The following is a 72,089-nucleotide window of genomic DNA, read 5'->3' as shown; positions in this document are numbered from 1 at the left end:
GTAAAATACTCAAGTGACAAAAAATTGACAAATTGGACCTTCCTCAAATTAAAAACTTTTGTGCATCAAAGGACACCATCAAGAAAGTCAAAAGATAACTCACGGAATAGGAGAAAATATATGTAACTCTCATATCTGACAAGAGACCTGTGTCCAGAACATATAAAGAACACTTACAACTCAACAATAGGACAATCTAATTTTAAAAGGGCTAATGATTTGAATAGACATTTCTCCAAAGAAAATACTCAAATAGTCGATAAACACATGAAAAAATGTTCAACATTATTAGTTATTAGGGAAGTGCAAATCAAAAACAACGAAGTACCCCTTCATACTCGCTAGGATGGCTATAATGAAAAAGACAGACGGTAAAAAGTGTTGGTGAGGATATGAAGAAATTGGAACCCTCATACATTGCTGATGGGAATTCAAAATGGTGCAGGCACTTCTGCAAACAGTTCCCCCAAAAGTTAAACATAGATTTACCATAGGACCAAGCAATTCCCCTTCCTAGGTATCCACCAAAGGGAAAAGAAAACACACGTCCACACAAAAAAAAGACTTGTGCAGAAATGTTCAGAGCAATATTATTCAGAATGCCAAACATGGAAACAACTGAAATGTCCATCAGCTGATAAATGGATAGAATAAACAAAATGCAACATATCCATATAATGGAATATTATTTGGCAGTAAAAAGGAACACTACATCAATAACATGGATGAACCTCAAAAACATTATGCTGAGAGAAGTCAGTCATAAAGACCAATATATTATATGATCTCATTTATATAAAATGTCTAGACTATGGGACGCGTGGGTGGTTCAGAGGTTGAGCATCTGCCTTCGGCCCAGGGCATGGTCTTGGAGTCCTGGGATCAAGTTCCGCGTCAGGCTCCCTGCATGGAGCCTTCTTTTCCCTACGCCTGTGTCTCTGCCTCTCTCTCTCTGTGTCTCTCATGAATAAATAAATAAAATCTTTTAAAAAATAAAAATAAAACGTCTAGACTAGACAAATCAATAGATAGGGACAGAAAGAAGATTAGTGGTTATCTATGCGGGGATCAGAGGAATGTGGTGGTGTCTGCTAATGAGTAGGAAGCTTCTCTTTGGGGGGCATAAAATGTTCTAAAATTAATTGTAGTGATGGGTGCAGCAATTCTGCGAATATACAAAAACACTGAACAGTATCCTTTAAAAGGGCAAATTTTGTGATATTAAATATATCTCAATAAGGCTGTATAACAAAAAGATGGGAACAAGAGCAGAATGTCTGCGTGCTAATGGGAACAATCTCATAGAGAGGGGGAAATTGATGAAGCAATGTCTTCAAGTAGGTATAAGAGGGTGGAATCTAGTGCCAAAGTAGAGGGACTGGATTTTTGTGACAGCAGGGCCAATTTATCCGTAATAACAGAGAAGAAGGCAGAATCTGTGAATACAGATGCTGTTTGGTGGTGAGATGTGATGATGGGAATCTATGCAGGTTTTCTTCTGATGGTTTTAATCCCTCAGTCAAGTAGGCAGCTTGAGCAAAGGATGGAAGAAGTGGTAGCAGGAGATTTGAAGACAAAGAAGATAACAAAATAGTCAACCAGGAAGATAGGAGAGTGAATAGCCCAGGGAAGAGCAGTGGAGCCAACAGAGTTGGATTTAACCAGGACTGGGGTTCTGCCCTATAGATGGGCTGAGGTACAGAGGGCCAAGGAAGTGAGGATGTATGCAAGGGAATGATTGCCATGATGGACCTTGGAATCGAGGCTAGCTAAAGGAAGGACACATGAACAGGGAGGAAGTAAAGGGTAGTGAAAATTTTCCATCTTGGTGGTGTTGAGGGATCATTGGAGTTGAGGGGTCAGAGTACAGAGTACACTAGAGGATAAGAAGCACTGGCTGGATGGCAGGATGCCTGAAGCAGAGTATGGAGGCGATGCAGTCATAGGTACTGATAAGAGGGGTTAAAACTGTTGTAGAGGGTGGCTGTGGGAGGGTTGAAAGGCAAAAGCGTTAAAGGAAAGCAGATCACAGAACTGAGAAACAGGAACATTGGAAGGATCATCTATGAGGATATTAAACTACCCAAGAAGTGGGACTGGGGTAGTGTTCAAGAGTGTCAGTGAGCTGACAGCTAAATTCTAGGAATGAAGTATGACTGGGGCAGGTATGTGTGTATGTCTGTACCTGACTATAACACAGACGGGTGGGTAATGGTATAATGTGATGATCTGAGATTTAAAACAAGGTGGTTGTGGGATGCCTGGGTGGCTCAGTCGGTTGAGTGTCTGCCTCGCAATTTTGGCTCAGGTCATGACCTCAGGGTCAGATACAGTCCCATGTTGGGCTCCACCCTGGGTGTGGAGTTTTTAGAGTTCTCACTCTCTCTCTTTCTCTCTGCCCCTCCCCCACTCCCTCTCTCTCTCTCAAAAAACAAAACAAAACAAAACAAGGTGGTTGATATTTACATAATCTTAAAGTATCCCCCACAAATTACTTATTACAAAGGAAAAAAGAGGGGGGGGGGAGGAGCAAGATGGCGGAAGAGTAGGGTCTCCAAATCACCTGTCTCCACCAAACTACCTAGAAAACCTTCAAATTATCCTGAAAATCTATGAATTCGGCCTGAGATTTAAAGAGAGACCAGCTGGAATGCTACAGTGAGAAGAGTTCGCGCTTCTATCAAGGTAGGAAGACGGGGAAAAAGAAATAAAGAAACAAAGGCCTCCAAGGGGGAGGGGCCCCGCGAGGAGCCGGGCTGAGGCCGGGGCGAGTGTCCCCAGGACAGGAGAGCCCCGTCCCGGAGGAGCAGGAGCTGCACCGACCTTCCCGGGGGAAAGGGGCTCGCGGGGAGGTGGAGCAGGACCCAGGAGGGCGAGGATCTCCTCGGGTTCCCGGGGACAGTAACAGAGCAACTGCGCGCCCAGGAGAGTGCGCCGAGCTCCCTAAGGGCTGCAGCGCGCACGGCGGGGCCCGGCGGGACCCGGAGCAGCTCGGAGGGGCTCGGGCGGCAGCTCCGCGGAGGGGGCTGCGCGACGGGAGCAGCTCGGAGGGGCTCGGGCGGCGGCTCCACGGAGGGGGTTGCGCGGCCCGGGAGCGCGAATCCAACAGCACAGACCGGAGGCACAGGGCGCCGGGACACAGCCCAGGATCCCGCCTCCCCCGGGACAGGCAGAGGCCGGGAGGGCCCAGGACAGCGAGGACGCTCCTGCCCCAGCTGAGCAGATCAGCGGCCCCGCCCCGGAGCCTCCAGGCCCTGCAGACGGAGTTCCTGCTGGAGCTGAATCCAGGTTTCCAGAGCTGCCCCGCCACTGGGACTGTTCCTCCTGCGGCCTCACGGGGTAAACAACCCCCACTGAGCCCTGCACCAGGCAGGGGCAGAGCAGCTCCCCCAACTGCTAACACCTGAAAATCAGCACAACAGGCCCCTCCCCCAGAACACCAGCTAGACGGACAAATTCCAGGAGAAGCCAAGGGTCTTAAAGAACACAGAATCAGAAGATACTCCCCGGTGGTTCTTTTTTTGTTGTTTTGTTTTGTTTTCTTTGTTCTGTTTTGTTTTTTTTTTTTTTTGTTTTGTTTTGCTTTTTGATTTGTTTCCTTCCCCCACCCCCTTTTTTTCTCCTTTCTTTTTCTTTCTCTTTTTCTTTTTTTTTCCGTTTTTTTTTTCTCTTTTTCTTCCCTTTTTTTTTTTTTTCTTCTCTTTCTCTTTTCTTTGCTTCTTTCTCTCCTCTCTTTTTCTCTTTTCCCCAATACAATTTGCTTTTGGCCACTCTGCACTGAGCAAAATGACTAGAAGGAAAACCTCACCTCAAAAGAAAGAATCAGAAACAGTCCTCTCTCCCACAGAGTTACAAAATCTGGATTACAATTCAATGTCAGAAAGCCAATTCAGAAGCACTATTATACAGCTACTGGTGGCTCTAGAAAAAAGTATAAAGGACTCAAGAGACTTCATGACTGCAGAATTTAGAGCTAATCAGGCAGAAATTAAAAATCAATTGAATGAGATGCAATCCAAACTAGAAGTCCTAACGACGAGGGTTAACGAGGTGGAAGAACGAGTGAGTGACCTAGAAGACAAGTTGATAGCAAAGAGGGAAACTGAGGAAAAAAGAGACAAACAATTAAAAGACCATGAAGATAGATTAAGGGAAATAAACGACAGCCTGAGGAAGAAAAACCTACGTTTAATTGGGGTTCCCGAGGGCGCCGAAAGGGACAGAGGGCCAGAATATGTATTTGAACAAATTCTAGCTGAAAACTTTCCTAATCTGGGAAGGGAAACAGGCATTCAGATCCAGGAAATAGAGAGATCCCCCCCTAAAATCAATAAAAACCGTTCAACACCTCGACATTTAATTGTGAAGCTTGCAAATTCCAAAGATAAGGAGAAGATCCTTAAAGCAGCAAGAGACAAGAAATCCCTGACTTTTATGGGGAGGAGTATTAGGGTAACAGCAGACCTCTCCACAGAGACCTGGCAGGCCAGAAAGGGCTGGCAGGATGTATTCAGGGTCCTAAAGGAGAAGAACATGCAACCAAGAATACTTTATCCAGCAAGGCTCTCATTCAAAATGGAAGGAGAGATAAAGAGCTTCCAAGACAGGCAGCAACTAAAAGAATATGTGACCTCCAAACCAGCTCTGCAAGAAATTTTAAGGGGGACTCTTAAAATTCCCCTTTAAGAAGAAGTTCAGTGGAATAGTCCACAAAAACAAAGACTGAATAGATATCATGATGACACTAAACTCATATCTCTCAATAGTAACTCTGAATGTGAACGGGCTTAATGACCCCATCAAAAGGCGCAGGGTTTCAGACTGGATAAAAAAGCAGGACCCATCTATTTGCTGTCTACAAGAGACTCATTTTAGACAGAAGGACACCTACAGCCTGAAAATAAAAGGTTGGAGAACCATTTACCATTCGAATGGTCCTCAAAAGAAAGCAGGGGTAGCCATCCTTATATCAGATAAACTAAAATTTACCCCAAAGACTGTAGTGAGAGATGAAGAGGGACACTATATCATACTTAAAGGATCTATTCAACAAGAGGACTTAACAATCCTCAATATATATGCTCCGAATGTGGGAGCTGCCAAATATATAAATCAATTATTAACCAAAGTGAAGAAATACTTAGATAATAATACACTTATACTTGGTGACTTCAATCTAGCTCTTTCTATACTCGATAGGTCTTCTAAGCAAAACATCTCCAAAGAAACGAGAGCTTTAAATGATACACTGGACCAGATGGATTTCACAGATATCTACAGAACTTTACATCCAAACTCAACTGAATACACATTCTTCTCAAGCGCACATGGAACTTTCTCCAGAATAGACCACATATTGGGTCACAAATCGGGTCTGAACCGATACCAAAAGATTGGGATTGTCCCCTGCATATTCTCAGACCATAATGCCTTGAAATTAGAACTAAATCACAACAAGAAGTTTGGAAGGACCTCAAACACGTGGAGGTTAAGGACCATCCTGCTAAAAGATAAAAGGGTCAACCAGGAAATTAAGGAAGAATTAAAAAGATTCATGGAAACTAATGAGAATGAAGATACAACCGTTCAAAATCTTTGGGATGCAGCAAAAGCAGTCCTAAGGGGGAAATACATCGCAATACAAGCATCCATTCAAAAACAGGAAAGAACTCAAATACAAAAGCTCACCTTACACATAAAGGAGCTAGAGAAAAAACAGCAAATAGATCCTACACCCAAGAGAAGAAGGGAGTTAATAAAGATTCGAGCAGAACTCAACGAAATCGAGACCAGAAGAACTGTGGAACAGATCAACAAAACCAGGAGTTGGTTCTTTGAAAGAATTAACAAGATAGATAAACCATTAGCCAGCCTTATTAAAAAGAAGAGAGAGAAGACTCAAATTAATAAAATCATGAATGAGAAAGGAGAGATCACTACCAACACCAAGGAAATACAAACGATTTTAAAAACATATTATGAACAGCTATACGCCAATAAATTAGGCAATCTGGAAGAAATGGACGCATTCCTGGAAAGCCACAAACTACCAAAACTGGAACAGGAAGAAATAGAAAACCTGAACAGACCAATAACCAGGGAGGAAATTGAAGCAGTCATCAAAAACCTCCCAAGACACAAGAGTCCAGGGCCAGATGGCTTCCCAGGGGAATTTTATCAAACGTTTAAAGAAGAAACCATACCTATTCTCCTAAAGCTGTTTGGAAAGATAGAAAGAGATGGAGTACTTCCAAATTCGTTCTATGAAGCCAGCATCACCTTAATTCCAAAGCCAGACAAAGACCCCGCCAAAAAGGAGAATTACAGACCAATATCTCTGATGAACATGGATGCAAAAATTCTCAACAAGATACTGGCCAATAGGATCCAACAGTACATTAAGAAAATTATTCACCATGACCAAGTAGGATTTATCCCTGGGACACAAGGCTGGTTCAACACCCGTAAAACAATCAATGTGATTCATCATATCAGCAAGAGAAAAACCAAGAACCATATGATCCTCTCATTGGATGCAGAGAAAGCATTTGACAAAATACAGCATCCATTCCTGATCAAAACTCTTCAGAGTGTAGGGATAGAGGGAACATTCCTCAACATCTTAAAAGTCATCTATGAAAAGCCCACAGCAAATATCATTCTCAATGGGGAAGCACTAGGAGCCTTTCCCCTAAGATCAGGAACAAGACAGGGATGTCCACTCTCACCACTGCTGTTCAACATAGTACTGGAAGTCCTAGCCTCAGCAATCAGACAACAAAAAGACATTAAAGGCATTCAAATTGGCAAAGAAGAAGTCAAACTCTCCCTCTTCGCCGATGACATGATACTCTACATAGAAAACCCAAAAGTCTCCACCCCAAGATTGCTAGAACTCATACAGCAATTCGGTAGCGTGGCAGGATACAAAATCAATGCCCAGAAATCAGTGGCATTTCTATACACTAACAATGAGACTGAAGAAAGAGAAATTAAGGAGTCAATCCCATTTACAATTGCACCCAAAAGCATAAGATACCTAGGAATAAACCTCACCAAAGATGTAAAGGATCTATACCCTCAAAACTATAGAACACTTCTGAAAGAAATTGAGGAAGACACAAAGAGATGGAAAAATATTCCATGCTCATGGATTGGCAGAATTAATATTGTGAAAATGTCAATGTTACCCAGGGCAATATATACGTTTAATGCAATCCCTATCAAAATACCATGGACTTTCTTCAGAGAGTTAGAACAAATTATTTTAAGATTTGTGTGGAATCAGAAAAGACCCCGAATAGCCAGGGGAATTTTAAAAAAGAAAACCAACGAAAGATGAATGGATAAAGAAGATGTGGTTTATGTATACAATGGAATATTACTCAGCTATTAGAAATGACAAATACCCACCATTTGCTTCAACGTGGATGGAACTGGAGGGTATTATGCTGAGTGAAGTAAGTCAGTCGGAGAAGGACAAACATTATATGTTCTCATTCATTTGGGGAATATAAATAATAGTGAAAGGGAAAATAAGGGAAGGGAGAAGAAATGTGTGGGAAATATCAGAAAGGGAGACAGAACATAAAGACTGCTAACTCTGGGAAACGAACTAGGGGTGGTAGAAGGGGAGGAGGGCGGGGGGTGGGAGTGAATGGGTGACGGGCACTGGGTGTTATTCTGTATGTTAGTAAATTGAACACCAATAAAAAAAAAAAAAATAAAAATAAAAAAATAAAAAAAAAAAAAAAAAAAAAAAGAAAAAAAAAAAAAATAAAAATAAAAAAGAAAACCATATCTGGGGGCATCACAATGCCAGATTTCAGGTTGTACTACAAAGCTGTGGTCATCAAGACAGTGTGGTACTGGCACAAAAACAGACACATAGATCAGTGGAACAGAATAGAGAATCCAGAAGTGGACCCTGAACTTTATGGGCAACTAATATTCGATAAAGGAGGAAAGACTATCCATTGGAAGAAAGACAGTCTCTTCAATAAATGGTGCTGGGAAAATTGGACATCCACATGCAGAAGAATGAAACTAGACCACTCTCTTTCACCATACACAAAGATAAACTCAAAATGGATGAAAGATCTAAATGTGAGACAAGATTCCATCAAAATCCTAGAGAAGAACACAGGCAACACCCTTTTTGAACTCAGCCATAGTAACTTCTTGCAAGATACATCCACGAAGGCAAAAGAAACAAAAGCAAAAATGAACTATTGGGACTTCATCAAGATAAGAAGCTTTTGCACAGCAAAGGATACAGTCAACAAAACTAAAAGACAACCTACAGAATGGGAGAAGATATTTGCAAATGACATATCAGATAAAGGGCTAGTTTCCAAGATCTATAAAGAACTTATTAAACTCAACACCAAAGAAACAAACAATCCAATCATGAAATGGGCAAAAGACATGAAGAGAAATCTCACAGAGGAAGACATAGACATGGCCAACATGCATATGAGAAAATGCTCTGCATCACTTGCCATCAGGGAAATACAAATGAAAACTACAATGAGATACCACCTCACACCAGTGAGAATGGGGAACATTAACAAGGCAGGAAACAACAAATGTTGGAGAGGATGCGGAGAAAAGGGAACCCTCTTACACTGTTGGTGGGACTGTGAACTGGTGCAGCCACTCTGGAAAACTGTGTGGAGGTTCCTCAAACAGTTAAAAATAGACCTGCCCTACGACCCAGCAATTGCACTGTTGGGGATTTACCCCAAAGATACAAATGCAATGAAACGCCGGGACACCTGCACCCCGATGTTTCTAGCAGCAATGGCCACGATAGCCAAACTGTGGAAGGAGCCTCGGTGTCCAACGAAAGATGAATGGATAAAGAAGATGTGGTTTATGTATACAATGGAATATTACTCAGCTATTAGAAATGACAAATACCCACCATTTGCTTCAACGTGGATGGAACTGGAGGGTATTATGCTGAGTGAAGTAAGTCAGTCGGAGAAGGACAAACATTATATGTTCTCATTCATTTGGGGAATATAAATAATAGTGAAAGGGAAGGGAGAAGAAATGTGTGGGAAATATCAGAAAGGGAGACAGAACGTAAAGACTGCTAACTCTGGGAAACGAACTAGGGGTGGTAGAAGGGGAGGAGGGCGGGGGGTGGGAGTGAATGGGTGACGGGCACTGGGTGTTATTCTGTATGTTAGTAAATTGAACACCAATAAAAAAAAAATAAACATAAAAAAAAAAAAAAAAAAAAAAAAGAGGGGGATCCCTGGGTGGCTCAGCGGTTTGGCATCTGCCTTCGGCCCAGGGCGTGGTCTTGGAGTCCCGGGATCGAGTTCCACGTCAGGCTGCCTGCATGGAGCCTGCTTCTCCCCCTGCCTGTGTCTCTGCCTTTCTCTCTGTCTCTGATGAATAAAAAAATAAAAAATATTTTAAAAAAGCAAAGGAATAAATAAAAAATAAAAAATAAAAAAGCAAAGGATAAAAGAGTAACCATACTGGAGAAACCTGGCAGACATCACCTTAATAAATAAATAGTCAAAGTGAATAAAACTAGTATCAAGACAAACTGAAATCGTGTGCTTTTTGATATAAAGCACCGAAGACACATCTCTTCTGTGGTATTCTTGCCAAAATCACATAACTTAACTATAATCACAAAGAAACATCAGACAAACCCAAATTCTGTAAAATAGTTGGGCAGAATGCTTCAAAAGTATCAAAGTAAAAAAAAAAAGTATCAAAGTCATGAGAGACAAAGACTAAAGAACTGTCCCAGATTGAAAGAGCCTAAGGAGACATGACAACTAAATGCACTGTGGAATCCTGAATTAGATCCTAGAAGAGAAAAATTATATTTGTGGGATAACTGATGAAATCTGAATAAGTTCTATACTTTCATTAATAGTATTTTATCAAGATAAACTCTCTAATTTTGAGAATTGAACAAGAGTTGAATAATTTATTAACACTTAAAGAATCTGAGTGAAGGGAGATATGAGAATTCTTTGCCTTATTTCTACAACTTTTTAAATCTGAAATTACTTTAAAACAATTTTTTAAATTCTTTTTTATTTATTTTATTTATTTATTTATTTATTTATTTATTTATTTATTTATTTATTATAGACAGAGAGAGAGAGAGAGAGAGAGAGGCAGAGACACAGGAGGAGGGAGAAGCAGGCTCCATGCTGGGAGCTTGACGTGGGACTCGATCCCGGGACTCCAGGATCGCGCCCTGTGCCAAAGGCAGGCGTCAAACCGCTGAGCCACCCAGGGATCCCCCCCCCTTTTTTTTAATTCTAAAAGGAAAGTTGTTTGAGGTGGGAAGAGAGAAAGTGGGAAGATGAATTCAACTGAGGACACCTACCTTCACCTCTTGGCCTCCTGGCAAGAAGGATATGAGGGGCTCCTGGTGAGCAGCGTGCTCAGGGGAAAGCCAATTTCTATTCGAGCAATGGTTCTCAGCAGGGCCATAGACAGTCAAGGAATGTTTGGGGGCATTTTTTATTATCACAGTAATTGGAGATCACTAGTGACATTTAGTGGCCATGGACCAGGAGTGCTCAGTATCCCACAGTGCACAAGACAGCACCACACAGCAAAAAAATTGTACTGCATCCCATACAACTTTAGAATGTCCCACCAGACAATAATCTCAGTGAAAAACCTGTTCATTTCACTCATTTATTCATTCAACAAACATCTATCGAGAGTGCCTATTAGAGGCTAAGCACTGTTTTTAGGTAATAGGGGTACATCAAGCACAGAAAAGACAAAAATCTCTGCCCTTCTGGAGCTTACAGTCCAGTAGGAGAGTCAAACAATAAACAGCAAACACAATGAAGGTGTTGATGATACATTATTGAAGAGGGTGAGGAGTAGTATGGAAAAAATAGGTTGGGGTATATCTTAGGAGAGAGTGGTAATTTTAAACAGTATGGTCAGGGTAGGCCTCATTGAGAAAGTGACATCTTAATAGAGACCTGAAGGAAGTGAGGTCATGAGCCTTGTACATATTTGGGGGAAACGCATTCTAGGTCCAGGGGATGGCCCAGTACAAACACCTGAGGTGGAAGTGTGCCTACAATGTTCAAGTATCATAAAGGAGGCTAGGATGGGTAGAATAGAGGGAACAAATGGGGAGAATGGTAGGAGAGAAGGTCAGAGAAGTTATGGAGGCCGGACCATGGATTTTAATATGTACTGACTTTTCCAGAAATTCAACAAATTGAAGGAGGATTGCACTTTGTTTAAAACTTTATGAAGAATTATTCATGACATGGAAAATCACATCATCATGGTTTCTAAGTCAGCAATCAACACATATGTGTCACATTCCCAGATACAAGTATCATTACATGCAAGACCATTCGTTATGTCTTCTAGTAAAATTATATTTTAGTCTTTACATATTGAAACACATATTGTTTTATTAGAAATTACTCTTCCCTTGCTTCCTTCTTATATTACAATTAGGACATTACATTGGTTGGGGAGGGATTATGTGTGTAGGCAGATTATGTTCTCTATGCACTTCATTTCAGAATAGTGAAAGAATCTCAAAATATAAATTATAAAAATGGAATGTTGGGTCCAATAGGTATGAGAACCACTAAAGCATGACAAGACAACAAAGAAATTGTTCAGAAGCCAGAGTGAGGATGAAGATTTCGCTGACGCCTGATGGTGAGTTCCAGAAGGCCTGGTTAAAGAATTTCAGGATGGAGACAGAAAAGAGGGAATTCAGGGCTGTGTGGAGATGTAACTAGGAGAATCCTGGTCTTCTGGTGGTGAAAAAAATTATAAAGGATAAAGGGCCTGGTTCACTTTTTCATCTAAGTTGCTTCCCACTCTGGAGGTCTCTGCCTGTTTAACACAGTAAGGTGAGGAACAAAGAAGGTTCTCTCTACAGTGAGGCCAGAAGCAGACCAAGGCCAGGCTCCATTCCACACCCCCCCACACACACACCACAGAACAGTCTAGAGCCCCAGGCTAAGCTCTAAGGCCTAACTCATTGCTATAAACAATGCACCTCTAATCTGCTTAGAAATGGGAAAGAGACAGAAAGATGAAAAACAGGAACAGAAAAAAGAAGCATTCAGAAAGAAGAATCAATGAGAGTGGGTCAGAGACAGGGAGAAAAAAAAAGCCAAAGACCGAGAGAGATTTTTTTTCAGTCACGACAGTCATGATTTATTGAAAATGTTCTAGGGGCCCGGCACAGGGCAAAGTGATGCACATATATTCTCTCAGGTGGAGATTATTAGACTCCCATTTGACAGATGAGGAAACTGAGGCCCATACAGGTGATGCAGATGGCTCAAGGTCTCATGGTTTGTTTTAATTGGCAGGGTCAGGGTTCAGCCTTCTAGGTCTGAGCTGTCTAGTATGTCTCAGAGAAGGAAACGGGGAGAAATACAGAGACACACAGAAAGATGGAGAGGGAGAGGAGCGGCAGAGAGATGGAGACTTACAGGCATGCAGATGATCACGTGAGCTGCAGACCAGCACAGAACCCTTTCCCAAGAGACAGGGGTGGGCATGGGTAATGAGCTCCGCGGGGGTACTCACCTGGTTGTTGTCTGGGGCTGCAGGGGCACTCGCCATCCCTTTGCTACCCGCACGATCCTCCGATACCCGCTGACCTAGGGTTAAGAGGCCGCCCAGGTAAAAGCTCGCCCAGGCCCCACCCCTCATGCGATCCAGCCCGGCCTCTTTCCCTCACATCCCCAGCCCCCGTAGCGTCATAGCGTCTCACCGTCTCACCAGACACCTCCTGCCCTCCGCGCCACCGCTGCCGAGGGGGAGCAGATTCAAGGGGCCGGCGGCTGGATCTAGCGTCCCTCCGGCGGGCTGGAGAGCTAGCGGGGGTAGCAGGCCTCCACGGCCACTGACCGCTCTCGGGCTCCCATTGGAGGAGTGCGCTCCTGCCTTCTCTGGGATTGGCTGGAGGTGGAAACGTTTTAGTTTTACCCCTCAGGCAGAGATCCAGGCCAAAGAAAACTCCGCCCCCTTGGGGGTCTCTGATTGGTTTATGAGCCAAGCCCATCCTTTTATAGGATTGGCCAGGAGAGGAGGACTTGTCATTGCCTTTTGCCAGTCTGTTTGACAGGGCTTCGGGAATTAATTGGGAACACGCAGACGCGAAGCCCAAAGTAGGCTGGGCGCGAGTCACTCACTGAACAATCGTTGATCCTCGGCTTCTTGACGTCTTACTCTCTGTAAGCCACCTCGTGTAAGACAAAGCTCTGCTAAGAGACACTTTATCCGCCACCTGTAGGGATTTCTGAGCCAGATTTCTTTTGCTCAAAATAAGCGTAGTTCCTAATTTCATCCCTGGAGAATGAGGTGGTTATGGGGGGCTGGCCAGTCACCCACCAGCCCCTGCTGCTAAGACATTGGTCAAGTGACAACCTTGCTAGGAGCCTCTGTTTAACCATCTGTGACATGGGAAGATACTTTTAAAATCTTTCCTAACAAGGCCGTTGTGAGGCTTGAGAATACACAAAATAATTGCCTGGAGCATATATAGTTAAGGTCTCTCCTCTTAATTCTTGCCTTTCCCATTGTTTCAGAATGAGGGAACTATGGCTCAAAAAAGCAAACTGATTGGCTTGAGGTCACTCAGCAATAAGACCCTGAATAAAACCCAAGTCCTGTCCTCCAAAGGAAAGCTATTTAAGAAGGAAGGAGAGAGAGGAAGAATATTTCTCTTTTTTAAAAGATTTTTATTTATTTATTTGAGAGAGAGAGCATGGGCACAAACATGAGCAGGGGAAGGGGCAGAGGGAGAAGCAGGGTCCCCCTGAGCAGGGAGCCTGATGCAGGGCTTGATACTCAGGACCCTGTGATCATGACCTGAGCCAAAGGCAGCCACTTAACAGACTGAGCCACTCAGGCGACCCAGGAAGGACATTTCTATTATCAGGGGTTCTTACTTTGGGTTGATGGATTTCCAATCCAGTCCAGAGACAGGGTTTGGAGGGGTGCATGAATTTGGATGGGAAAAATATACACATCTTTATTTACTCTGATTGAAATTTAGCATTTTTTTCAGTAAAGAATGTAACATAGTAATAGTACTTGTGATTCTGTCACCAATAGAAATCACAGATTTTTTCTTTTTTTAAAAGATTTTATTAATTTATTCATGAGAGACAGAGAGAGAGGCAGAGACACAGGTTTCCTGCAAGGAGCCCGATGCAGGACTCAATCCCGGATCCTGGGATCACATCCTGAGCCAAAGGTAGACGCTCAACCGCTGAACCACCCAGGCATCTTGGAAATCACAGATTTTCATATCGCATTATAGATGTTGTAGATCTGCTGAAATATCATGTATCTCACCTCTATTTTAATATTATGATAGTCATTAGACCCTCCACTAAATCTTATGATTTAAGGGATTAGTGAGGAGCATATATATTATCATAGCACATATTTGCTTTTTCCATATTTTAATAACTGTATTTCAATATAATCAGTTTCTTTTGTAACTCTAGGTATTTTATGTATTTAAAAGACATTGTTTTCTAAAGAAAGGTCCATAGGCTTCACCAGATCATCAAACAGGTCCATGGCACAAATTGTCTTAAACTCTGGGAAGGAAGATAGACCTGGTTTATCATGTTTCTTTATTGAACCCCTATCACCCAGTTTAGTATTAGATACACAGTAGGTGTTCAATAAATGTTTACTGAATGAGTGGAATTCCTCCCCAACCACCCTCCAATCAACCAAGAGAGCCAGTGCTGGCACTCTTGGTCACCTGGGAAGGAGGGATTTTGCCGAATCTGGTTTTGTCCCTGCCAATATGCCTTTGTTCACAGAAGTGGGTGGAACTTTAAAAGTCTGGTCCCAGGAGAACCTGGTCCCTGGGAACCTCACCTCCGGGAGCAGGGCCCTCTGCTGCAGAGGAGTGGTATAAGTTGTGAAGGATACAAAGACAAGTAGCTTCACCATGGGAACAGGCCCTGGGGCTCATTGCACCCTTGACTCCTTATCTTCCACCTGGTCCTCCTGGTTTCTGTTTAGGATCCCAGCAAAGGGGGCCTGTCTTCTCTGGTCTTCTGCAAAGACTATATTTTGGAGTTGGATGTGACCTTAAAGACCTTTGAGAACAGCTCTTCCTTTTGGAGGCCAAGACTCGGCAGGACCTGAAACCACACCACACAGTGAGGAGTGAGGACACAGGGAAAAGATGTCACTCTAGGTAAAGAACGTCTCCTCCCGTGCCTTAACACAAAACATGAGCACCCTAGCAAACTACATTAGAATCCTAAAATGGGCTCCTAACAGTGTTCCTGAAGCCAGAGGGTGGGTCTCTGATAGGGTGAGGGAAAAGGAGCCTCAAATGCCAGGATGAGGGGCTGGGGATTTGATTAGGGAGCAGAGAGGAATCAGGGAAGAGCATGATAAGGGCCAGGCTTCAGAGGTCTGCTTCAAGACTAGTCTCCATCTTGGAATCCTAGGCAGGTTGCTTCTCCCAGGCTGGTCCTCCAGTAAGATTAACCTAAGTCTGAAGATGGGAAAACTCAGGCCCTCTAGTGAGGGTGATGGAATCATTGTGAGGCAGAGCACACTGAAGGAAGGATACCCAGGCCATCTGTCTCTCAGATTGGCTGGGATCCTCTTGCTAGGGTGACCTCTTCTCCTGGCCAACTCAAGGCCCTTCGCCCCTGCTGTTGTCCCCACGATGTCACCACCTGCTCATTGGGACTGGCTCCTGATACTGCATGTAGGTATCTCCTCCCTCTGCACAAGATGCCTTTGACTCAGGATCCTGCACTCTGAGCTCTGGCCCTGAAGCAACATGTTTTCCTTTCCAGGCCAGAGTCTCCTCTATCCATCTCTGACAGTGCAGTCCCAGGTCAGAACCAGATGCATCAGGATCTCCCCCAAAACATTTATCAGAATCATGAGAGTATATCCAAGATCTGGTATTCCAACTATTTCATAGAGGTGGCCCAGAGAGGGAAAGGGCCTTGCCAAAGGTCCCACAACAACCTGGCAGTCATCCCTGATGCTTCTCAGTCCCCTCTTTTCTCATATCTAAAGCCCATTGGTTCCAGCATCTAAAAAGCTTTCATAGACAGGTTTCTCATGCAGAATTCCAATTAATTTATGTAGATTCTTCCCCCCTCAAGGAGATGGAGCTTAACACCCCACTCCCTAAGCATGGGCTACATTTAGTGGCTTCCTTGCAAAGAGTAGGGTATGGAAAGGGGGTTGGGGGTGGGGAGGAGTAACTTTACAGTGGAAAAGCCTGACATAGACTATTACCTCGGTCAGGTGATCAGAGTTAAAATCAACAGTGATAAGGCATATTGATAGCATGTACCCTTGATATGAGAATGGCAATTTCCTTCTGTGGTCTTCCTTCCCCAAACCCATAACCTCAATCTAATCATGAGAAAATAAACATCAGACAAATCCCAATTCAGGGGCATTCTACAAAATATCTGACGAGCATTGCTCAAATGTTGATGATTCCAGGGAAGTCTGAGAAACAGTCAGTTAGAGCCAAGAGGAGACTATGGAGACGTGACAACTAAATGTAACATGATATTCTGGATGGCATCCAGTAACAGAAAAATTACATTAAAAATTAAGGAAATCTGAATAAAGTACGGAGTTTAGTTAATAATAATGTATTGAGGGACACCTGGGGGGCTCAGTGGTTGAGCATCTGTCTTCCACTCAGGGCATGGTCCCGGGGTCCTGGGATGGAGTCCTATATCGAGCTCCCTACATGGAGCCTGCTTCTCCCTCTGCCTATGTCTCTGCCTCTGTGTGTTTATCATGAATAAATAAATAAAATCTTTAATAATAATAATAATGTATTGATATCGGTTCATTAATTATGACAACTGTACTATACTAATGCAAGATGTTAACAATGGGGGAAACTGGCTGTGGGGTATATGGGTACTCTCTGTATTACCTTCACAATAACTCTATAAATCTAAAACTTTTAAAATGAAAAATGTATTTTAAAAAACTCCCAAATCCACCCATTATACCTCTCTCACCTGAGGAATAGCGTCAACTTCCTCATTGCTCTCCCTCCCTCCAATCCATTCTTCTGGCATCCAGCAGGGGGCATTCTCTAAAACTGAAATCTGACCGTGTCTGAAGTCTTCCATTAAAACATGGGCGTTGGATGGAAAATTCGGAAGGCATATTGCAGAAGGCTAATCTGGGTATTTGTATAAATTATTTTTATGAGCTACAAAGAATCTGTAGGTATTTCTGGTGTCTGCCGAAATAAAGGTACTGTATCCAAAATCTAAAACTTGGCCTTTCCAAGGTCTGCTTTCAGACGCCCACCTCCTGACCCCAACCACCCCCTCCCCAATCACACAGCTACATAGTAATTTCCCTTTGCTTTTCCCTCTCTATGCACTCTTTGGCTCGAGCCATCTTTTTTTTGCCTTCTCTTCTAAGCCCAGTTCCTGGGATCCTGCACCCTCTCTCTAAAACAAGAGTATTCCTGCATTATTAGGATGTAAACGTCTCAACAGATTATCATTTTTTAAATACTACATGCAAACAAGAAAAATGGATTCCAACGCCTTCTCACGCCCAGCTCACACCAGGCCTGAGGAAAGGTTTGACGCACGATAAATAAAAAGATGAATCACTGAACAAATGGGTATTCTAGGGCGCAGGGTATTTGTGCGCCTGCGCGAGAAGGGGAGGCGTGGGAAGCTGTTTGCTACCTGCCGGGGTCCACTGCAGCCACTGGTAGGGGGTGGAGCTTTCTCAGCCTCGCCCTGCCATTGGCCAGGATGGTCCGCATTGGTCTGACGCAACACCTCTGCGGCCTGCAGAGTTCTCCCCTCAAAAGCTAAACAGCCCCCACCCCCCCACCCCCCCACCCCCGCCCCAAGCACACCACCATCTTGCAGCCCAGCACGTAGAAGAGACAGCGATTTGAGGGTCTGTGGAAGGGAAACTGGTCCTCGGGATGGCTCGCCAAGCGGGACAAAAGACTGGAAGCAGCACTTTCAATTTGCTCAGAATTTTATTAGGATTAGGTTCACAAGGAACAAGGAGGGGCTTCTGGGGGAGGGGGACAGGAATACCGCAATGACAAGCGGCCTTGTATAGACACCACCAAGGCTGGCTGGCGGGCTTGCGGGCACAGCGTGGGGGAGGGGGCGAGGGACGGAGGGAGAGGTTTGGGAGAACAGGGTGGCAGCAGAGCCCCCCAAGGCCACAGCGGCCCTCCCCGCTTCGGGATCAAGGGTGTCCACTCCACACAGCACGAGGAGGGGGATAGAGGGGCCCTGACCAAGGCATCACAATAAATACGTGTAGCAGCACACAGAAGCCTGCAGGGGAGGAGGGCCAAAAGGAAGGGGGAAATCCCCCTTTCCCTCCCCCCGAAATAAGAATTCTGCAATTACTAAACCATAAAAATAAACTTTAAACCCGTGTACGAAGTCGGTCACCCCCCAGAAGTGCAATGTGGGGCCGCGCGGCCCTAGCTGAGGGGGAGGGCAAATGGGGAGGGGGGAGAGGGATACAGAGAGGCAGCCCCTGCAAAGGTAAAATGTTTATCCAGTTTTGCCCCTCTTCCCCGGGTTGGCCCAAACGTTCTGGACCTGAAGCACCTCCTCCATGTCGGGATCTTCAGAGTCTTCCCCTCCTTCTGAGTCTTCTTCAATCCCCTCCTCCTCATCACTTCCTTCCTCATTATCACTCTCCTCACCTTCTTGTTCGCTGTCTGCACAGGGGGAGAGAGGCAAGCAAGGAGGGTGATTAGATGAGCAGGTAGATGTCATTCTTTTTTTGTTATTTGTCTAAACAACAGAAATTTATTTTCTCACAGTTCTGGAAGCTGGAAGATACCACTCTTCCCGGGGAACAGAGCCCACAGCCAGGGCTTTGGGGACCTGGAACACTAGCCAAGCACCTGTTTGGAACAAACACCACTGTGTGCATCTGCGTGTGTGTGTGTGTGTGTGTGTGTGTGTGTGTGTGTGTGTATACTCAAGCAAGTAGGGGGTGAGGGAGGAGTAGGAGGGAAGCAGAAAAGCAGGGTGGGCTCAATGCCTCTGGCCTATCAAAATTGATACATCTCTGAAAGTAGCTTTTTCTCTCCATGTAATGTGTCAATGTGTGTGTTTTCCTGAGCTCTGACCTCAGCTGAATAAACCTACTGTTCATTTCAAGGCAGCTCCCCCGCTTCTTCTCCATAGTCTGATCCAAACAGACCCCAGTCTGTCTTCTTTAGTCCAATTCCCCACCCCCACTCCCACTCCCACTCTGGAGCTGGGCAGATAGCTCTTCCTCCCCTTCTCTCAAAGATGCCATCCGGGGGCAATTCCCTCAGTTTCCCTACTCTAACTGAATACATGTCTAGATTGAATCTACTCTTATTCAGTGCCTCCTTCCTTGCCTTTGCCCTCAATGGAAATTTGCCAGAGAACCCATGGCCAAAACCCCCAGGAATGGTTGGCCTTCCAGCTCCTTCCATCTCCCCCAGGAGCCTGCCTCTCCAAAGTCAGCCTGCCCACAGTCTGGCTCAAACATCTTCTTGCCCACACTCCATCGTCCCCTTCCTAGCTAAGGTTTGACTCCATTGCCTTGCCCCTTGCTCATTACCTCCCCCTACCCCACTGTGGTCTGACTCTGACCCCACTAATCCATTGAAACTAATCTTGCCAAGGTCACAGATAATCTGTTTAGTTCCAAATCCAACGGACACATCCCAGTCCTCATTTACCTAGTCTTTCAGCAGCACTGAACACTGCTGACAATCCCCTCCTTCTGAGAACGCTCCATGACCCAGGTATTTTCCTAATTCTACCCTCTCAGAGCCTCAGTTTCCTCATCTATAATAGTACCTACCTCATAAGAGCTGCTGTGAGGATTAAATGAATTCATAAAGTAAGTAAATCACTTAGAATAGTGCCTGGCACATAGTAAACACTAGGATTCTGCTCTGGCTTTACCCCTTTATTTACCTCTTCTGACTTCCCAGACATATAATCAATCACCTGCCTGGGCTACCTATATCTTATGTCCAACAAGCCTTTCCAACTCCATGTTCCTGCCACCATGTCATTTCCCATCCTAAGAAATGGCACCTCTGCTTGCCAGTCCAGTCATCCAGGCCAGACCAAACCTGGTAGTCACCTTAAATACTGCCTTTTCCCTCAAACCCCATATACAAACCTTTCTTAACATTTCCTAAAATGCATGCTTCAGTGAATAGTGAACAATGGCTTCTGTGGTCAAGAAGTTAGGGAAATGCTGAGATCCACAATATTTAAATAGGTTTCTCATAGCAGGACTTTTCAGAGCCTTTAAGGTACTAATATACACGTCACCCTACCTGACTATATTAATGTATGCAGTATGTTCCCAACATATCTGACTACTGGACCTGTTTGTGAGAAGCAGTTTTTAGGACTGGTGAAGGATCCTCAGAAGACAAAACAAGCCTGGGAGTTCCCTGAAGCCCTGGGCTGGGTGTAGAGTGTGCTAAATTATAATGTGTTTGCCATTTTTCCCCTTTCTGTGTGTGAACTTGTCCTCCTTTTCTACCCACCTTCTCCTTATCTCTTCAGTTTTCATGTATCTTTTGCTCTGTTACAAGTATCTACCCACCACCTACAAATGGTATTTGTTTCTTTGGTTCTGTTATATTTGTCAGTTAAAGGTTCCCTAGCCTTGCTTTATTTAACAAGCAAGTTGCACAAAATGCTTTTTCTTTTCTCCACAAGAGCAGACTGTACTCATGCCTTGATACCCTGACCCTGGCCAGCTTTTCTCTGTCTGAGAAGACTAAGGAGGGAAAATAAGAGGGGCTCTAGGCTCACCTTCCTCACTGCCCTCTTCTTCTTCCTCCACTGATGATTCTTCAGAGATGTTCTCTACCTCATCCTCATAGTCATCCTGTTTGTTGCTGTTATCTTGATCCTTGTCAGGGTCATCAGTGTTATTCTTGTAATCTTCAATGTCTCTGTCGTCATCGTCACTGCCTTCATTGTCACCTTCATTGCCATCATCATCACTGCCTTCGTTATCGCCTTCATTGCCGTCATTATCTTCATCATCACTGCCCTCATTGTCTCCCTCATTGTCACTGTCGCTGCTGTCCTGGTTGTTGCCGTTGCTGCCATAGTTGTCACCTTTGGGGTTCTCATCATCACCATCAGGGTTCTCATCATTGTCATCAGTATTCTCTTCATTGTCATCAGTGTTGTCTTCAGGGTTCTCATTGTTGTCATCAGGATTCTCTGATGACTGACTGTTGTCAGTGTTCTCACTGTCATCAGAGCTCTCATTATTATCAGTGGTCTCACTGTCATCAGGACTCTCGTTGTCAGTGGTCTCATTGTGGTCAGGGCTCTCACTGTCACAGAGGCTCTCGCTAATGTCAGTTATCTCATTGTCAGTAGTCTCAAAGCAGTCGGTGGTCTCCATGAAGTCAGAGATCTTGATGTCATGAATGGTCTCATTGTCGGTGATACCATCACTGTCTGAGGTCTCGCTGATAATGTCTTCCATTACATGATAGTCATCAGAGTCTTCCAGGATCACTACCTCACACTTGTCCCTGTTTTTACTGTGGAGAAGCCTGGGATTGAGTATAGGGTTGGTGGGAGGCAGGGAAGACACAAAGGTAGTAAGTAACTGGGGAGGCAGTAGGCTATGAGGAATCCCAGGGATGAGGTTAGGGTGGGGAAAGTCCCATTTCTGCTCCTGACTGACTCAAGCCAATTACACCCCATTTAGGGGCATCATTCCCCACTTGCAAAATGTATTGGACCGAATTCTCTCAAAAGTCCCTTTGGCTCTATAACCTGTGTGACACTAGCCTAATCTTCCTCCCATCTCTAACAAAGCACCTCTCAGCCACCAACCCCACTCACCTTTCTTCCTTTTCTTGCTTCTTTCTGTTTGCCCTGTAGCCCCCTTCTCCCATCATGTAGTAGCGCAGAGGGTTAACCCACAGGTCATTTTTGATAATCTGTGGAAAGAAAAGTGGGGGAGGGGAACAGAGTTACGAGTACAAGCCACAAGGCCTACTCCCAATTCCCCAGTATCCAGAGGCAAGCCTAGCAAGGCTTTCTCTGGCAATGCCAGGAGGGGCCCTACCTCAGCAATCCTGTCAGCCTCTGGGAGGCTATGATTTGAGAACCAGCTGAAGAAGCTGTGGTTGGTGTCCTGGTTCCTGTGCCTGCGGGCCTGGGGCTCCTGGCCCCGGTGCCAGCGGATTGGGGTTGAGTGAGACACCAGCCGGCCTGGGGGAAAAGGAAGCTATGGAGAAGGCTGTGGACAAGGACAGATGGGGGTGGGATGTGGATTTTCCCTATGATTGCCTCTTACCTGAGCGGTTGCGCTGGAACTCCTTGACAATCACCATGTTTGTGAAGTAGGGGTTTGTCTGGAAGTACAGCTTCATCTTGTAGCCCATGGAGATATGTCTGAGATCCTGTACCTGCTCAGGGTACAGGTAACATTGGAATCCCCACCGCACCAAGGCCCCTCCCACCCAAGCCCCCTCACCTCCAAAGGCCAGAGTCCTTGCCCGATCCTAGTAAGAAATATATCTTTGGCCTGACCTGCAGATTGGTCAAGTAGCGGAAAATGTCTTCATCTCGTTGGTTGATCAAGATTGAAATTTTGGGGTGGTTGAGGAACTGATGGAGGGAGCAGTTTAGGTCAAGGAGTGACTGTTCAATGAGAGAAGGAGGGAGGGAAGGCCAGGCAGGGAAGAGCAAAAGAGAGGCTGGAGCAGAATTTCTTCTGTGTTCATGAGATGTGTGTAGAGCAAATGGTCATGGGACATAACCCACATTTTTCTTCCCATGTGGTGAACCTGTGTTTATGCAACGTCAAACCTCTGTATTAGGTTGCCTTGCCTTGGCTCATATTTGCTGTATGTCTAGGCGCTAAGGGTCTCTGTCTCTGTGACATTGTGTCCCTGGGAGCTGACAATTTGTATTCAGGAAACATTGTGTGCCCGTGAGCTAAAGGCCCATACCCAAGTGATGTTACACCTAGTTGCTTAGGGCCTGTAGTCACATGATGTTGGTCATTTTGGTGTTACATGTCTGTGTCCACATGATACTGTGTATCTGGGTCTGAGGGTTTGTGTCTAAGTGATGCTGTGTCTGGGTGCTGAAGACCAATAGTCACACGATGCTGTGTCTGCATGCTGAGGATCTGTGGCCACATAATACTGTGTGTGCGTGAGTTCCGACAGCTTGTGATCATGTGATACTTCGTAGGAGAATGCCAAGGTCTATATCTATGTAATTCCACCAGGAAGTTAAGCTCACATGTTCCTAACGTGTTGCATGTACGTATGTATGTGCCCCAGAGATAAGCTTTTCACCAACAGTGAATGAGATTCTTCTTACTCTCTTCTTCCCTTAATTTAACTTCTTGATCTTCAATTCTAGGTACCCCTTCGCCTGAGCCTTTAGGGGCTCCGGCCCCTTTCTCTCCAGCTAAGACTGGGATCTCCCTAATATCTAAGCAGAGATCTAGCCTTGCAGAGCCATGTGTGACTTAGGCACCCTTTCTGGGCAATTTCTCTGTTATGTGCCCTTCCCCTCCCTCTTCACCATCTCTGAGTCAGTTTATCTTCTCTGTGCCCCTCCCCTCCTCCTTTCACCATCTCTGGTCTAATTTTTCTGCTGTGTGACCCTCTAATACCCTCCCCATTTCACTGCCTGCGATTCATTTTTTTTATATTATGCTTCTCTTCTCCCCTCCTTCCCATCTGTAGTCCAGTTTTTATGCTATGTGACCCTCTTCCCCCTTCATTACCTCTAGCCCAGCTTCTCTGATGTTTTGCCCCTCTCCTTCCATTCCTCCTCCAACCAAATCTAGTCATTTTTCCAAAAGGGGTCCACCCCCACACTTTTTCTTTCCCCTCCCCTTCCCACCTCCCCCCTTTTTTGTCATGGGCTCTTGGTCCATGAATACAGATGACAAGGATACTGCTTTGACCCAGAAGCCTGGGATATGTTGGATGATGAGGTCTCTGCGCTCCAGGAAGGGTCTTCGCATCTGGATGAACTTGCGCTTCAGACGGAGGAAGGCCTTGCCTGCTTTGATGTTCACCGCCTCCAGGTCCAGTTGAATGTTTTCCAGTGCCTGCAGGATGCACTCTATCTTCTCGGCATTCCTCTCCTTCTTCACCTTCCTCTGCTTCCTCTTCCTCCTCCTCCTCCTCCTCTTCCTCACACTTTCCTTTTCATCCTCGTCGTCATCTTCCACTAAGATGATAGCCTCTTCCTTCCCCCTCGGGCCAGCTAACCCCTGGTACTCCCACTCTTCTGCGCTACAGGTTTCTAGGGCCTTCTCTCCAGCAAAACTGCTGGGCTCCATAACCTGAAAGTCAATCTCCAGACTTCCCCCAGAAGCCTCCGAAGGAGAGAATGTTTCTAGGCTCTCCGTGGGAGGGGGCGCCTCCCCGTACCCTGACTCCATCGCTGGCTCCCAGCCGGGACCCCCAGCACCCAGGGTGAAGTATGCGCGGATCCCTCCCTCCTCCAGAATGACATAGGGCGGCGGCGGGGGCAGAGTGGGGCCCAGTCCCACCCCCCTCATGTCAGCCAGCACCTGTGCCGCCTCGGTTTCCTCCCGGAGCCTCGGGCGCTGCTCCGGTGGAGGCAGGGGCAGTCGCAGGAGCGGAGGCGGCGGCGGCGGCGGCGGCGGCGGCAGCTGGTCGAGCTGAGTGGGCTCTGAGCTACTCAGGCGGCGGGCCTTGGCTGGAGGCCCCTCATCCTGGCGGTCCATGGTGACCGCGCTCACAGCTCAGGGGATCGCACTGGCTTCTTCGTTCTCAGCCAGGCCGCCGCTGCCTGTCACACCTGAAGCCGAGCCGCAGGACCTCACGCCACCAGCTCAGCTCACAGCCTCGCTCTGGCGTTCCCTCCCACAGCGCCTGCCCTACTCCCTCCGCGCCAAGCGCCCAGGACCCGCCCCCTCCCTGATGTAAGGGACCGTTCTGTCTCTCCATTGGCTGCCAGCCGCCGCCGGTCGCTCGCGCTCCCTCGACCTCTGCCCGCTCTCACGCAATCCGCTTGCCAACACCACACCTCATCGCTTTCCGATTGGCTTCACTTGGGCCTGCCAATCATCGGGCTGAATGCCCCAGCGACTAAAGGGAAGCTGCTGGGCGATTGGCTGCGAGGAAAGCTGAGGGAAAGGAGCCCCTCTCCCTCACCCAATGGGAAAAGTACCAGTGGCTCTTAAGACCAAAAAACAAAACAAAAAAACAAACGCAGGCTCTGAGCATAATGTGCTCAAACAAAATTGGGAGAGCCTCGCTGTCGTCTTCCCCCTTCTCTGCCCTCCCCTCAGCAACTACGCACTTCTTAAATCTGCCCTTTCCCCTAGCCCTGGCGTTAGCCCCTGTGGCGAACCGTGATGTGGCCCCCGGAGATAGGGTTGCCCTAAAGGAGCCTGGAATTTAGAAGGCTAGGACCTATGGTTTGGGGCCAGGTTTTGACGTGGCGTTTTCATCTCCGCAAAATGGCTCTAGAAATAATCGCACACAAAAAGTAACTTTCTCTGCGTCATTAAAATGATTGCGATTCCGTTCATCTGCTACATTTTTCTAGGACTTTATATCTCTTCATCCACTGAATACTTGGTCTCCTTCCAATCTTTTCCTCACCTTTTCCCCAGTGTATGATGTTTTTAATTGTATTTTAAATTTCGGGGGGCCAGATGGATGGTCTTTCCTGAGCCATGGTGGTAGGGTTCTGGCTTTAGGTCTGGGATTCACACCACGGGTCTGCTCCTTACTTTGTAACCCTAACCACATCATTGCCTCTCTCTGAGCTTCAGTTTCCTTTCCTCTAAATTAGGCATCCTTAAGACATGTAGGAAACTGCCCATTGTAGCCTTTCTGTGGTAGCATAAAATTGGAGGCAGCTTAGAGACCCATCACCAGGGGAATGGATAAGAAAAATGTGATATATGTAGAAGATGGACCACTAGAATGAATCAGATCTACGTGCAGCAACAAGGCTGGATCTCTCAAAAACTGAATGTTGAGTGAAAAAAGAAACAACAAGATTTATAGTACAATACTGTTTATGTAAATTAAAACACATAACAATACCATATATTTTTCACAGATACACAGATATGCAAATAAACACATGAACGGTGAATTGGAAGGACATACATTAAATACACGAGAGTGAGTGCCTATGTGGGAGAGGGGATTGGATCAGTGATGGGTGATGGAGGGTATGAAACAAAACAAAGAATAAAGGGGACTCGCATGGACCAACGATGATGTAGTGTGCCAAGAACTGAGGAGTAGGGTCAACTCAATTCTGTGCACCTGAGAGAATAAGTAAATAAATAGTAAAGTGAGTGCCCAGGGAGCAAGCTAGCTGGGTAGACTCCCGGGCTTGGCTTTCCCCCACCCTGTAACATGCCTCCTCCGAATTTAGTCAAAGCTTATACCGAAGTTCCAGCTGTATACAGTGGGAGCCCTCTTCAGAAGGGCTCTCATCCCAGACTGAATAGCCCCTCCAGAAGCCATTACTTTGTAGGGGGCATTTTCTAACCTCATTAGTTCCCCCTCAACTGTGATCCCCAAATCCCAGTCTCTATTCTCCAAAGTGGTCCACTTTTAGGAACACCTTGTGTGCGTTTTGGAGAGGAGACTGATACAGAAGTTGGAATGGTACCTGGGGGCTCCAGGCTTTGGGAAGAGGTGGGGTTCTCAAGTATCCTGTCCCCCGCGTTCGTGTTCAGAGCCTGGGCCACAGGAGGAAGATTTTACGAGATGGAAGCCCACCCTCTTGCTGCATACATACGTACATTTTAAAAATTCTATGCTCTGACCACTCTACTTCCTACTGCAGGCACATACTTTCCTTTGTCTTCTTTTAATTAGGTACATACGTGTGTGTGTGTATGTGCTATACGTCTCCACATACAGGCATTTGCTCACATGTGTGCACCAGGCAGTGGTGCCTTCCCACACAAAGTCACACAGAAACAGTCCCATTCAATCATACCTCCCCACATGTGGTCATGCAAACAGGACACACACACACACACACACACACACACACACAGAGTCAAAAAGAGAAAACATCCAATATAGCATTGTTCTTTTCAGTTTTCCATTTACAAAATCCAATGGTGAATCCAGGCAGTTAGAAAAAAGAAATGGAGGAAAACCCTCCAGAATGTACCCTATCTACTCCCACCCCTGTGGTCCCCCCACCCCACTCCCTGGGAAAGGCACTCCCATCACTATCACTGAGAGAACAGGTACCCTCACCCCAGCCTCTCAGCCACTCTGGCCTGCCTTTCCAGGGCCACCCCACAGCCAGGCTCATTAACGTCTCTCCTGCCTAGAGTGCCCTCCCCATTCCTCTTGGGCCAAGGCTTCCCCAGTTCTGGGGCTGTCTTGGGGATAGGGAGGGAGCTTAGGACAACAGCTTCTATCAGGAAGGGAAAGGGCGTAGATAAATACAGATCTCCCACTCCCCCAGGAAATGATAGGGGGACAAAGAATCTGGGCAAGGCCAGGCAAAGGAATGCCAGCTTAGCTCACCAGTCCATAAGAACTGGCAGTGATGTAAGCCCAGAGTGGACTCTGCCCTGGAAGGGAGGCTTGGGCTCTCCCACCTGGAGAATCTGGCTGCAGTCTGCTCCACTTTGGGTGGAGGGAGGAAGGGGGAGAAGGCTACTCAGGGGAAGGAAGTTGTGGGCTGAGGGCCCAGGAGGCCAAGGGCTACCGAGAGGGGCTTGAGGCCCCTGAGGCTTGAAGGGGACAAAAAGAGGTCAGATAGGAATGGACTCAAGTCCACAGTGCCTTGGAGCTTATACCACTATGTGTTACACCAAGGCCACCCCCTAACTTTTCATCTTCCATAGAATAGTGTGAACCCAGGAGACAATTCTGGGGTTGAGTTCTGCTCTGACCCCAGGCACTGGGATCCAGTTACTCTGGGGAGTTTGGCTCTCTCCCTACACTTCCCTGGGAGAAATGCTCCTGCCTGTATGGCACCCACATCAGCCTTAGTGGGGCTGGAGTGGATTTCCATCCTCAGGAAGAGGAGTTGGGGGCTGGGGATCCAGGAGGCAGCTCGAAAGAATGCAGCCAAGCTTGGGTCTCTTCAGCTTGAGGCGTGCAGCTCACATCCCAGGTCCTAGCCTGGGCCCATCCTAGGGGTCCTTCTCCCTCCACTTCTGGCTTCTTGAACAGCTGCTCAAGAAACATTTAGGAGGTCTGGACATGGTAGGAAGTGGGAAGAAACCAGGCTTGGGACCAGGGTTAGCTTAAAACAACATTGCACACAACATAGCAATTAAACATCTCTGCTCCCTGGGGACCCAGCACCCCCTTTGGTCCCTGTTGTAAGCAGATGAATTTCTCCCCAACATCCAGGCCTTGCTAAAGGACCCAGGAGGGGAGGGTGCATGGGAGCAGAGGGGGCAATAAGAGCTCTGGAAGTCTATTTTACAGGACAAATTTCTGCCTTCTGGACAATGTCAGAAGGAGAGACATTAAAGCAAGAAAGCCTGTCTTCTCAACTGTTAGTAGAAAACCCTGCATTTTCAGTCTTGTTTTCTTTTTCTGAATTGTCACTTCTGAGAGAAAGAGGAAGAAAGAGAGAGAGAGAGAGAGAGAAGAAAGGAGAGAGATCGTAGAAGTGGAGAAGGAGGCAGGGGAAGACAGGCCCCACAGAATTAGAAACACCTCTTTCCCAGTCTCCCACTCCAGGCTCCAACCCTGGGGAGGTGTTGGCAAAGGTGCCTAGATTCCAGGTGGTTCGAGGGGCTAGGGCTGGAGCTCAGAAAGAAAGGCTCCTGTGTGGGGCTCACCCTTCCCTTACTGCTGGCCCCATCACGGTAGCCATGACCTTCTCCCTGCCTGTCTGCCTACCAGCTTGCTTCACATGACACAGTAGGGTTCTCTGGGGGCCGGGGCACCTCCTGTGCCCCAGCAGGGGGCGTGAGTCCTCAGGCACTTCTTGAGGTCCTTGTTGAGCAGGAAGCAGACGATCGGGTTGACAGCAGCCTGGGCGAAACTCATCCAAACAGCGATTGCCAGGTAACGGTGGGGCACGGCACAGGCTTTCACAAACACTCGCCAGTAGCAGGCCACAATGTATGGTGACCAGAGGAGCAAGAAGAGCAGTGTGATTGCGTAGAACATACGGCCCAGCTGCTTTTCACCCTTGACCTCGTCCATGCCCAGGAGCCGTCGGCTGGCTGCGTGCCCATTCTGCCTGATACCCAGCAGGGTTGGTGGCATGGGCCCACGGCCAAAGCCAGCGATCCAGTTGGCAGCAGCCTGGCCGGTGGCCCCAGGGCCATGGAATGTCCAGTTCTGGCTGATGGCTGGCACCATCTGCACTGGCTTCATCTTGCGGTGACGATACTCGAAGAGGAGGAGCTTGCCATAGACAGCATGTGTAGCTGCCATGAGCACAGCCAACATAAGCATGAAGCCCAGCGTGTCATTGGCCTTGAAGTAGCGATGCTCAAAGATGCACTGGTCCTCCTCACGGATAAACTTGTAGGTGCCCACATCAAAGACGGGTGGGAAGGCCATGGCCACAGACAGGGTCCAGGCCATGCAGATGACAGCTGCGCATGTCCAGAGTGTCATGCGCTTAGCGTAGAAGCGGTGGTGGGCGATGGCCATGTAGCGGGTGACACTGATGCAGAATAGCATGAAGGCCGCATGGAAGCAAAAGAGCACGGCCATAAAGGCGACAATCTTGCAGCTGAGCGCACTGAAGGTCCATGAGGAGCCGTGGCGCACAGAAGCCAGCACAAAGGGGAAGCAGACAGCAGAGCGTATGCCGTCAGCCAGGCACAGGTCCAGTAGAAAGTAATAAGGAGCTTTGTGCAGGGCACGCTCCTTGAGCACCAGCAGGGACAGGATGGCATTGCCTGCCAGGCTTACGCACATGATCAGTCCCAGCAGCACCAGCTTCACGTAAGCTGATGCCGATGGTGGGGACAGTGCGCCGCTCACCTCTTCGGGCTCTCCAGTAGTGTTGGCCATACTGAGGGGCAGGTGCTGCTCCCAACCCTACGGGATCAGCCAGTCCAGTATTATTCGATGGGCCCTGGGGGACTCCATCAGTTGTCCTGCTCGGCTGCACCTGTAAATGGGGATAATGAGGGAGACACAGACACAGAGAGATAGAGAGATGAAGGCAGGAGAGAGCCAGAGACAAAAACACAGACAGAGGCACAGCATGAGAAAGGAGAGAACAAAGAGAAAACGGTGACAAAGATATAAATGGATACAAATTGAGATGGAAATGGGAGGATGAGTGTGAGAAGAGATAAGAAGAAATGGAACCAGAGAGACAGGGAAAGAGGGAGAGGGAATACGGAGATAGAGATGGAGAGAGAGAGAGAAACACAAGAAAAAGAAACAGTGAGAAACAGATGGAAAGGAAAGGTGAGGAAGAAACAGAAAGGGCAGTGTTAGTGGCCTCTGCACTTACTCCCCGGCTGGTGTCATGCCCTGCCCCTGGCCCATTGCTCTCCTACCCTCTCCTTGCTGGGTGAAGGAGGGTGCTTCACCTCTCTGGATGTCCTCTGTTACCTGTTTCCTCCATTGGTAGGTCTGTGAGGTGGGGATGTTGGTGCAGCTCTTCTCCCCCTTTGCAAAGCCCCAAGGTTATGTTCTTCAGACCATTTTGATTTCTGCCCATAGTAAGCCATACATTTTACATCATAACCCCATACATATACACATGCATGCACACATAACTGAATCAAAAGTTTCGCAAAACAGCACTGATCTTATGTGTGATGTACCCCATTAGTTCTATTCTATTTCATGATTTGTTTTCATTAATGCTGGCCACTAAATAGGTTAAATAGGTTTTTATATTATTATTATTTATGATCTGCAGTGTGCTTAGGATGCTCAGGAAAGAGTAGGAAGACTAGTGTGGTGGAAAAGGCTAGGCACAAAAACAGCGGTAGAAAGTGAAATCACAGAGATGTCTGGAGCCAGACTGTATAGGGCTGTGGGCCATGACAAGGACTTGGGTTTGTATTTTGAATGGGGCAGGGAGTACCATGAATATCAAGATATGTGTATGCTTGTGTGCACTCATTCATTGAAAAATGATTTATTGAGCAGCTACTGTGTGCCAGGTGCTGGGGACACAGCTGTGAACCAGATAGAAAAGGATCCTGGCCCTTATGGAGCTGATATTCTAGATAATAAAGAATATATACAGGTGAGGTACAGTAGGTCAGATGATGATAAGCTTCTAAAAAGAAAAGTAGGGCAGCCCAGGTGGCTCAGCGGTTTAGCGCCACCTTCGGCCCAGGGCATGATCCTGGAGACCCGGGATCGAGTCCCACGTCGGGCTCTCTGCATGGAGCCTGCTTCTCCCTCTGCCTGTGTCTCTGCCTCTCTCTCTGTGTTTCTCATGAATAAATAAATAAAATCTTTAAAATAATAAAAATAAAAAGAAAAGTAAATGAGGGAAAGAGGCTATGAAGTGCTAGGGGTGGGGGAAGTATACTTTTAGATGAAATGGACAGGGAAGGCTTCATGGAGGAGGTGTCATCTAAGCAAAGTCTTAAAGGTGGTGAGAGTGAGCCATGTGGATACTGGAGGGAAGAGAAGTCCAGGCAGAGGGTACAACCAGTGCAAAGGCCCTGAGGTGGGAGCACATGTGGTGTATTTGGGGAAGGCAAGGAGGCCACTATGCATGCAACGGAATGAGTGATCATAAAGTGGTGGGAAGTGAGGTCAGAAAGGTGGTGAGGCCAGATCACGCAGGCCACGGTAAGGATTGTGACTTTTACTCTGAGTGAGATGAGAGCCACGGGGGCAGAGGTGAGATGTGATAATGACCCGGGATTGAAAAGGATCCCCCTTGCTGTGAGGAGGCCAGGTGGGGCAAAGGTGGAAGTAGGGAAAACTACACAGGAGGCTCCTGCAATAATTCAGGTGAAAAATAAGGGACACTCTGTGTCTCTTACCCTGCTTTATTTTTCTTCATAAAATTAATTTTTCTAATGCACTATATAATTTACTTAAAATTCAGTTTATTGTCTGCCTCTCCGTATTTGAATGAAAGCTCCACAAGGGCAGGGATTATAGATTCAGACATCCTCCTCTAGAGGAGCAATGCACAACGCATAGTAGGCCCTTGGACAAAGGCTGTTAAAACAATTGGTTGAGGGACTAAATGGGCTGGTGGCTCAGGGAGGGAGGCCTGGAGGCATCCAAGGAGGATTTGCTGAAAAAGCAGCCTAGGAAGTAAAGGAGTGGGAGGACACGGGCAAAGCCTTCCTGTTGTGTGTGAGCTGGGGGCAGGGGAGGGGAGTGTGATAATGTAACATTGTAGGTCCCAGAGGGAAGCTGGAGAAGCTCAGAACTACTGTTAGGGCTGAGACGGCCTTGAGGTTGAAGGACAAAGGGCTGAGTGGAGCCTTTCTACCCTCTCCCTCCCAGGAAAAAAAAAGTCACCCCTCAATACTGTTTCCCAGCTCAATCCAGCCTGGCCTGCCACAGCCATCTGGGGCCAAGCTTTTTTGATGACACTCCGAAGTCTCAAATGCAATGCCAATAGACCATGAGAAGGTGCCAGGGCAGGGGCTTGGGAGAATTGGGGTTGGTAGACGCCCTTTTAGGTCCTCAAGGCCTGATAGCTCCCACAGAACTGCACCAGCTGACAGCTGGGTATGTGTAAATGTGTACACACACAAACACACACACACACACACACACACACACACCTTAGCCTTGAGGAGAAGAAGGGGGAAAGCATTACAGACAGAGAGAGATTGGATATAAAAGAGAATCAGAGATACACAGTGTTCGAGAAAAGAGGTTTGTGAGAGAGAGAGAGACAGAGAGACATGGGAGGGAGAAGGGGGGAAATAAACAGAGAAAGGAGAGCAGGCCTTACCCACAAACAGGAAGAGATAGAAATAGAGACAGAAAAGGGAAGAAGAGTGAGAAAAAGAGACAGAGACACACAGAGAAACAGAGCACAAGAGAGAAGGAAGGAGGGAGGGAGAGAGAGACAAGGAGAGGGATAATGCCAGGAAAGAAAGGAGAATAATATAGAGATATAGAGACGGGTTGGAACAGAGGGAGAGATAGAGACAGGGAGAAGCAGAAATAAGATGGTGAGAGTGGGAGACACAGAGAAACACACTAAGATCAAGAAGGTGGATAATTCATAGCCCAGAGCTTTGGTGAAAACAAAACCAGACACTAAAATGAAACAAAACAACACAAAACAATAGCCGCAAACGAACAAAATCTGGGGTAGCCTGGAAAGCTGGGGTAGCTCTAGAAGGGAGAAGGTTCTTTTGAGCACACGGGTGGCCATGGCCTGGGCCCATCCTGGGCTAAAACTGTGAGCGCATGCACACAACATATACACACCTGCTCGTGCCCAGACCCCCTCAGAAAGATAGGTAGACACTCACAGACACATAGGCTACTGCTGTGGAGACCTATGGACAGTAACCAGTTCACTCACAGGGACATCGCCTTGCAAGCATGTACGTGGTCTAGGGGGCCTTCCGCAGGCACAGCATTCAGTCTGAACAGTGTGTCGTCTTCAACAAAGGCGTTACTGCCCCCTAGGGGACATTTCGGAAAGTTGTAGGAGCAGTTTGGGTTGCCACAATGCACGGGCATAGGATATCCTTCTAACCGAAGGGGTCCGGGGAAGGATGCTGGCCATCCAATGATGTGTGGGGCAGTCCCACACAGCCAACACATGTCTTGAATCCGTAGGACTTTGGCCTAGTAATGAACTGAACCTTGAATCTAATAAGTCTATTTCGCATATAAATACAAATTTCCCCCTAGTTCAATATACCCTGCATTACCCAGGAATACAGCTGACAAGTAAGTCCAGAGGAGACTGTACTTTGTTTGGGGGAGCACTTTCTTTGAGTTAACTATTTTGGAAAATCTTACCCTTAGGCCTTTGCCTGTCATTTTCCTGCACTTTGAGCAAGGGGTAGCTTCTGATTTTTCCTCTTCCAAACCCACATTTACTCATAAGATATTACAAGCCTCTAACTATCTTATTGAATTTCCTGGGGATTGCCATGTCTAACACATTCACATATCAAAATACAAATTACTTCCTTATAAATCACTTTCCATTTATTTATTTATTTGTTTATTTATTTATTTATATTAGAATTAATACAACATGCAGATTGCATGAAGTACTATAAGGATTTTCTTTTGAAATTATATGTGCAGAGAGACTATATTACCTAAGAACTTCATTTCCGTATAGTAAAGGGGTGTTACAAAATGTTACATAAAAGAGGGTGTTAGGTATGAGAGGGATGAGAATTGCTCATATACACAGACACACTCAGACACACCTATGTGCAATGGCTCATAAACCCACAATTCTAACCCCCCTAACACACACACGCACACACACACACGGATGAACACTCAAATCCTGACAGATACACATACTCAAACCTACTCACACATAGACTCATATATACAATTACTCGATTTTTCAAATCTCACATAGTCAGACACAGGCACGGACACAGTGGCATACCTATGTCATCACATACACTGTTACACAAATTAATACTCAAAGTCACTTACATATACCACCATATTCACATGCACTTGAACTCTGCCACATGCATACACACAAACACACACATGTATGTACACACAGACAGAATCCTCCTCAGATATCCACAAATATATCTGCATGGAGAAAAAAACAGACAAGCTAGCTCACATATACACACATGATGTACTCTAACACACAGAGGCCAAGTGATCCAAACTCTTTCACATACATTAGCCATACTTGCCAAAACAGACATATAAATTCTGGCACATGTACACACAGATACCCATTCATGCACACACTCACTTATACAGGAAAGTATACCAGCTCCAACAGACACAAAGAGAAAACATGCAATATATAACACAACCAACCACAAGGAGAAAAACTGCCCATGTATACAAACATACTATTGCACAAACAGACACGTGTACATACACAAACTTGCTCACATTACTTGATATACACACCCTGAAACAGGTATACACCCAGAGACAAACCCACATATGTGCACATACCAGCCAATTCCTTCAGGCACAGGTGGAAACAGCAGAGTTGCTCGGCTGGTGGGCACATACCATAGCAGGGAGTCAGACCAAGAAAGATTCTAGGGGGTCAAAGGGAGATTGTAAATGCTTGGATCCCTTTCTATTGAAACATCCCAGATAGTCTGTTATTATTTATTTTTATTTTTATTTTTATTTTTGTAAGATTTTATTTATTTATTCATGAGAGACACACACAGAGAGAGGCAGAGACATAGGCAGAGGGAGAAGAAGGCTCCATGCAGGGAGCCCGATGTGGAACTCGATCCTGGGGCTCCAGGATCATGCCCTGAGCCAAAGGCAGACGCTCGACCACTGAGCCACCAAGGTGCCCCAACTCTTTTGTTAATTGCCTTGATTTCTGCTTCTTTAGAAAAAAACTTTTTTTCCTTCTAAAACATTTCAGATATAAAAAAGTATAAACTGTAAAAAATCCAGTAATGAACTTCAGTGCACTCATCGCCCAGATTCACCAATGATCAACCCTTATGGTCTTGTTTTGCCTATAACCTCACTTATTTCCCCCACTTTCCAAGTATTCTGAAGCATATCTATTATATCATTCATCTATAAGTATTTCACGGTATTTCTGAAAGGACTCTTAAAAATGTTACAATATATTTTTTATTATTTCTTGGTTTATTTGCTGATTTGCTTGTGACTGGCTTTTATTTATTTTATTTTATTTTTTTGTGACTGGCTTTTAATGTTAAAAATTAGCCAAATCTGATTCTTGGTGGGATTTCATAATTTATTTCATAATTAATTATTACCTTTTGTTTTTAGGTAAAAATATTCGTCAATAAAAGAATAAAACCTGACTGCAATTGAATTGATTCATTAAAGGGAAAGCTAGGCCTTTTTTTAAAAAAAATATTTATTTATTCATGAGAGACACACAGAGAGAGGCAGAGACACAGGTAGAGGGAGAAGCAGGCTACACTCAGGGAGCCCAATGTGGGACTCAATCCTGGAACCCCAGGATCACGCCCTTGGACCAAAGGCAGGCACTAAACCACTGAGCCACCCAGGCGTCCCAGGAAAGACAGGCCTTTAAGGCTTTGCTTCCAGAGCACTACTCTCTTAAGAATGCAGAAGACCTCAAATTTGTTTTTTTAAAAAATCAGTTTTTGAAGATCTGCTGGCCCCCTTCAATACTTCACATTCAAGTAGATTTAGATTTTTTTGTATATTTTTTTAATTGGAGTTCGATTTGCCAATATATAGTGTAACACCCAGTGCTCATCCCATCAAGTGCCCCCCTCAGTGCCCGTCACCCAGTCACCCCATCGCCCTGCCCACCTCCCCTTCCACTACCCCTTGTTCGTTTCCCAGAGTTAGGAGTCTCTCATGTTGTGTCACCCTCTCTGATATTTCCCACTCATTTTCTCTCCTTTCCCCTATAATCCCTTTCACTATTTTTTATATTCCCCGTATGAATGAATTTTTAAGATATTTCTTTTCCCATCAAAATGGGCTTTTTGATTAAAGCTGGAAAATCAGGAGACTCAGAAACTCACAAGACATATTCCCTTCCCAAATAATCCAGGCTGTCCCTAATTTAAGCAATTTAATGAGGATTGTCCCAAATTTGGATTCAGTTGCCAAATAAGCCCTCTCATCCTCACCCTAAAAGTCCAATTTGCGTGGAAAAGTTATCAAAAGAAACTTCATTTCCCAGTAGGCTATGTTGATCAACTGTCCATGAAACAAACACTCTCACAAAGAGAAATATTTGGACTTTTAGAAGCATCTCAAAGGGGTACCTGGGTGGCTCAGTGGGTTAAGCATCTGTCTGCCTTCTGCCAGGGTCATGGTCCCAGGGTCCTGGGATAGAGCCCTGCATCCAGCTCCCTGCTCAGCAGGGAGTCTACTTCTCCCTTTCCCATTGCCCCTCCCCGCTGCTTGTGTGCTCTCTTTCTCAGATAAATAAATTAAATCTTAAAAATTTTTTTAATATTTTATTTGTTTATTAATGAGAGACACAGACTGAGAGAGAGAGAGAGGCAGAGACACAGGCAGAGGGAGAAGCAGGCTCCATGCAGGGAGCCCGATGTGGGACTTGATCCCGGGACTCCAGGATCACGCCCTGGGCCTAAGGCAGGCGTTAAACCGCTGAGCCACCCAGGGATCCCCTAAAAAATTTTTTAAAAATTAAAAAAAGGCAACTCAAAATGCAAATTAAGAAGCCTGGCTCTTTTATGAGATGGGTTAGAGTATTCTTTTTTCTTTTTTATTCAGGTTAGAACATTCTTAGATGGAGCTCAACCAACTCGTGACAGGGTTGCATGATTAACAAGTAAAGCTAAGATGTCCCTCCCAGTAGAATCTCAACGTTCTGTCAGGAACATTCTAGCAGTCTGCCAGGAAATTGTCCACATCATATTTGGGACCAATGGAGTAAAAAGAATAAGAAAGGGGTCACTTTCAACTATTGCTACTAGGAGACACAGTGATGACGGGTCAAAGGACACTGAAATGTCACTAAGAAGATTGAATCAAAAGGGTTTTCATTTTATATTGATGCATCTCTAGATGTTGATTAATTGTGCTCAGCTCATAGTAAGGAAGTGCTCGGTTCATAGTAAGAAAGCCTGAAGAGAAATGCAAGAAGCACCAAAATAAACTAAGGTTGAAATATTCAAAGTGATACATGAATATTTTCTAATATCATGGAAACTCTGTATTAGTCCATGCACTGCTGCTGCTGTTGAGATGGCATGAAGTTTACATTCTGGAATTTGTTCTGAAAATGCCGAGATTCATGCACTAAGGAGCATTCATGTATAAAAGTTTGCCTGTAGGTCTAATTTCCACAATAAATGATGCTAAGTGAATTTGATTAAATCCGAGCTACCACCCACCGGTGTGTTGGATTTCTGTGAAGCTTTGGGGTCAGTACACTTTTCTCTACTGTTTTAAATCTAAGTGTTTAAGGATTTTGTAAAAGATTTATGAGCTAAAAGAAAATTTTCAGCATTTTTTGTGAAAGACTCGCATTTGCAGCTTTGATGCTTACTCCTTTCAACAAATGGCTCTTTGAGCATATGAATAAAGTTATAACAAAAAATTTTTAAGACACCTGGGGCATCTGGGTGGCTCAGTGGTTGAGCACCTGCCTTTGGCTCAAGTTGTGATCCCATGGTCCTTGAATGAATCCCGCATCAGGCTTAGCGCAGGGAGTCTGCTTCTCCCTCCGCCTGTCTCTGCCTCTCTGTGTCTCTCATGAATAAATTAATAAAATCTAAAAAAAAATTTAAGATAGTCAAAAATATATGAAAGTATACTGTCAAGGTTTATGGATTCAAAGCAAAATTAAAACTTAGAAGCGAGGTTATATATGATTCCCTGGGCGATATTTAGTTGGTGTTTTTAAGTTGAATACTAAAAAAAAGACTTATTTGTCTGTGTCTACTTAGGACAAAGGTTTCATCAATTATCCAAGTTCTGATTATTGCAGAGAAGGGAGTTTTAACTACTAAAACAAAACAAAAAAATCTTTGACCATTTGCTGCCACCCACTCATGCAATACGTTTCCTGTTGATGGTGACCACTAAGAGACAGCAGAGATCATTAGCTATTTCGAGTATAAAACCTGGGTCTTGGGGCACCTGGGTGGCTCAGTGGTTGAGTGTCTGCCTTTGGCTCAGGTTGTGATTCCGGGGTCCTGGGATCGAGTCTCGCATCGGGCTCCCCGCGGGGAGCTTGCTTCTCCCTCTGCCTATGTCTCTGCCTCTCTCTGTGTAGCTCACGAATAAATAAATAAAATATTAAAAAAAAAACCTGGGTCTCTACCTGGCCATGGTAAAAACAAGTGAGTTATGAAAGGGAGGTGAAAGAGAGAGGGACTAATAAGCAGTTAGCTATTGTGTTTCTTAAGAAAGGTTGGTATGGTGTGAAAGCTTCAGAGAAACCAAAATGGCACCCGATGTCCTCAAAGCTAATGCTTTTCAGGTGAGCTTTGCTAACCTGCAGAATCATGCAGCTATGTTTCATACATTCAAGCTAATTACTGAGGACATTAGGGCTAACTGTGCCTGCACGACCACCATGGACTAAATCTTACTTTCAACACCAGGCTTTCCAAGATCAAGAAGTAGCAGGTCACAATATAAGCTTATATCTGTGTCAAAAGTACTAATGGTTATTTGTTTCATTTGTTTTGTTTGAATTTTTACCAAGAAACACAGTAACTTGATGTAGAATATCTATGCCCAGCACAAACTACATTACCAAGTCATGATGGAAATGTTCATAAATGAGTCAAATTACCATAAAATAAAGTAAGGCAGTCACAACTGAAGGCTCAGAAGTGGGCATGAATGTTTACCACTACAAACTTGCATGAGTGAATAAAAGTTATGTTTCCAGAAGTGAGTTTAACTGTGCTATGAAAAAATCCTGAAAAGATTTCACTTGAAAGTTGTATACAAATTCAGTATTTAGTAACTCCCCTCAAACTTTGCATTTTTGTATTTCTCATCATAATTCATATAATATAAAGAAAATATGGGGCACCTGGGTGACTCAGTCAGTTAAGCATCTGTCTTCAGCTCAGGTCATGATTTCAGGGTCCTGGGATCAAGCCCCGCATCAGGCTCCTTGCTCTCAGGGAGCCTGCTTCTCCCTCTCCTCCCTGCTCGTGCTCTCTTTCGCTTTCTGTCTCTCAAATAAGTAAATAAAAATAAAGAAAATGTAAGGAATTTCTTTTCACCCTAGTACCCCTAAATCTTCTTCAGTTTACTCTAATGTGCTATATAGATATTTCACCCTTTCCATGTGCCAAGTTGGGAATGCCCTAAGACATTCACATCTAGTCACATTGCACAAACACACTAGCACACATGGACAGATATGTGCATACAAGCACACATGTACATTGAGATTCAAATTTGCACTCACATCCAGACTTACGCCAGCTTATAAGCACAATCAGGTATATGCATATATGTACACACACACACACACACACACACACATCTCCTCTTCTACACAGAAAGTTAGGCATGTGTGTAGGCACCCACCTACCAGCAAATCATGCAAAGATATACAAAACATGCACACACACAGATAACCATCCTTAAATAGAAATATAGGGGCCTAGGCAGAGAAAAACTCCCCATACATATGGACACATGCAGACACATACATACCAAATCATATGGACCTGGGGTGCCTGGGTGTCTCAGTCAGTTAAGCATCTAACTCTTGATTTTGGCTCAGGTCATGATCTCAGGGTCATAAGACCAAGTCCCACTGGGGTCCAAGCTGGGCGTGGAACCTGCTTAAGATTTTGTCTCTTTCTGTCCCCCCTTGCTCGCTCGCTCTCTCTCTGTCTGTCTTAAGAAAAATAACCAAACTGTATGGACCTACATGCTTTCACATACAATCATGCATGCATAGACATAAGAACTGACATTCAGGCACAGGGTAAGTCGATTCACATCCTGTAGATCCAGTCCTTCCTCCACCCCAGGCTCTTATAGTAAGAGATTAAAATCCACTCTTTTATACAAACTTTGCCCTGGTACACAAACATTATACACATAGTACAGACATGCTCACACTTACTGGCATATCGCTCAGGTTCACTGCTACACACGCAGAGGCAGGCAGGCAAATATAGAGCAATGCAGACTCACATATACATAGCCACATAGCCACCAATGCTTATACACAGACACAAACCCTTAGATGCACACACCCATTCACACCTATGCATTCACTTACACAACACAAAAACATACATCCTGATACATGGCCATATAAGCACAAATCCTTTATACACACACACCATCATATATAAACCTGGATACTAACCTTATGTGTATAGACTCAACAGAAATTCACATGTATACTGTTTCAGCCTGACTACTACAAACCTATTTACATATTCAGATAAAAACACAGTGATGTGTGTGTGCACGTGCACAACACACACACACATGTGCACCCCTATATGCAGCATACCAGCAACACAGGTAACATCTGCACTCACAGGGACACACATCACCATAGATACAGATGTGTACATTCATACACCCAGGTGTACACTGGGAAATACACATGCATGGCCAAACCCCCTCCATTGACCTCCTAGACACACACTTCCTTTCTCATACACTCATGGGTTTATACACACACTGGGATACATATAAGTATAAAGCCAGTTTTATATACAATAACACATATACACAGAATCTGCTCACTTTCTTACACATACACATGGATACAGATGTGGCAAATATGCACATAGAAACTATTCCGTTGCACTTGAAGATGGACACATACTATTACTTATACACCAGGCACATGCAATAATTGTAGTACTAGGTAACACTTGATATGGCACAGAGGAGTTATTATGTGCCAGGCACTGTCCTAAGCACTTTTCAAATATTAACTTATCTGATCTTCACCCTATGAGATACATACTATTACTACCCTTACTTTACAAGTAAGAAACTGGCTTAATTTCTTACAAGTAAGAAGCTGACTTGCCCAAAGCCCCACAGCTAATAAATGGCAGAACTAGGATGCAAACCCAGAGCCTGGCTCCAGACAGCTTGCCCACTGAACTTACTCACATGGAAAAACACCTCTCTCTCTCTCTCTCTCTCACACACACACACACACACACACAAATACACACCACTCTAGCACAAACCCATGTACACATAAGCCATGTACCAACATACTTGGATACCAATAGCCACACACATGTAAGCACATACACAAACATGGATATGGTCACATTTACAGACACTTTAGCAGAGGCATATATGCCCTAGGAAAGATATACACATTCCTACACACACCCACAATCACACACCCCACCTAGATACACCCACACCATCAAACACACAAAACACCCAAGATATACCACCTACGCACCATCTGGATGAATCCACACTCACATGCAGATACACCCACATTCTCAGAAACATTCCCCACTCAAATACACCCAAACACTCTCTCACACACACTATCCAGATATACTCACATGCACACACCCCACACAGATTGACCTATATACTCGCTTTCACACACTACCCAGATCTACACTATCTGTCTCTCATACGCAAGCCAGAGAAGCTTCTTACTTAGATACACCCACACTCACACCCAGATAGGTGCACATTATCTTTCTTATACATCATTAAGACACACCCACTTTCATACATACCCAATACTGATACAGCCACACTCTCACATACATCCCATCTGAACACACTATCCTCATACACACACATCTCTAATACAAATACACCCACATTCACTCCACCCAGTTACACTCACACTCTTATATGCAATATTAGGTATACTCAGACCCACAGACATCCCTAACCTAGAGCCTTCATATTTGACCCAGGTGCACCTACAATCTCACACATGGTACCATGACACACACACCATTCAAAGACACCTACACAGAGCACACTCACAAATTCCCAACCAAGTATATTCACACACACAGATACCTACACATTATCCAGAGACACCTGTTAACACACAAATCCTATCCATTTATACTCATATTTTCTCTCGCTCACACACTCACATACCCCAAACACAGACCCACTCACACAGCCCAACCCAGACACGTCTACTCTCTAAAACATATATACACTATCTAGATTCATTCCAAATGGACCGCTGATACACACACACATCAACTAGATACAATTCACTACCCTCTAGATACATCTCCATTAACACACACACATCCCACTCAGATATATCCAATTCTAACACATGCCTCCCAGACGCATCCCAGATACATCCATGCTCTCATCCCCTCCATGCCACTCAGATGCACTCGTACTCTGAACACACACTTCCCACCCAGAAATGTCCCCCAAACTCTCTCACACACCCCATCCAGTTATAAACACACTCACACACATATCCAAGTACATACACACCCAGATACACCACCAAAAGCTCTTACAACACACCATCCAGATATAGTTTATTACACATTCCACCACCCAAATACACCTGTGCTTTCACCCACCCACCATTTAGATACATTCATATTCAAACACACTCTACCCAAACTATACCCATACAACACTGTCTCACACACAGCCCACACATACCATTACACTCTCTCTTACATGCCATCCAGGTATATCCACACCTCACACACATGACATCCAGATACATCCACTCACACCCTCCAACCCAGCAAATCCCACTTACAACCATCCAGATACACCTACACACTCCTCCCACCAGATATATCCATGCTGTCATAAGCCTAACCAAACTCAGAAACTCCTGCACTCTCTTTTACACATACACAAAATCCAGACTGTCCCCCTCTCTTAATCACCATCATCTAGAATACTCACACTCCACACACACGATGCACATACACCTATAATCTCTCACACACATTATACACACATCTCATCCACATACACACCCACGTACCAGCCATAGATACTCCAATTATATACACACTCACATATACCCCTATAATCACCCAGGTGTGCCCAAATTCTCTTTTACACACACACACCATCTAGATACATTCTATCATACATTTCCATTGCCTAATAGACTTATATGCTCACCCACTTACACACCATCCAGATTTACCCATACTTAAATGCTCCCACCTCATCATTACACTCATACTCCCTCATGCACACTCTACCCAGAAACACTCATACTCTCTCTTAACACAACACAGATACATCTACACTATATAACACATACACTATCCAGACACTACACCACTCTCTTGCACCATCCAGATACACCCATACCCACATACTCCTCGAAAACGCACATCTTCACACATATTCCCACCCAGCCATACCCAAACTCTCACTCACACCGTCCTCCACCCAAATAGGCTGATGTTCTCATAGCACCTCACAAATGTACCATTTCCATACTCCCACATTCACACTCACCCCTCCCAAATACAGCCAAATGTCTCACATACATATCTTACCCAGAAACACCCAGACTGTCTCTTACATACACGCAACCCAGATCCTTTCTCTCCCTCTGCCTCTCTCTCATTCTTTTACCAAATATACCACTTTCTACACACACACATAGCCCACACTCTGCCCAGATATACCGTTACTTATACATATATATTGACATCTAGATTTCTGCCTGGATGGCATAATTTGGGTGCTCTCTGTGAAAACCATTTACCAACCTTAGACACTATACAATGCCATTTTGTCCTGGCCTCTCAGTGGTGGGGGGTGGGGATGGGAAGGGAGGTCTTTGTGTTTCATGAAATCCATTTCTGGGATCCCTGGGTGGCGCAGCGGTTTGGCGCCTGCCTTTGGCCTAGGGTGCGATCCTGGAGACCCAGGATCGATTCCCACGTCGGGCTCCCGGTGCATGGAGCCTGCTTCTCTCTGCCTGTGTCTCTGCCTCTCTTTCTCTCTCTGTGACTATCATAAATAAATAAAAATTAAAAAAAAAAGAAATCCATTTCTAAGGTCACAGGCCCCCTTGCCTAGGAGGACATCAGTGATGATTGGTCCCTACTTCTTGAGTGTGAATGATGACAAGAATTATCCTGAGACACCCCCTCCGTCACTGCCCTGCAAAAGCCCAGCACATGGTTGAGGCCAGGGAGGTCCCAGAAAAGGGTCATGTATTGCTCAGGTGTTATAGCTTGCCATCCTGTAGGATGTCTACACAGAGCCAGATATGGTCTAGCAGGGTGCCACTGACTCTTAGACATGCACATCAGTATATGCTGGGGTGTACACATAGCATCACACAGACTCATAAGTACCCTCCTTTATCACTTCCTCAGGGATTAGGGCTATCTGCATAAGCCCAAGGCCAAATCTCTCTCACTCACACACATATACCATCAGACAGGCACATGCATAAATGCCTACACTTATCCCTACACATCAACACACTCATAGCAATGCACATTCACCTGCACTTGGTCCCACATGTGTACATCCATTTACTCTCAAACACAGGCATGCATACATGTGACATAATGCCCACAAATGACATACATTCACTCACAAACACAGGTATACATACAGGTATATTTCCACATGTCCACAGACAGGCAGACTCTACATCACACCCAATGAGACAATGAACAAATATGACACACAGAGGTGAGCTCCCAAATGTAGACACACACATTCCCAGACATGACCACATAAGCATTTTCACACATGCTCACGTGTGGGTGTGCCCACATACATAAACATCCAGATGGGTACATGCTTGTCAATGAGATGATGTATTCACATACAGACATTGAAGCACACGTAGACGTTTATACACAACTGGGCATGCATGCCTATAAGCATATTCATATGCACATAGATATGCACATCACTCATTCCTATATGTACACACAACCAGACACGGAGACACTAATTTACTGACAAAACACACTCACGCAATCATAATGAGAATGCACACTACGTATGTTCACATATGTTCATACTCATATAAGAAGCTATGCAAACAAAGATCCATTTATACCCACATTCTCAGATAGGCTTGGACACACACATGCACACATGGAAGAATGCTCAAATATTCTCAGATACTTGTAAGTCTTCATAGGAAGAATTGCTAACACTTATCACATACACATGCAAAGACATCCACACACACAAACATACATATGGCATGCATATACATTCACTCACACTTTTCTACAACATATGCTCCAGAATAAATATAAACATGCATATACAAATAATTAGAACTACACAAACTGGTACATTCACACACCTGTACACTCAGACAAATATAGGCAGGCATATTCACACACACACACACACACACTCAGATGTGCATGAACACATGGGCAAATATAAAGACATGTTCACTCAAATGCATACACAGCCAGATGTTCACACATCCTAGCATACACACACACATATACACTCATGGTCACTCACAGGCATATCCATACTCACACATTCACACTTGAGCTCAGAAAAACACATACTGAGCTCATACTGAGCACATACTGAGCTCAAACAAAACACATACTGAGTTATGCACACTAAATATTTTGAAATGTATTCACTCATGCATACCACAACCAGACTTGCACTCACACAAACACAATCAGACATGTATATAAATGCATTCTTTCACTTATGCACACAGCCTCTTGTGCATATATACACAGGCATAGACCCCCCTCAACAGCCATACCCGTATACATAATCAAATGTGTACACATGGGCACACCCACAAAATATGTTTTCATGCACAAAATGTGTGTTCACACACTCCCCCCACACACAATTAGTTCTCTTTATATAAGGGTGATCATCTACACTAACATTTCCCTAATTAGATGTGGACCTGTAGGTCCATCTATAGACAATAGGTACTCAGACACACACAGGCATACACACAATTCAAAATGCTGGACAATCCACACGGACATTAACACACAGGCCATATTCATACACATACATGACAGACACACCCACACAGAAGCATATTGACACACACATACCCTCCCATACATGCATGGACACACACACACACCCTGACACTCCCAAACACACCATTCAGATAATCCTACACTCATGTGCACACATAGGCACACACAAATTATGCAGATAAAGCTAGGCATCACCTAACTGGGCATGCATACCTCAGCATTCTGAAACCCTCATACTTATATGCATATAATCAGACATGTACACTCAAAGACAAATGGATATCACACACATATACAACTAGACATTCAACAGGCCTGTTGGCTCACAGAAACACAGTTTCACTCAGTCTCAGAATCAAACATGCCCATTTGCTTACCCACTCAGACATGCAAAGTCATACCTACTCCACTGTACACACACAAGCCTACCCAGACACTCACACACTTGCACACGCCATCGTGTGGTCTGGCTCACACACAGATTCATACACACCCACAATGCCCATGGACAGACACAAATACTCACAGACTGCACACATTCACAGTTATACATATATACCCATTCTTAGGCCCAGATGCATCCAAACCACAGGCTGGGTTCTCTCCCTTCTATATCAAATGCTTCTTCAGAAAAGTCTACTCTATACCCAGAAGCCCCACCCCTTCCTACACTCACCATGGGGTCTTCTTGGTCTCAGACTTTCCCCTCCTCCTCCCCTGGCCTTAAGGACCTTCCTCCAGCCACCCACCCCTCACTCAATGTTTCACCACATCTCCACATCCGGAAACCAGCCAGCAGACCCCACTGCCCCCCGCCCCAGTTCAGGCTCTAGGTTAGCAAATCCCTGGGACCCATCCCCCAAGGGTCTGGCTGCTGCATGGGCCACACCCCAGCTCTACCCAAAAGCCCTGTGATCTCAGAAGCTTCAGCCTTGTCTCCAGGCACTGCCAACCACTGACCACAGGCCCAACTCTTGCCAAGTTTCCCCTCAACAGAGAGATGCCTACATCACCAGGGCCAGGAATGCTGCAGGCTGTAAGCCAGGCCTCTGCTAGCTCATGGGAGTTCAAGCCTGTGTCTGTGTGTTTGTGTGTGCATGCGTGCGTGCACACACACACACACACAGGGGCAAGTGCAGGGAAAGGAGATTGGAGTGGAGTGGGGGTGGGAGGCTCTGCCTCTAGCCATCACTCATCACCCCCTACAAAGGAAGAGTGACAACATTGAGCCCCTCCTGCCTCCCTTCCACTCCCCAACCCCCATTTGCCTACCTGCTATCCTCCCTAGATCTCTGCCAAGACCCTGGAAAAGAGGGACCAGTCCCTCCTCCAAATAATCAATAACAATATTAATCATGAATAATCAGCAATATTGACTGTGAGCTTTGTTGTTGTTTCAGGGCCACTACGATGCACCTCCTTTATTTGCATGCACCAACTCATTTAGTCACCCCACACACCCATGAAGGGAGGGTTACTGGTCTCTCTGACAGATGGAAAAACTGAGGTCCAATAAGTGGCACACTCTCACTGAAGTTAGGGGGGTACTTGGGGGAAGTGTCCCAGAAGAATCCATGTTCTCCACATATCAGGCTTTCCTACTCCTCCAGACATAAAGACCGTTGGCCACTGTGCACAAGGCCATAAGACCTGAGGTTCCCAGATACAACATGGGCATCCGCAACAGATAGAGAGCCTTAGATAGAGGCTGGGGCCCCCACTGTGGCCCCTTGCAGGTTGTGTGGCATGGTCCTGGCCTCCCCAGAGCCATCAAGCAGCCTAGGGCCTAAAAGTGCTTCCCACATGCACCTCACTTTCCCAGCAGTGGCTTCCTCCCTTTAGCTGAGAATCACAGCAATATCCTCAATGGGGAGTGAGCACAAATCTGTGCTACCTGTAGGGAGATACAGGGCAAAGTAGAAAGAAAGGAAAGCAGGGAGGGCGGGGAGAAGGAAAAGAGGAGTGGGTGGTGGTCTGGGCTGGAATCAGCTTCTCTGTCATTGTCTACCTACCTGCCTGCTCACACACAGAGACAGAAGCACATACACCCTGCAAGCAGGCCAAAGAACCTGGAGAAGAGCGGAGGAGGAGGAGGAGGAGGAGGAGGGAGAGGGAGAGGGAGAAGAGGCAGCTGCAGGAGGCTGAGCCTGCCTGGGGTGCAGGCATTGAGGAGAGCACTGCAAGGTTCTCAGGCATGCCTTCCAGAGTCAGCACACTAGGGAATATTAACACGGCCTCTCACCCCAAAGCGACCATAATGATCAAAACAGACCCTGTGTGGGGTGTGGGGAAACAGGTGGTAGTTCCTCTCTCATGGGACATTTGGGATTGGGGAAGATGGAGATGGCTGGAGGACTCTCCAGGCTTGGGTGCCCAAGTAGTCCTTGTGGTAGAGCGGGAATGGGGCGTGGGGGACACAGTAACACAGTCAGAGAGAGAAAGAGAAAAAGAGAGAGAGAGAGAGAGAGCACGGCAGTGATGGAGACTCTGAAATATATGTGGGGAGACAGAAGAGAAGTCTCGGCCTCCCATCCTTGGTGGAGAGATGCTGACTACTTACCTGGGTTCTCGCAGCAGGGCTGTGTTGGAATCCAGGGAGGGGGTTCAGGCTGTCTCACCCACGATAAAACACTGCCCAGGCCACATTGTGGGACCCTCAGTGATCTGGCGGCCAGTGGCACTCCTGCTTCTGTTGCGTGGATATAGCAGCCGGCGGGTCTAAAACGCAGACATCAGGGGAAGCAGGCACCGAAGGGGTGCACCAGGCAGGATTGGGGGTGTAGGGGAACACCAGGGGGGCAGCACATAGCATTGGGGTGCCCAGCTAGCTGGCAGGTGAGGGTCCAGGCAGGTGCTTCCCCCACTACACACTCCCACCCCCATCTTCATGCCACCGCCAAGCTGGGAGGGGGGCCAGCGCTGGCCCCTGCCACCCGTCTGCCCGCCTGGCTGCCGGTCCCCCCTCCCCCGCCCCGTCTGCCTGCTGGCCGCCGCCTTTTGTCCTCAAAAGACACGGTCCCCGCGGGGCCTCTGCCAAGCTTCTAGCAGATGCTCAGGGGCCAAGGCTCCTCTCTGGGAGCACTCTGGCCATGGCCTGGGAGAGCCCCAGGCTGGGGGGCTCTCATCCAGGCTCACCCCGCTCCCTGGGCCTGATGGGGATGGGGAAAAGGTGCAGGTCTACAGCCAGAGGCAGCAGCAGAGGTGGTGTTGGGGAGGGGATGGACGCCAGAAAGAGGGGGTGGGGTAGAGAGAGAGGCTGGCCTGATAGCTGTGTCCCGGGTTTTAGATCCGGGTTGAGGAGGGTGGCTCAGAGCATCCGGGGGGGGGGGTCCAGATGCAAAACGGGGGTAGTGTGGGTCTGCCGCAGGCATGCTCCTGGCCTGGGAACCACCCCGGCTCACGCAGATCCAGGTCCCAAGATGTTGGGGACACCCAGCCTAGATGGGACATCAGTGGGGAGCCCAGGGCTTTAAGCTGGACCCCATCCGGGCTGCCAGTCCCCCCTCTCCTCGATTTGCACGGTCCCTGCCTCAGGGGCGGGCGGGGGAGGAAGGCAGGCAGGGAGGGAGAGGGAGGGAAAGAGCGAGGCTGAGCAGGCAGACTCCTAGCCGACTGCTTGGTCCTCCCTGGGGCGGGGCGGGGGCGGGGGCGGGGGCTGGGGCGCAACCGGCTGGCGTGGGACCGTGCGGCCAGGACAATAGCTGGCTGGGGAAGTCAGACTCCCAGACGCCTTTCTGGGACACTTGAGGGAGGCACGCGTGGAGGTGGGGAGAGGTGGCCAGGGGGCTGCTGAGAGTGCAACTCACCTGGGCCACAAGAGCAGAGGAGGCAAGGATAGGGGTCCGGGGTCGGGTCGGGGCTGAAAGGTCCTGTGGAAGTTTCTCAAAAGCTTTGGAATGGAGGGATGCTTAGAGCTCCGCTAGGTAGGATAGATAACCTCATTGAGAATGGGTTCTGTGGGGATTTTCCCCCCAAGGCCCGTGGGCTGGTCTGGAAGGGGCGGGGTGCGGCGGTGGAGAGGGTCAAAGAGCGCTGCTTAGCTCTGAACAGCTGCTCTCAGGACGCCTCTCGTGCCACCCTACTTTCTCTGTGCTGATATACAGGCACATACTCATACCTAAAGCCACGTTCCAGGACCGCAGACCAACTGGGACAGGTGAGGAAGAAGCTTAGTACGCAGAGATTTGAAGACAAGTAAAAAAATATTTCTGTCCTGAATGGATTACATTGGGACCAAATGATGCCCTCATCATTTGTTCTTCACTAATTCACAGCACTCAAAAACTCCAAGTCTCTCAATAGAAACAATTTTCTTATATTTGTTTCCTTCTCTCACCCATTGTCTTACTCTTGCTAAGAGTAATGCTAAGCCCAGTGGTGGGCACTGGAGAAACAGGGGAATCAGACTTGCTCTCTGCCCTTAGGAAAGCCTTGCTGTGCTACCAGACTGTAGTCCTGCACCCCACCTGCATCCAAATGCCCTGCAGAGCCTGTGAAGTGTGGATCCCCAGACCTACTTCCCAGAAATAATAATCTAGGAGGTTTGAGATAAGGCTCCAAAATCTGTATTTTGACAAGGCCTTCAGGTGGTTACTTTTATGCCTACTGAAGTTTGGACACCGTGCTCTGGAAAAGGAGGAAAAACCCATGAGTCAAAGATAAATTCACAGTGGAAATTAGAAAATATTTTGAACTGACTGATCATGAAAATATTACATTTGAAATCCTGTGGGGTGCTGCTAAAGCTATGCTTAGCAATGTATAGCCTTAAATTATATATTATTTTTAAGAGGCAGCAAATCCATCTCAAAAAGTTAGAAAAGTAAACTACACTTAAAGAAAGTAGAAGGAGAGAAGTAACAGATGAGGGTAGAAATCAACAAAATAGAAAATAGAACTGTTACAGAGAGGATCAACAAAGCTAAAAGTTGGTTCTTTTAAAAATCTAGGAAAATGATAAATCACCAAAACTGATCCAGAAAAAATATGTAGAAGGCACATAACTAGTATCAGGAACAAAAGAAGGAAGCACAACACCGTTCAAGGGTATGTTAAAATCTAAGACAATATTATGAAGAACTTTATACCAACAAATTTGAAAATTTTGATAAATGGGAAAATTCCTGGAAAAATACAATACACTAAAACTCACACAGAAAATAATTTAAATAGGGATCCCTGGGTGGCGCAGTGGTTTGGCGCCTGCCTTTGGCCCAGGGCATGATCCTGGAGACCCGGGATCGAATCCCACATCGGGCTCCCGGTGCATGGAGCCTGCTTCTCCCTCTGCCTGTGTCTCTGCCTCTCTCTCTCTCTGTGACTATCATAAATAAATAAAAAAAAAATTAAAAAAAAAAGAAAATAATTTAAATATAAATAAACCTATAACTATTAAACAATTGAACTTATAATTAAAAGGCTTTCTGCAGTCCTCCAGATTCAGAGACTGTCAATGGTGAATTCTACAAGATATTTAAAGAAGGAAATTTGGCAATTTTCTAACCTTGCACAAATTCTTCCAAGGAATTGAAGAAAAATTGTATGATCACTTCAATATATGCAACAAAAGGGATGCCTGGGTGGCTCAGCGGTTTAGCGCCTGCCATAGGCCCAGGGCGTGATCCCAGAGTCCCTGGGATCAAGTCCCACGTCAGGCTCCCTGCATGGAGCCTGCTTCTCCCTCTGCCTGTGTCTCTGCCTCTCTCTCTCTCTCTCTGTCTCTCATGAATAAGTAAATAAAATCTTTAATATATATATATATATATATATATATATATATATATATATGCCAAAAAGCATCACAATAAAGTTTACTAAGAATATAAGGGAGGGGCACCTGGGTGGCTCAATGATTGAGCGTCTGCCTTTGGCTCAGGTCGTGATCCCAGGGTTCTGGGATCGAGTTCTGCATCAGGCTCCCCACAGGGAGCCTGCTTCTCCCTTTTCCTATGTCTCTGCCTCCCTCTGTGTGTCTCTCATGAGTAAGTAAATAAAAAAATTTAAAAAGAGTATAAGGGAAATTTCTTAATTTAATACGTGTTATCTATCTGAAACCTATAGCAAATATCATACCTAATGAGAGATGTTGAATGCTTTCTGTAAGGATGCCCATCATAACTACTTTTATTCAAATTGTAATGGAGTCCACTAATGAAAGAAAAATAAATAAAAGACATAAGGATTAGAAAGGAAGATGTGAACATACAACATTAGCCAAGAAAATAAGCAATAAGTCAACACCCTAAAGAGACTAAAAGAAAAAGACAATACTGAATATTGCTGAGAATGTGGAGTGACTGGAATTCTCATACAATGGTGATGAGAGTATAGATTGACGTAATAGTTTGGAAACTGCTTAGCAATATCAACTAAAGGTGACCATATGTCCACCCCATAACCCAGCAATTGTTCTAGATATATGCCCAACAGAAATGCTTATATATGTTTACCAAAAGACATATGCATCAACGCTCATAAAAACACTATTTGTAATAGTCCAAACTAGAAATGACTCAAATGCCAACAGAAAAATGAGAAATTAATTGTGGTATATTCTCACACTGGAATACTACACAATGAGAAGAATTGCCCCACATCTACATATATTATGGATGAATTCTACAAACATTATGCTGAGCAGAATTACCAACATACAAAAGAGCACCTGCTGTATGATTCCATGTAGAGAAAGTTCTGAAACAGGTGAAACTAATCTATGGTGATAGAAGTCAGATTCGTGATTGCCTTTAAGGACTGAGTAGGAGGCCTAAGGAGACTTCTGGAATGCTAGAACCTTGTGTTTCTTGATTTCCACGCTGATTTCAAGGGTGGTTACTTAGTAACAATTCATTGAGAGTTGTGTATTTATGCCTCCTTGTACTTTATGTGTGTCATACTTCAATCAAAAAAAGTTTTTAAAAATGAAGGAGTAAAATAAGCAGTCAGATTGTTTCATCCTAATGGGAGGTAAAGGTGTGAACTGGGAGTTGTGGGAGCTCAAGGATGTCAGGGGCAGTTGGGGAGAGGTATTGATACCCAAGATAAGTGTAGAAGAAGTGAAAGTGAGTTGAAAGAAGTTTAAGAGTCAATAGTGTATGCCTAATAGCATTTACTCTAGCTCCAGGCTCCTGGAAGTTAGGAATCCCTGCCTCTCACCCTCCTTTCACCTCAAGTTCCTTATCTGTTAACTTGGGGTCATAATAGTGCTTACAGCATAGGGTTGTGAGGATAAATGAGGTAATATTTGTAACATGTTTATAATAACGCCAGGAGGGCAGCCTAGGTGGCTCAGCGGTTTAATGCCGCCTTCAGCCCAGGGTGTGATCCTGGAGACCCGGGATCGAGTCCCTTGTTGGGCTCCCTGCATGAAGCCTGCTTCTCCCTCTACCTGTGTCTCTGCCTCTCTCTATCTATCTATCTCTGTATCTCTCATGAATAAACAAATAAAATCTTTTAAAAAAAACCAATATAATAATGCCAAGAGAGGGGCACCTGGGTGGATCAGTGGTTGAGCATCTGCCTTTGACTCAGGTTGTGATCCTGGGCTCCTAAAATCGAGTCCCGCCATCAGGCTCCCTATAGGGAGCCTGCTTCTCCCTCTACCTCTCCCTGTGTGTGTCTCTTATTAATAAATAAATAAAATATTTAAAAAAAATAACACCAAGACATATAATTAGTACCATGCACATCTTGATTAAATAAAAAAGTGGTTGTCTAGGTAAGCAGAACATCCTATGCAGAATTTTGAGGATCCCAAAAGGCAAGATGTGCTTGGAGCATGGAGAAAGCAATTTGCTATGGCCTGGATGAGGGATGTTACTCTGGCATGAGCCATACCCTGAATGCCAGGCTGAGGATCTCAGACTTTCTCTTGAAGACAGAGATACTGACCTTGACTTCTGCTATCTTGGTTTCCCCTCAGTTAGCTTCCAACCCATGTCCTTTAAGGCCCTCAGGAGAAAGGATTGTTCTGGTGAGGTCACTGGAGATAGTGAGGAACAGCGATGAGGAAGGAGGGGGGCATAGAAGAGGCCAGCCGAATTCAGGCCCCCCAACCCTATCCTCTGCCCTGAAGCAGACTTCTTCCCTTGGCAGGGGGAGGAAAGGGTTCTCTCAAAAGGCCTGCCTATGAGATAAGCACATAGGAACCAACAGGCAGAGCTGTAGGGGGAAAAGACAGGGTGAGTGAGTAAGTCATTCACTTATAGCTAGTCTCCCATCTTGAGCCAACTTCAACATTCTAGGAATGGGAGACCCCTGCCTTTCTTCTGCTTATGCCCCTCTGTTTACTCCCTGAGCAGGTGGGGACATAACCACATTTTTAAAGGATTGTAGAAGTTCCTTTTTCCCTGTTGTCCCTTTCTCTGAAATGACAGTACTCCACCACCAGGTGGGCAAAAACACCTTAGAAGGGCTGCTGTGTTCTGCTTAATGGGTCTAGTCTCTATCAAATTGGGAGAAAGAGTGCCATGTTGTACCATGCAGTTATGCTTTCAAAAGTTAAACATTTTAAAGTGTGAAATGCAATATACAGATAGAAATGTATATAAGATTTATGCATGCAGATGAACAAATAGTCATACAGTGAAGACCCATGTAACCACGGCTCAGCTCATGAAATAGAACGTTAATGGTATCCAAGCCCCTAGCATGAATGATTCTTTTATTTTAAAGAAGAAAAAAACCACATTCCTATCATAAGGAATGTTCTACCTGGTATCTACTACTGTCGTAGTTACTGGATCTAAACGAGACTTTTACTCCAGGCTTGAATAAAAATGCTTCTTTCCGATTTTTTGGACAATTTTCTTAGGGCTCTCGTTCATTCTCTTAACAAACTTTAATTTTTTATGAACGTTTCAAACATATAAAGTGGAGAGTAGCATGAACACACAGACACGCACACACACAGTACACCATGAAGACTGGACAATGAATAAAATTCTGCCATATTTTTCCATCTTTTCCATTTTTCTCTTTTTTTGAAGTATTTCAAAGCAAATCCCAGATATCACATCACATTCCGATATACCTTAGTATACATTTCTAATAAGGGACATAATTTAAAAACCCCTAGGCCAAAAAAAAATCCTAGGCCATTATTATACCTAAGCATAACAACAATTCCTTGTTAATGTCTAGTAATAAGCAAGTCCACAAATTGTCTTCATAATGAAATGTCTTTTTTCAGTGGGCTTGTTCTAATCAGAATACACTGCAGTGTCTGATGTGTCTCTTGAGGGTCCCTTAATCTAGAGCATGTCCTCTCTTCCTGCTTTATTGTGTGTCATGTTCTTGACTTGTTGCAGTTGTGCTATAGATGGACTCATATTCTGATTTTGTATGTTTGCTTCCTGGTGGTGTCATTTACGATGTTTTTTACTCTCCATTTTTCCTGGAGATGGAAATTCGCTCTGAGGCCTCTATTGCACTCAGATTATTTACTATTATTATTATTAGTCTTGCAAAAACACTTCATTAGTGAGGTTCCTATTTCATCACACCAGGAGGCATACGATATCTGGCAGGTCCTACTTTTAATGCTGTTAAGGTTCATCAGTGGGTTAAGGTGGTAATAGCCTGATCCCTCCATGGAAAATTTCCCCATCATCCATTTATCTAATGATCTCATCTGTTGATGATTGTTGCCTGAATCAGTAATGTTTTGAAAACTTTTCTAAAATTCTATTAATTTTCTACATTCTTATGTAAGTAAAAACTTTCCTTCATCAACTTGGGCTATTGTGTTACCAAAAATACAGTTAAGACAAGATAGAGATGTAATTCTCTCATTACAAATGCCCATTTTATTTATTTTTTTATTATACTACTTTTACTTTTTTAAAGATTTTATTTATTTATTCATGAGAGACACACACAGAGAGGCAGAGACACAGGCAGAGGGAGAAGCAGGCTCCATGCAGGGAGCCTGATGTGGGACTCAATCCCAGGTCTCCAGGATCACGCGCTGGGCTGAAGGCAGCGCTAAATTGCTGAGCCACCTGGGCTGTCCACAAATGCCCATTTTAGAGTAATTGATGTTTTATGGTTCTGATGGTTCAAATGAGGTTTTGTTTAGACTATTTCTTTGTTTTTTGCTCCTTCTTGGTTTTATTTTTTTATTTTTAAAATATTTTTATTCATTTGAGAGAGAGAGACAGGGAGAGAGAGCAAGAGCTTGAGCGGGGGCAGACAGAAGGAGAGAGGGAGAGGAAGAGGCCAACTCCCTGCTGAGGAGGGAGCCAGACTCTGAGCTTAATCCCAGGACTTTGAGATCTGGACCTGAAGGCAGATGCCTAACCCACTGAGCCCCCCAGGCCCCCCACACCTTCTTGTTTTCAATGTCACTTGGAACTTATGGGTTTTTAAAAGTACATATTTGGTGTGTTTCAATCCATTGTAATCATTATTCTGTTTGGTGTTTCAATTATCCCTCATTCAGCCAGTGGGAAACCCCTTCAAGTTTGCTGCTGTGCTTTTTTGACATAACACTGGTAGTTTCTGATAGTTTTCTTGGTTTCTAGTATGGAAAGAGTCTGGGACTCATATTGGGCATTTCCTGCTCCAGACCTGGAATATATATAACACTCACACTTTGCATTCCTCTCCTTTCTTAAGCTAAAGGCAGAAGACTGGATATACTTCTTTACACCTTCTACAAGCATCTACTGAGTGGTTATTATATTTCCAGCACTGGGCTGAGCAACTCAGGCAAGAACAATCCCACTTATCACCATGTTCTAGTGCATTTTTCAGTATTAGAGTTAATTAGGCTGCTGCTGTTATCTCTGTCTTTCAGGAGAAAGTGCTCCTGGGTGCCACCTCAGTGTGATTTATTTATCTCTTACTATCTTGCAGTAAGCACTGACAGTGACAAACACTTGTCCCTCAACATGTCAAAAGAGTAAACATATTTTTAATTACACAAGTTATGCATGAGAACATGCACATTGTGAGACGCTTGAACAACACAGAAGTGTATAGGATAAGAAGCCATTGTCTGCCTTCACTCTCATCCAATCCCACCACACTCGACTGAAATAATTATTCCGATAGTGGTTGCCAAATGGTGATTTTCTAACTCCATTATTCCTTCTACATTTATTAGTTCACGTTCTACACTAAGGAAGAGCTTTTTCTTCTCCTCCGTTATTTATTTATTTGTTTGTTTGTTTAATTTTGTCATAGGGATTTGTGGGCTCTCATTTATTTTTTTGAATGGGTTATACATTGCAGCATTCATTATTTATTTTGATGCCCAGACTGCCCCAGAATTTGACAAGGGGCATCGTTTCAAGCTTGTTTTTGTGTCCTTTTGATATGCCCATCATTCCTTGAACACTTCCTTATTTTCTGGAACAGTAAGATGTTCCAGGCTCATCTTGTACTGTTCCTGCCCTAGCTCTGGAATCAGCTATTTCTCCAAGAATTCAGCCTTGGTTCCTTTTGGTAGAGATACCAAGATATGGGTATCTAGTGTACTCGTTTCTTCTAGGCCATTTCAGCGGACAGAGCTAGTATAGGAACATATACATGTACATACACACTGCCTATGTCTATCTATCTATCTATCTATCATCTATCTATCTATGCAATCTCTGTCTTTGTCTTAAAAATCATCAATTCATCTTGGTACTTCAATTCCAATCTCAAATCATGAGATTCATTGTAGCCTTCTCCCTTTCTATATTTCTAATTCCTTTCTCTAACAGTGAGAAACCTGGTTCTCATTATCCACAATACACTCACTTGTTCAATTCTAAGATACACATTCAGTACTTTCAGAACTGCCAACCCACACCACTATGAAAAATAAAGCTATTAACTAGGGTTTAATATTTGTTTACAGTTCTTTCTGGTTTTCCTCTTCAGTGTAGTTACGTTATTCTTTTGAATTAAGCTTATTTGTATCTGTTCATATTCCATTTCATTTCCCCCCCCATTGTTGATTGGGTGATTGTGTAAAACATGAACATAATTTAAAAAGTCAAATATATACAAAAAAAAAAAAAACCAAAGAAGTGGGTATAATTCCCATCCTCTGTACCCATTCCCAACCGCCAATTCTTTCCAACCCATTCCCACGCATCTTTTGTGGATAATAAATCCCACTAGTTTCAGATTTACCCTTACTGTGTTTCTTTTTGCACAAATAAACAATATGTATTTTTCATTTCTACTTCTTACACAGAATATAGCATACTATACATCTTGCACTCTGCTCTTTTTTGTACTATTTGTTTTACAAATACATCCTGAGAATGTATATACTTATAAAAACACTTTAGTGAAAAAAAACACTTTAGTGGTAAAATATAATACAGAAAAGTACATAAAACATACATTCATTTTTGAAGACTAATTATATAACCACCATGCAGTTTAAGAAATAGACATTGTCAGCACCCTAGAAGTCCTCTGGGTGACTTCTGTCAGTCATGGTTCCCTCTCTTCTCATCCTGAATGTTATGGTATTTATTTCCTTGCTTTTCTTTTTTCTTTCTTATTTTCTTTCTTTCTTTCTTTCTTTCTTTCTTTCTTTCTTTCTTTCTTTCTTTCTTTCTTTTTCTTTCTTTCCTTTCTTTCTTTCTTCTTTCATCCTTTCTTTCTGTTGTTGAAGTACAACTGGTAATTTCTTTGCTTGTCTTTATGGTTAACCACCTTAGTTTAGTTTTGCCTTTATTCAAGGGTAACACGCACAAAAGCACACAAAAATTATGGGCAACTTGATAAGTTTTCACAAAGTGAACATATCCAAGTCAAGAAACAGATCATGACCAGTACTCAAGAAGCCCCAACTGTGTTCAACATCCCGCCCCCCGCAACCGGTCACTTTCTACTTTAGGGTAGCCACTAGTCTGACTTCTAAGAGCATGGTTTATTTTTGCTCTTTATATAAGTGTAAAGCTAATGGAGTATGTGTTTCTTTTACTTATGTTTGTGAGATTTATCCACTCTGCTGTCTGAAGATAATTCATTCTTATTGTTGAGTAGCATCCCATTGTATAAACATACCACAATTTAAAAAATTGGTTCCACTGGCATTGTTGGGAACTTGAGTTGTATATATATAGCCTGTAAATGAAAGAAAAATAACCTGAAGATCACAGCCTCATAGGTGAGACAGACAAATGAGGTAGAGTTGCAGAACAAGCTCTCCATGAGGGCTATACATGTGGAGTTATGGATAAATGGACTTTGAGATGCTGAAGGTAAGTTTTGAAGGATGAGAATATAGGATCTCTCTAAGAAGATATATAGAGACAGACAGAAAGAGACAGGGAGCTTCCCGGCAGAGGGAGGGCATGGTGAAGATCGGGGAACTGGTAGCATTTTGGGAAGGCTGAGTCAGAGGGAGCTGCATTTAGAGGTGGAGGGGAAAGCTGAGGTTGCAGGGTCGGTTGGTAAGGCAAAGGATGTGTCACAAAAGTCCTAGGGTGCCAGAATAAAAAATGAGACATTATCCCTTAGGGAATTGGAATGCTACTGAAAGACTGTTTTCTCTCCTCATTTGTTTTTGTCCACTTATTTTTTAAGATTTTATTTACTTATTCATGAGAGATACAGACAGAGAGAGAAGCAGGCTCCACGCAGGGAGCCCAATGTAGGACTCGATCCCGGATCCCGGGATCACACCCTGAGCTAAAGGCAGATGCTCAACCACTGAGCCACCCAAGCGTCCCTGTCCCCTTATTTTTACAACGGGGGCATCATATGGACGAATTTGCAGTTTAGAAAGGTCCCTCCGACTGTGGCAGGAATGATGGACTGGAGGGGAAGAGCAGGAGGCTAGGAGACATATTTGTGGTTAAGAGTGAAAGTCTTGGAATCAGTCTTCCAAATTTTAACCAGCCCAGTTCTCTTTTGATCTCTAGACTCTCATATCCAACTTTCCACTCAACATCTCCACTTGAATGTCTAATAGGCATTCTCAAACTCAACACAACTAACAATGAACTCCTGACCTTGCCCCTAAAACTGGCTCCTCTTCCAGGCTTTCTCTTATTGTGTTGGCAACTTCATCCTTCTGGTTGTTCAGGCCACATTTTTAGAGTTCTTCTTCACTCCTCTTTCTTTCATACCCCACATCCAATCCATCTTAAAGTTTACTAACCTATCCATTTGCATTTCCTAGATTCCATATAAATGGAATCACACAATATGTTTTCTTCTTTTTTGCCCGCCTTCTTTCACTCAGCATAGTTTGAGATTCATCCTTGAGGTTGCGTGTGTCAATAATTCATTCCTTTTAGTGCTGAGTAGTATTTCATTGTATTTATACACCACAATTTCTTCATCCATGCACCTGTTGATGGACATTTGGGTTGTTTCTAGTTTTTGTCTATTACAAATAAAGTTGCTATGAGGGCACCTGGGTGGCTCAGTTAGTTAAGCGGCTGCCTTTGGCTCAGGTCATTATCCCAGGGTCCTGAGATGGAGTCCTGTGTTGGTCTCCCTGCTCAGTGGGGAGCCTGTTTCTCCCTCTCCTGCTGCAGCTCCCCCTGCTTGTGCTAGTTCTCTCTCTCTCTGTCAAATAAATAAATAAAATCTTTTTTTAAAAAGCTGCTGTGAAGATTGGTGCACACAGCTTTGAATGGACATATGCTTTCATTTCTCCTGGGTAAATACATAAGAATGAGTAGGCTGAATTGCATAGTAGATGTAGGTTTAATTTTTAAAATATTTTCTTTATTTATTTATGAGAGACACACAGAGAGAGGCAGAGACATAGGCAGAGGGGGAAGCAGGCTCCCTGCGGGAAGCCCAATGCAGGACTTGATCCCAGGACCCCGGGATCATGTCCTGAGTGGAAGGCAGATGCTCAACCACTGAGCCACCCAGGCATCCCATTTTTGTAAGAAACAGTTAAACTGTTTTCCAAAATAGTTGTACTATTTCATTCCCATCGGCAGTGTATGAGACTTCCAGTTCCTCCATATCCTTGCCAAAACTTGCTATCCTCAGTCTTTCACATTTTAGTCATTTTAATAAGTGCGTAGTAGTACTTAATCGTGGTCTTGATTGGCATTTCCCTAATGACTAATGATGATGAGCATTTTTTTCACATGCAGGTTTGTCATCTGTATATTTTCTTTAATGAAGCGTCTATTCAGATCTTTTGCCTATTTAAAAAAATTGAGTTAACTTCCTATTATTGAGTTTTCAGAATTCTTTACATATTTTGGATACAAGTTCTTTATTACATATATACAGCATTATTCACAATAGACAAAGCATGGAAACAACCTGTGTCCGTCAACAGATGAATGAGTAAAGAAAATGTGGCTTGTGTGTGCATTATATATGTATATATATTACATATATACATGTATACACATACATATACACAAAAGTTATATATATTTATATATGTGCATATATATGCATACACACACACACAGAAGAATACTATTTAACTTGAAAAGAGAAGGAAATCTTGGGGCACCTGGGTGGTATGAGCAGTCAGTTGAACGTCCCACTCTTGGTTTTGGCCCAGATCATGATCTCCCAGTCGTGGGATGGAGTCCCATGTCAGGCTCCATGCTCAGCCCAGAGTCTGCTTGAGACTTTCTCTTCCTCTCCCTCTGCCCCTCCCCCTTCTCTAAAAATGGATGCACAAATCTTTAAAAATAAAAGAAACCTACTTTAAAAAGAAGGAAATCTTGCCATCTGCAACAACATGGATGAACTTGAAGAGCATTATGCATGATATCACTTATATGTGGAATCTATTTTTTAAAAAGTTGAAGTTATAGAAATAGAAAGTAGAATGGTGGTCGCCAGGGGCTGAGAGGTGGGGAAAATAAGGAGAAGCTGGTAAAAGGGTACAAACTTTCAGTTATAGGATGAATAAGGTCTGAGGATATAATGTATAACATGGGGACTACTATAGTCACTAATGCTGTGCTATATAGTTGAAATTTGCTAAGAGAGTGAAACTTAAATGTTCTAAAAAAAAAAAAGAAAGAAAAAAAGAAACCACCAAAAATCAAACAGGTTAATATGTGAGGCAATGGACATGATGGTGGGAATATCTTCACAATGCAAACATATCAAATCATCATGTTGTACACTATTTTTTTCTTTTTTAAAATTTTACTTACTTTTAATTCAAGTACAATTAACAGTGTTATAATAGTTTCAGGTGTACAATATAATGATTCAATGATTCTATACATTATTCAGTGCTCATCACAATGAGTGCGCTCTTAATCCCTTTCACCTATTTCACCCATCCTCCCACCCATCTCCCTACAATTCCATTTGTCAATCATATCTCAATCAAGCCGGAGAATTTTTTTCTGTCACCCCTTTTTATTTCTTCCTTGACACAATATTTAGAAGTGTTATTTTGCTTCAAAATATTTACATATTTCCCAAATATCTTTCAAAAATTTATCTTCAATTTAATTCTATCGTGTTGAGAGAAAATATTTTGTATGATTTCAATCTTTTAAGCTTATGGAACTTTGTTTTGTGGTCCGCAATATGGTTGTATTCATTCCCTAAGGCTGCCATAATAAATCACCACAAATTCTATAGCTTAAAACAATAGAAATTTATTCTGTCAAATTCTGGAGGGCAGAAGTCTGAAGTCAAGGTATAGGCAGGGTTGGTTCCTTGTAGAGACTCTGAAGGATAATCTGTTCCATGCCTCTTTTCACCAGCTTCTGGTGGCTTCCAGTAATACTTGCCATTCCTTGGCTACTAGATGCATTACTTCAATCTCTGCCTCTGTATTCACATTGCCTTCATCTCCTTGTCTCAAATCTCCCTCCACCTTTATTTTGTAAGGACAACTGTCATTGGATTTAGAGCCCACTCTAACTGCCCTGACTAGAGCCTCTAGTCACTTTAGCTTGTTGCTCTCAGAGAGCCACCAGCTTTTTCTTAAATGCTTATCAGCAGGATGTCCATTGTTTTTGAGAGTATACTTAAGTTTGAACTTCTACAGATCCTGTTTCAAATAAAATCAGTTTCTTTGAGGATAAGCTGGAGTTCTCCCTTATGAACTGCCTCTCTTCTTGGGCAAAATCTCTGAGCCACGGCTCCAGGCACTGAGTGAGGATCATAACTTCTGCTTTTCCCAGCTGAAACCTCTTCTCATGAGTGAGCTGGGGCAAAGGCTATAGAGGCTCTAGTATTTTTGGCCTGCTGTGCCTGGGGTAAGGTTTCTACCCTAGGAGTGGAGGCTAGATGGAGGAAGGGAATACCAGACCTTTCAGACACTTTCACTAGGAATTTGGCCTCTGCAACAGAGTGGCAGTGGATGAGAAATGTTGGTATCAGGCCTTTTCCAGTGAGATATTATATCCCTTGATTGGGAGCTGAATAGAGAAAGAGTTCCCTTTTTTTTTTTTTTGGCCACATCTTCCCAAAGTGGATCTTCCATCTACCTGAATTGGGGGGTGGAGGATGGAGTGGGTCATGGCTCAAGTGCCACAGACTCTCACTGTGAGATTTAATAGATTTTCTTGAATAAATATTTCCTTATTTGTTGTATTCCCTTAGGACAATTTCTGGAGACTTTAAATGTTTTGATTGTAAAACAATAATTTTTACTAGTCCGCAGAACTTATGTTGCCTTTCTGGAAGTGGAATCCCCTGAGTGGCCTGTCCTTTTACTTTTAACTTATTTGTATCTTTGCATTCAAATTGGGTTTCTTTCAGGCAGCATACAATTGAATATTGCTCTTTTATGTAATCCTACAATCATTGTTTTTTTTGAAGACTTTATTTATTTATTCATGAGAGACACACAGAGAGAGGAAGAGACATAGGCAGAGGGATAAGCAGGCTCCCTACAGGGAGCCCAATGCGGGACTCGATTCCCAGACCCCAGGATCACAACCTGACTGAAGGCAGACGCTCAACCACTGAGTCACCCAGGTGTCCCATCATTGTTTTTTAATAGAGTCATTTAAACTCTTCACATTTAATATGATTATTGGTATGTCTGGGTTTAGACATTCCATATTGTTATTTGTTTTCTATTTGTCCCATCTGTTCTTCATTCCCAGTATCCTCTTTTTTTTTAAAGATTTTATTTATTTATTTATTTATTTATTTATTTATTTATTTATTTATTTGACACGGTGGGGGTGGGGGGAAGAGGCAGACAGGGAGGGGGAGAAGCAGGTTCCCCACTGAGCAGGAAACCTGATGTAGGGCTTCATTCCACGACTCTGGGATCATGATCTGAGCAGAAGGCTGACACTGAACCACCCAGGCTCCCAGTATCCTCTTTTTATGCTTTGTTTTAGATTAATGTAGTGGTTTTTTACTCCATTTTACCTCTTTGTTGATTTGTTGGGTTATTTGCTATACTCTTACTTTTTAGTAGTCAATTCAGGGTTTATAATATATATTACAATTTATCATAATATACTCTAAAGTAATATTATACCACTTTGAATAGAGTATAAGAATTTTACAACTATATAATTCTATTTTATTTCTTCTAGGCTTTTTTTTTTGCTTTTGTTGGCATATATTTTGCTTTTACTTATAACTCCCCGATATATTATTTTTGCCCTAAACTGTCAATTTTTAAAGTTATTTTTAAAATTAAGAAATGGATGGTTTATATTTATCACATATTTATCATTTCTGATGCTATTTCTTTGTGCAAGTCCTAATTTCCATCTGGCATAATTTTCATTCTATCTGAAGGATTTTTAAAACCTTTTTTTTTTTTTTTGAGAGAGAGCATGAGTGGGATGGGGGAGAGGCAGAGGGAGAGAAAGAATCTTAATCAGGCTCCCCGCCTAATGTGGAGTCCAACGTGAGGCTCCATCTCACAACTCTGAGATCATGACCTGAGCTGAAATCAAGAGTCAGACACTTAACCAACTGAGCCACCCAGGCATCCCTAGAACCTTTTTTTTAACCCTGCATATTTGCTGATGAATTGAGTCTGTATCTCTAAAAAAGTCATTATTTGGTCTTCATTCTTGAAAATTATTTTCTCTGTTTTCAATTTTATTTTGACAATTTTTTTCTTTCCCTACATTAATGATGTTGCTCCACTGTTTTCTGGTTCCCATTGTTTCTGAAGAGAAATGTGCTGTTATATTTTACCTTTGAAACATAATGAATCTCTTTTTCCCCACTGTCATCTTTTAAGATTTTTTCTTCTTTACAGCTTTTAATCATTTTGATTATAATGTAATTTGGTGTCGTTTTCTGTATATTTCTTGCACTCCAGATTCATTGAGCTTTTTGGGTGTAGGTTTCTGGTTTGCATTAAATTTGGAAATTTTTCAGCTAGTATTTCTAAAAGCATTTTTTCTGTCCACCTCCCTTTGGCAACTCCAATAATATGTATATTAAGCAATTGGAAGCTGTCCTATAGCTCATTATTGCTCCATTCATTTTTAACAAAGCTTTTTTTTTTTCCTATGTGTGCTTCATTTTGGAAGTTTTTTTTTTTAAATCCCATTATGTCTTCAAGTTCACTAATCTTTTCTTCTGAAATGTCTAATCTGCTGTTAACCTCATACAATGTAATTTTCATCTCAGGCCATATATTTTTTATCTCTAGCAGTTCAATTTGAATCCCTTAAAAATAACTTTATGTCTCCTATTAACATACTCACTCTTTCCTTTATCTTTTTCAACACAAAGAATACATTTATAATAGCTGTATTAATGTCCATGTCTATTCACTTTATCACCTGTGTTATTTCTGGATCTACTTCTATTGATTGATTTGTATCCTCATTATTGGTTGCATTTTCTTCTTATGTGCATGCCTGATAGTTTTTTTTAAAGGATTTACTTATTTATTTTAGAGAGGAGGGGAGGGGCAGAAGGAGAGGGAGGGAATCTCAAGTAGATTCCTTGCTGAGTGCAGAGCCTGAGGTGGGGCTCCTCATGAGATCATGACCTGAGCTGAAATCAAGAGTGGGATGCTTAAGCAACTGAGCCACCCAGGTACCCCTGCCTAATAGTTTTTATTGGATGCCAGACATTGTGAATTTTACCTGTTGGGTTCTGGTTTTTATAATAGTAATAATTCCTTTAAGCAATTTCGAATGTGCTGGGATGCAGTTAAGTTACATGGAAACATGTAACTTTTATCCTTTTGAGGCTTGCTTTCTAGCATTATTAGATGTAATCAGAACAGTCTTTAGTCCAGGATAAAATTTATTGAGTACTGAGAAAATAACTGACTGAAAGATCTACCCCATACCCTGCATATTTGGGGATTTTCTTACTCTGGTAGGTGAGAAGGTGAACTATTTCCATCCCTCTGTGAACTCTGGGGTTATTCCACCCATTCTTTTTCGGTGGTACTTTTCCATGACTTGGGTAATTTCTTCATACATATGCACTGATCAGAATTCAGCTGGAGATTCCAGGGGAATCCTATGCAGATCTCCAGAGTACATGCTCTCTCTCTCTCTCTCTCTCTCTCTCTCTCTCTCTCTCCAGTTCTCTGCCCTCCAAGCAGCTCTCTTTTTGCTGGTCCTCTACTCAAGGAATTTTACTTGCCTTAGCCTCCCTGAATTCTCAACTGTTTCCTCAACTCTGGGAGGCCATGGGCCTCTGTTTGGGTTTCCTCTCCCTGGGCTGAGGCCTGAAAACCCTCTTCAGGCAGTAAGATGGGGGATATTATACTACTTACTTCATTTCCCCCCTTCTCTCAGGTATCAGTGTCCTGAACTGCCTGTTTTACCATGTCTAAGAATCATCTGTTCCAATTTTTAAAAATTATTTAGAGTGGGAGGATAAGTCCATACCTGTTTCTCCATCATGGCCAGACACAAATCCTAAGTCAGTCTTGAATTAATCCTTGAATTCTACGTTAAGAGGATCAGCTATCAGGGCACCTGGGTGGCTCAGTGATTGAGTGTCTGCCTTTGGTTCAGGTCGTGATCCCGGGGTCCTGGGATCAAGTCCTGCACCAGGCTCCCCTCAGGGAGTCTGCTTCTCCCTCTGCCTCTCTCTGTGTGTCTCTCATGAATAAATAAATAAAGTCTTAAAAAGACCTAACTCTGGGAAACGAACAAGGGGTAGTGGAACGGGAGGTGGGTGGGGCGATGGGGTGACTGGGTGACCAGCACTGAGGGGGGCACTTGACGGGATGAGTACTGGGTGTTATACTATATGTTGGCAAATCGAACTCCAATAAAAAAATATACAAAAAAAATCTTAAAAAGTAAAAGAGGGTGGGGGATGGGGTAAATGGGTGACAGGCACTAAGGAAGGCACTTGACAGGATGAGTGCTGGGTGTTATACTTACTATATGTTGGCAAATTGAATTTAAATAACACTTTTTTAAATAAAATATTTTTTAAAAAGATCAATTGTCTTTCTCAAATGACATGTACACACGTGTCCTGTGATGAAGAGGTTCAAGGAAACTCCCAAAGTTCTATCAATGTAAAGGTGTTGCTATCCTAACAATTACCACTATTTATGATAATGAGGATGTTAGACAATTTTGTGTAATAAAGCATGTGGCATGTATGCACCATTAAAGAGCATCTGCTACTAGAGACAGAAGGGAGTGCTGTTTAGGTCTGTATACCTAGAGTCACAAAGTACAGTGTGTGAATCCAGGCTTTGCTGTGGACTAGCAGGGGGACCCTGGGCAAGTTGTCTAACCCTTTGGTACATAAGTCTCCTCATTCACTGCTCTATCAACAGAATCAGGAGTGAATATGGGCTTTGCACCCACTCGAGGGGAAGAGTGCCAGGAAGGAGGTTGTAAAGGTTCAACTGGATCCAGGAGCAGGGTCTCTAGAACATGGGACCTCAGCATGTCCCACGTGGCATTGCAGGGAGAGGTGGGTGTTGCTTAGATCAGCCTTGGACATGATTCTGCAAGTAGCTAAGAGGCTTCTGGACAACAAGACCCACAGGATGAATTCTACAGCCCATGGGGCATGTACAGGGAGGAGTGACTGACTGAGGTTGAGAGTACTCTGGATATCTAGTCTTTCCACATTATATTGTGGGGACCATATTTGTTTCAGGGTCTTTGCTTGGCTTTGGCTATCTTTATGATGACAGCAGCTACTGCTGTCACAGACACTGCTATTAAAAAAGGCACAACCAGGGGTGATGGACAGGAGCTCCGGGGTCAGACATACCTGGGAGTGAGTGTTGGCATCTCTTCTCCTGTCTCTGGTGAGCTTGAGTGAGACAGTTAGCTGATACATAGTATATCAGTTACTCACCTGTACAACAGTTTTTAATAATAATAACCATCTCTCAAGTATGTTATGACTATTAAACGGAGTTAAATCTGGAATCGATAATAATGACAAAAACAATAATAATACGGGCTAGTGTTTATCTTCTGTTATTCTGTGTTGGGCCCTGTGAAAACCCTTGCTGGGACCATCTCATTTGCTTTTCACTACAACCTATGAGGACTGGCACTATTTCATGGTGGAGAAGACTGAGGCACAGAGAGAGTGAGGGAAGATCCCCAGTCACACAGCTGATATGAAGAGAACAAGCTGGGGCTGACACTCAGAACACCAGAAACCAAGTTCCAGGCCACTGCCAGGGATAAGGGTAGGGCATGGAGTGGTCCATTCCAGAAGGGGCTCTGCTGGGACTGAAAACTCAGCGAAGCAATCAGAATGGGCTGCTGGGGGCAGTGACTACTGGGAAAACACATCAAGAAGATGAAGGGGTTAGAGAGCAAGCGATGATGCCCTCCAGACAGTGGGGATCAGAGTACAGATCCAGGACTTAAGAACAAAGGAGAAAAAGAATTGGGATGCATTGGTACATACATTTATCATTTTAATAGCATTTCCCAACCTCTTGCTGTGTTCTGAAAGGGATCCAGAAGGGTTTCAGGAAAATCTGTCTTGGAACAGAGGCCTCAGAACCAATCTCACTCCCAGACACATTGTTCTGTATGACTTATACAGAGCTAGCTGAACTACGATTTTGTGAATTTAATTTATTTCTATCATTTACAACAACAGGAGATGACAAGTACTCAGATTTCTGGCTACATTGGGAAAATCACAACCGTTGGCCCTACAGGGATCTCATTCCTGCAAGGATAGTGGGTGGTAGCTGCACTGTGGATGCACCCTCAGATGGGGGCGCGATTAGTACCCACTCCAGAGGCTGATCGACAGGGAATGTATCATACCCAAGGGCTGCTCTTCCACACCTTGAGATGAGCTGGGTTCTCTTATGTACATTTGCTACATCGTCCCAGTACATGTAAGTTTGAGAACTCTGTTCCTGGACACCCTTCAGACGCCCTCACAAACAAATGCTCTGTGGAGCAGGTATTGATTTCATCACATGACTTTGCTTTATAAAAAGTTCCTCAGGGCGCCTGAGTGGCTTAGTGGTTCAGCGTCTGCTTTTGGCTCAGGTCACGATCTTGGGGTCCTGGGATAAAGTCCTGCATCTGGCTCCCCATGGAGACCCTGCTTTTCCCTCTGCCTATGCCTCTGCCTCTGTGTCTCTCATGAATAAATAAATAAAATCTTAAGAGAAAAGAGTCCCTCAAATAACATGTGAATATGGGCCAAGTGTAAAAGATTCCATCAATACATCAGTGCCTGCCTGGGCCTACCCCTAGAGTTACTTCAGGGTGTTTCTTTCAAATATATTTCTCTATATTTAAACCATATGTGTGGGTGTGTGCACGTGTGTGTGCGTGCACACACACACACACACACACACACACTCACCCCAGGTCCCATTATGAGTGTCTCCCATTTGTTCTCTCCCCCATTATTGGCATATCCTGAAAAGATCCCTCTGATCAGTGTAAACTGGTCCCTTCATTCAGTTCCATAGCCAGTGGGCCCTCCATGGTAACACATGAACCCTTCATCTCTTAGCTACCATCCAACAATCACTGACTATGAATGGACACTTAGAGGTTTCTCCTGATTGAAACCTACTACCTTCCTTGAATATACAGCTCTGATCATGTGGGTGATGATTATACATTCTTTTAAAGGGAATTGCTGGGTCAAAGAGCAGTCATTCACTAATCCCAGTCAGTGCCCATTATACTATGTAGTGCTAGGCACTACAGAGACTAAGGATATTGAAAAGAAAAAGTCCTTGTCCTCATGAGCCTAGCATTGCAAGGTTTCTTTCAGGTGGATACACGCTGCCACGATGCCATCCCTAACTGGTCCAGGGGAAGAAAAGTGTATTGACTAGCATCCTCACATCTTTCTGGGGCAGGAGCTCTGAGGCAGGGTACTAGACACTTACAAATGTGACCCCATCAAGATCTTTAGGGCCTACGGATAAGACTGTTATCTAGGGGTGTGGTGGGGTGAGGAGGGTGAGAGACAGGAAAGGACTGGTTCACTAGTAATGAGGTGGAGAGAGATGGGAATCAGAGTTCACTCCGTCATTTGGGAGGGAGGGTGCGCCTGCTTAGAAATGAAAATTCCTGGGCCCCAACCCAGATATACTGGATCAGAAACTCTGGGGGTGGGGCACAGCAATCATGCCTGAATAAGACCACCAGGTGATCTTGAAGTTTCACATGAGCATCAGAACCACCAGAATGATCCACAGGACTTAAGTGAGAAATAGCCCCTCTGTGGTGTCACCTCCTAGGGGTGGACCAGGGATGAGGTGTGAAGATGAAACTGTGGCCTGTGAGACCTAGCACGCTGGTGCAGAGATGGACCACAAACACTACAGGATGTACCACAGGGGAGGGTGTGTTTATTATGTAACAATACAAATACTGTGTATGGAGGGACAATAAGTCCACCCTGCCCCAGGGTGATTAGCCCCAACCACTGACAGAGGTGAGGATGATGCCGTCTCACACCCCAGGCCCCAAGCCCAGCATGGGCAGACACCCATTCTAGGACATCCCCATGGGGCCACTCCAGTCCGATTTTTGCCACACCATCTCCTGCACATTTGAATAACACGGGAGGTGGCAGAGGGGGAGGTGGCAGAGGGGAAGGTGGCTGGGGGTGGGATGAAGCAGGCAAGAATGCAGGGTGGCTCTGGTGGTCCATCTGAAGACTGCCAGCTCTGGCTCTTGCAGGGCACAGAGGAAAGGAGCCCCAAGCCCAGTCTCTGCGCTCACATGATCAAGCGCTGTGCTCTATGGGCAGGCATTCGTAGTGAGGGACTGGAGGACCAGTTCGAGCCATTCTGCAGTAGTGGTCCCCTGTCCAGGCAACAGGGCTGAAAATGCTTGCCCACCAGTACAGGGTTTAGTGAGATCACTCTAGGAGTCAGAAGCACCCTGTGCACCTGGTTCTGAGTGTTAGGGGATCACTGATCTATTTTACAGGGTCCCGAGAACTTCCTAGGTGCCAGCTCACTTAATCCTCATTAGGCCCCCTTAGAAGAAAACCATGTCACACCGATGAAGACACTCAGGCCCAGACAAAGCAGGTAACAGACTCGGGTTGTCCTGCTACCTTAGGGCACAGCTGGCCAGAGGCTAAAGCCCATAATGACAGCCACTGGAACACTAATGTGATCATGCTGCCCCAGGGCCTCCCAGGGTCCCTTCTCCGTGCTCACAGACCCAGCCCTGCAGAGCGTCATCCCATATCCTGATGGG

General features: G+C 44.4%; 2 protein-coding genes across 6 annotated transcripts; both read right to left on the bottom strand.

Annotated features, from left to right (window-relative positions):
• Positions 1 to 18,006: 18,006 nt before the first annotated feature.
• Positions 18,007 to 24,957, bottom strand: TSPYL2 (TSPY like 2). Of its 2 annotated transcripts, none has more exons than XM_025468581.3 (7): positions 23,968 to 24,957; positions 22,581 to 22,658; positions 22,345 to 22,456; positions 22,114 to 22,259; positions 21,888 to 21,985; positions 20,832 to 21,592; positions 18,007 to 18,730 (listed from the first exon to the last, which is right to left on the bottom strand). In XM_025468581.3, the coding sequence occupies exons 1-7, from the start codon at positions 24,766 to 24,768 to the stop codon at positions 18,561 to 18,563; spliced, it is 2,166 nt and encodes a 721-aa protein (XP_025324366.1). In that variant the 5' UTR covers positions 24,769 to 24,957; the 3' UTR covers positions 18,007 to 18,560. The 2 variants fall into 2 exon arrangements, with proteins under 2 accessions (XP_025324366.1, XP_025324367.1); XM_025468582.3 differs by having other exon boundaries at positions 20,832 to 21,580.
• A 1,098-nt stretch (positions 24,958 to 26,055) lies between these two features.
• Positions 26,056 to 50,065, bottom strand: GPR173 (G protein-coupled receptor 173). 4 transcript variants are annotated; one of them, XM_049107082.1, is made up of 4 exons: positions 49,106 to 50,065; positions 39,639 to 39,785; positions 35,093 to 35,181; positions 26,056 to 30,125 (listed from the first exon to the last, which is right to left on the bottom strand). In XM_049107082.1, exon 4 carries the CDS (start codon positions 30,023 to 30,025, stop codon positions 28,904 to 28,906), a length of 1,122 nt encoding a protein of 373 aa, XP_048963039.1. In that variant the 5' UTR covers positions 30,026 to 30,125; positions 35,093 to 35,181; positions 39,639 to 39,785; positions 49,106 to 50,065; the 3' UTR covers positions 26,056 to 28,903. The 4 variants fall into 4 exon arrangements, with proteins under 4 accessions (XP_048963039.1, XP_048963040.1, XP_025324368.1 ...); XM_049107083.1 differs by having other exon boundaries at positions 39,639 to 39,779; XM_025468583.3 differs by lacking the exon at positions 39,639 to 39,785.
• Between the last annotated feature and the right edge of the window lie 22,024 nt (positions 50,066 to 72,089).

This window comes from Canis lupus, chromosome X (genome assembly GCF_003254725.2).
Source record: "Canis lupus dingo isolate Sandy chromosome X, ASM325472v2, whole genome shotgun sequence".
In the NCBI taxonomy this organism is placed as follows: domain Eukaryota; kingdom Metazoa; phylum Chordata; class Mammalia; order Carnivora; family Canidae; genus Canis; species Canis lupus.
This window is presented reverse-complemented; position numbering and strand designations above follow the sequence as displayed.

Bases quoted from the DNA above. Each gene is read 5' to 3' on its own strand.
- TSPYL2 (XM_025468581.3), bottom strand. From the start codon at position 24,768: ATGGACCGCCAGGATGAGGGGCCTCCAGCCAAGGCCCGCCGCCTGAGT. The intron at 22,659-23,967 runs GTATCCTTGTCA...TCCCTCCATCAG, and splicing joins CAGGCTTCTGGGTCAAAGCA to TTCCTCAACCACCCCAAAAT. The intron at 18,731-20,831 runs GTGAGCCTAGAG...CCCCCTGTGCAG, and splicing joins AGAAGAGGGCAGTGAGGAAG to ACAGCGAACAAGAAGGTGAG.
- GPR173 (XM_049107082.1), bottom strand. From the start codon at position 30,025: ATGGCCAACACTACTGGAGAGCCCGAAGAGGTGAGCGGCGCACTGTCC.